The sequence below is a fragment of the Salvelinus fontinalis genome, chromosome 5 (genome assembly GCF_029448725.1).
Source record: "Salvelinus fontinalis isolate EN_2023a chromosome 5, ASM2944872v1, whole genome shotgun sequence".
NCBI classification, from domain to species: Eukaryota; Metazoa; Chordata; class Actinopteri; order Salmoniformes; family Salmonidae; genus Salvelinus; species Salvelinus fontinalis.
Window position 1 is genome coordinate 46,715,720 of NC_074669.1, and position 60,952 is coordinate 46,776,671.

The 60,952-nt window shown below is 44.1% G+C and overlaps 2 protein-coding genes and 1 pseudogene across 2 annotated transcripts; all 3 read right to left on the bottom strand.

The window, feature by feature from the left end:
• Window positions 1-614: 614 nt before the first annotated feature.
• LOC129855709 (protein starmaker-like) lies at window positions 615-10,437 on the bottom strand. The gene is made up of 6 exons (XM_055923653.1): window positions 9,349-10,437; window positions 6,987-7,138; window positions 4,917-4,985; window positions 3,865-3,916; window positions 3,674-3,710; window positions 615-1,028 (listed from the first exon to the last, which is right to left on the bottom strand). Exons 1-6 carry the CDS (start codon window positions 9,815-9,817, stop codon window positions 995-997), a joined length of 813 nt encoding a protein of 270 aa, XP_055779628.1. The 5' UTR covers window positions 9,818-10,437; the 3' UTR covers window positions 615-994.
• Window positions 10,438-20,853: 10,416 nt separating this feature from the next.
• On the bottom strand, window positions 20,854-44,943 carry LOC129855708 (splicing factor, arginine/serine-rich 19-like). Its single transcript, XM_055923652.1, has 9 exons — window positions 44,737-44,943; window positions 44,262-44,357; window positions 44,044-44,160; window positions 43,278-43,376; window positions 39,387-43,145; window positions 39,165-39,247; window positions 26,399-26,686; window positions 25,012-25,140; window positions 20,854-21,421 (listed from the first exon to the last, which is right to left on the bottom strand). Exons 5-9 carry the CDS (start codon window positions 43,036-43,038, stop codon window positions 21,272-21,274), a joined length of 4,302 nt encoding a protein of 1,433 aa, XP_055779627.1. The 5' UTR covers window positions 43,039-43,145; window positions 43,278-43,376; window positions 44,044-44,160; window positions 44,262-44,357; window positions 44,737-44,943; the 3' UTR covers window positions 20,854-21,271.
• Window positions 44,944-54,347: 9,404 nt separating this feature from the next.
• Window positions 54,348-60,952, bottom strand: part of LOC129856102 (zinc finger CCCH domain-containing protein 13-like) — a 7,632-nt pseudogene continuing 1,027 nt past the window's right edge.

The following is a 60,952-nucleotide window of genomic DNA, read 5'->3' on the forward strand; positions in this document are numbered from 1 at the left end:
TCTCTAAAACTATGTTGTAGGTGGCTTATGGTAGAGAAATGAACATTAAATTATCTGGCAACAGCTCTGGTTGATATTCCTGCAGTCAGCATGCCAATTGCATGCTCCCTCAAAACTTGAGACTTCTGTGGCATTGTGATGTGTGACAAAGCTGCACATTTTAAAGTGGCCTTTTATTGTCCCGAGCACAAGGTGCACCTGTGTAATGATCATGCTGTTTAATCAGCTTCTTGGTATGCCACACCTGTCAGCTGGATGGTTTATCTTGGCAAGGAGAAATGCTAACTAACATGGATGTAAACAAACTTGTGTGCAAAATTTGAGAGAGATGTATAATTTCTGGGACAATTTATTTTAGCTCATGAAACATGGGACCAACATGTTGCGTTTATATTTTGTTTAGTATATACTGTACATTCTACTCAATGGCAGTCAACAATTTACACTCTACGCTTATATTCCCCATTACAAAATATGAATCTTCCAATTGAAGCTGAAATGATAAAATACCCAATGTTTGCGCATATCTGCCAACATATTTTGTTCTATTATAGCCTAATTCTAGATGCATTTTCCATTTGATATGACAGTGCACATAAAAACAGTACAGCACAAATGTTTAAAACTTCCCCTTTAGTTTATTTTATACAACCCCACTGTGTTTAAGAAACACAGATATGACTTTAAAATACGAATGCATGTTCCTGAGAAGAATACCATAAATCTGTCATCTAACAATAATACACAAGTAGCTAAATTAAAGTTATTCTCATTACAACTTCTATATGCTATCCATTATATCCAATATGTGTATCCAATCTATCCAATATCTCTACATCCAGTTTGCATGTTTGTGGTGTTCTCAGTCAACAACAAAAATGACAGAAAAATTATTTATAACTTATTAAAAGTGAAAATAATGACAGTGAATCTAAGAGATAATACAATCCCTTGGCTGCAGCATCTTCCTTGGCCACATGGTGGCGACAGGGGCTTATTTGTCAGCTTCGAAGACGTCGGCTACAGTCCTAACGGATGAAGGGAGACAAGTGGTTGGTTTATTGATTTTAATGCGCATCAGTCTTCACATTTCTACTCACACGGGTAGGCCTATTGAAAGAATCACAGGGTGAGGTGCATGTGCATTTGGGTGTGATAGTGTACCAGTTTAACTTTAGTCCATCCCCTCGCCCCGACGCAAACCAGGGACCCTTCTGCACACATCAATAACAGTCGCCCACGAAGCATCGTTACCCATCGCTCCACAAAAGCCGCGGCCCTTGCAGAGCAAGGGGAACCACTACTTCAAGGTCTCAAAGCGAGTGACGTCACCGATTGAAACGCTATTAGCGCGCACCACCGCTAACTAGCTAGCCATTTCACATCAGTTACACTCACCCCCCTTTCGACCTCCTCCTTTTCCGCAGCAACCAGTGATCCGGGTCAACAGCATCAATGTACCAGTTTAACTTTAGTCCGTCCCCTCGCCCCGACCCGGGCACGAACCAGGGACCCTCTGCACACATCAACAACAGTCACCCACGAAGCATCGTTACCCATCGCTCCACAAAGGCTGCGGCCTTTGCAGAGCAAGGGGAACCACTACTTCAAGGTCTCAAAGTGAGTGACGTCACCGATTGAAACGCTATTAGCGCGCACCACCGCTAACTAGCTAGCTATTTCACATCGGTTACAATAGCTTGCCATTTGGATTTGCTAACTATATATTTTTTCTCACCAATCTACACACAATACCCCATAATGGCAAAGTGAAAAGATGTTTTTAGAAATTTTTGCAAATGTATTGAAAGGAAATACAGAAATATCTCATTTACATAAGTATTCACACAGTCAATATTTTGTAGAAGCACCTTTGGTGGCGATAACAGCTTTCAGTCGTCTTGGGTATGTCTGTATCAGCTTTGCACATCTGGATTGGGGATTTTTTACCATTCTTCCATGCAGCTTTTCTCAAACTTGGTTAAGTTAACATTCCTGTTGGAACATGAATCTTCACCCCAGTCTGTAGTTTGCAATCTGAAGCAGGTTCTCATCAAGGATTTGCCTGCATTTGGCTCAATTCATTGTTCCTCTTTATTCGTACCAGTCTCAGTACCTGCTGCAGAAAAGCATCTCCATAGCATGGTGCTGCCACTACCATGCTTTACGGTAGGTATGGTGTTAGACAGGTGATGAGCTGTGCCTGGTTTTCTCCAGACATAGCGCTTTGCATTCAGGCCAAAGAGTTACATTTTTGTCTCATCAGACCACAGAATATTTTGCCTTATGATCCCAGTCTTTCACATTCCTTTTTGCAAACTCCAAGCATGCTGTCATGTGCATATTTCTCAGTAGTGGCTTCCGTCTGGCCACTCTCCCATAAAGCCCAGATTGGTGTAGTGCTGTAGAGAGTCTTGTCCTTCTGGTAGGTTCTCCCATCTCAGCCAAGGAACTCTGTAGTTCTGTCAGAGTGGTCATTGTCTTTCGGATGGGACGTTAAACGGGTGTCCTGACTCTCTGAGGTCATTAAAGATCCCATGGCACTTATCGTAAGAGTAGGGGTGTTAACCCCGGTGTCCTGGCTAAATTCCCAATCTGGCCCTCAAACCATCATGGTCACCTAATAATCCCCAGTTTACAATTGGCTCATTCATCCCCCTCCTCTCCCCTGTAACTATTCCCCAGGTCGTTGCTGCAAATGAGAACGTGTTCTCAGTCAACTTACCTGGTAAAATAACGGTAAAATTAAAATTAAAATTGTGTTCTTGGCCACCTCCCTGACCAAGGTCGTTCTTGCCCAGTTGCTCAGTTTGGTCAGACGGCCACCTCTAAGCAGTTCCATTTTTTTTTAAATTTCCATATGATAGAGACCACTGGGCTTTTGGAAACTTTCAACACTCTAGAAATTGCTTTTTACCCTTCCCTAGATATATGCCTCATCACAATTATATCTGAGAGATCTAAGGACAGTTCCTTAGACTTCATGGTAATATAATTGCAAATATTTCTAAAAACATGTTTTCAGTTTCTCATTATGGGGTATGTTGTGTAGATGGGTGAGAAAAACAATCCATTTAATCCATTTTGAATTCAGGCTCTAACACAACTAAATGTGGAATAAGTCAAGGGGTAGGAATACTTTCAAAAGACACTGTAGCTAGCTACTTCCCTCGCCGTAACGTTAACTGTGAGAAGCAGTGCTCAACAGGATACAGCTGCCCAGTGGGAAGCCCCTCAGGTCGGCAGGCACCTCGGTACAACACCAGTGTGCACTGGTCATTTGCACTGGCTTGTCCTGGTGCTTTCAGAAGGCAGTAATGTTAGCTAATTGGCATGTCACTGTGAAATAAACATAACTATTTTTAACAAATGGCTGGCATTTAATGTCTGTTTTTATGTGTGTAGCCGAAGACATCTTTCCACATTGTGTGGATAATTGTTTCTCCGTCCATTCGATACGAGCCGTACTGTTAGAAGCAGCCTCAGTGGCAGTGGGCGCGGCATGTAGTGACTCAATGCTAATGGAAGATAGTAGTAACTGCATTAACTGCAGTAACTGATAGACATTACTTGTAATTTTGAGAATAAACGTAATTCTGTGTCAAATGGAATGTTGATAGCTGAGGCATTCAAAAGGGTGTTATGTCACTGTGAACGTGTCACTGTGTCTTACTTATAGATTGATCCAGTCAGCTCGTCCAGAAAACCACCTTGGATGGGATTAAAAACATACAGTCACGCTGATGTTTCTGCTGCTTGGCTTTCAACCTCAAACATTCCTCTAATAGTGGCTAATGACATGTCAACTGTTTTTTGCAAGCAGTTCATACAATCATTCTTTATCAAACAGTCCCACTGTCTTACCTGGTTGGCAAAGTGTGCTGCAAATGGGACACACGTAGCAGAAGTTGCACATCTAAAGAAATAAGCAGGAAAAGGGTAAGGCATTAGAGAAGGATAAGAAATAAAGGAGGATATAACATCATAGGACATAACTGGAGGGAGGAGCTTCTCCGATCTGACTTTGTCATTGCATCATAACCAGCCCTCTTGATTAAAAAAATATAATCATATTAAGATCAGCTTCCTACTTCCGAGGAGCATGCAAATGCAAAATTAGTCAACTCATCGTTATGATAAAAAAGTGAACCCCACTATCAAATTATCTTTCGAGAGTCACCCAGTCCTACAGTCACAGGCGTCATCATTTTTTACAACCCTCTCACCAGCCACGTTCCCGATTACAGCCATAGTCCTGATTTATTATGCAGTAGTAATTATAACAGAGTTATGTGGTTGTCATGATGTCTTTAAGTGTAGAGAGCTGCACTGCATAGAATTCTGCATGCCAAAGGAAGGCTCTGCCTAAGTCACCATATCTAGATCATATCTGATTTCTGCTTAGTTCAAGGGTAACAGTGAGGTTTGATGATGATTTGCTCAGCTTGATTTTGACTAGTCTTTCTTCTCACAACCGCTGTATGGAGCGTGCGAAGCGTAGAGAGCTCCCAGAGATTTGAGAGACTAGGTTTTGACTGGCTCTGTTGTAACCTTGCCTAGGACCTGAAGACTTGTGTTAACTTCCCAAGCTAATTATAATGCAAAGTCTTATGGTGCACAAATGACCTGGGTTCAATATCCAGTGCGTCTCATTTTCATACTGTCGCTGGAAGCAAAATTTTTTGGGGTTCCAGGGAGAACCCTTTTTGGTTCCATGTAGAACCATTTTGGATTCCATGTAGGACCCTCTGTGGGGTTCTACAATTGGAACCCAAAACGGTTCTACCTAGAAACAAAAAAGGCTACTCCCTGGAACCAAAAAAGTGTTCTCCTACACGGACAGCTTAAGAACCTTTTTGGAACCCTTCTTTCTGAGGGTGTAGGTTACTAGTGGTTGAATGGGAAGGTAATTTTACCTGGCAGGTGTCACAGTGGGCAGACTTATCTCCCTCTGCACATGGGCACTTGTTGCAGGTGTCACAGTGCTGAGAAGGAGAGAAAGAGATAAAGATATGGGGGAGGGCAAGAGAGAGAGAGAGGGAAAATGTGAGGGAAGCGAGGGAGAGAATTTTTTTAACATTTTTAACAAGTATAACAGTATAACGTTACGGCGTCCCCTCGCCCCGACACAGGCGCGAACCGGGGACCCTCTGCACACATCAACAACGGTCGCCCACGAAGCATCGTTACCCATCGCTCCACAAAGGCCGCAGCCCTTGCAGAGCAAGGGGAAACACTACTTCTAGGTTTCAGAGCAAGTGACGTAACTGATTGAAACGCTATTAGTGCGTACCCACTAACTAGCTAGCCATTTCACATCCGTTACACAAGGATGGGGAAAACATACACTGCTCAAAAAAATAAAGGGAACACTTAAACAACACAATGTAACTCCAAGTCAATCACACTTCTGTGAAATCAAACTGTCCACTTAGGAAGCAACACTGATTGACAATAAATTTCACATGCTGTTGTGCAAATGGAATAGACAAAAGGTGGAAATTATAGGCAATTAGCAAGACACCCCCAAAAAAAGAGTGATTCTGCAGGTGGTGACCACAGACCACTTCTCAGTTCCTATGCTTCCTGGCTGATGTTTTGGTCACTTTTGAATGATGGCGGTGCTCTCACTCTAGTGGTAGCATGAGACGGAGTCTACAACCCACACAAGTGGCTCAGGTAGTGCAGTTCATCCAGGATGGCACATCAATGCGAGCTGTGGCAAAAAGGTTTGCTGTGTCTGTCAGCGTAGTGTCCAGAGCATGGAGGCGCTACCAGGAGACAGGCCAGTACATCAGGAGAAGTGGAGGAGGCCGTAGGAGGGCAACAACCCAGTAGCAGTAGCTACCTCCGCCTTTGTGCAAGGAGGTGCACTGCCAGCGCCCTGCAAAATGACTTCCAGCAGGCCACAAATGTGCATGTGTCAGCATATGGTCTCACAAGGGCTCTGAGGATCTCATCTCGGTACCTATTGGCAGTCAGGCTACCTCTGGCGAGCACATGGAGGGCTGTGCGGCCCCACAAAGAAATGCCACCCCACACCATGACTGACCCACCGCCAAACCGGTCATGCTGGAGGATGTTGCAGGCAGCAGAACGTTCTCCACGGCGTCTCCAGACTCTGTCACGTCTGTCACATGTGCTCATGTGCTCAGTGTGAACCTGCTTTCATCTGTGAAGAGCACAAGGCGCCAGTGGCGAATTTGCCAATCTTGGTGTTCTCTGGCAAATGCCAAACGTCCTGCACGGTGTTGGGCTGTAAGCACAACCCCCACCTGTGGACGTCGGGCCCCATACCACCCTCATGGAGTCTGTTTCTGACTGTTTGAGCAGACACATGCACATTTGTGGCCTGCTGGAGGTCCTTTTGCAAGGCTCTGGCAGTGCTCCTCCTGCTCAAAGGCGGAGGTAGCGGTCCTGCTGCTGGGTTGTTGCCCTCCTACGGCCTCCTCCACGTCTCCTGATGTACTGGCCTGTCTCCTGGTAGCGCCTCCATGCTCTGGACACTACGCTGACAGACACAGCAAACCTTCTTGCCACAGCTCGCATTGATGTGCCATCCTGGATGAGCTGCACTACCTGAGCCACTTGTGTGGGTTGTAGACTCCGTCTCATGCTACCACTAGAGTGAGAGCACCGCCAGCATTCAAAAGTGACCAAAACATCAGCCAGGAAGCATAGGAACTGAAAAGTGGTCTGTGGTCACCACCTGCAGAATCACTCCTTTATTGAGGGTGTCTTGCTAATTGCCTTTAATTTCCACCTTTTGTCTATTCCATTTGCACAACAGCATGTGAAATTTATTGTCAATCAGTGTTGCTTCCTAAGTGGACAGTTTGATTTCACAGAAGTGTGATTGACTTGGAGTTACATTGTGTTGTTTAAGTGTTCCCTTTATTTTTTTGAGCAGTGTATTAAAAGGGTGCAAATTGTTTTACCAATAAATGTAACCAAACTGGTGTTTCTATCTAGATGGTGAAACCTACCTCACAGTATTCACAGTATGAACATAGAGATCCTTTGTGATACAGTTGACCGTCATCGTCCTCCTCCTCTTCCTCATCGTCATCATCATCGTCATTATCATCATCAGCTGCATCATCATCATCATTGTCGTCATCATCATCGTCGTCATCAGCTGCAGCCGGTACATCATCATCATCATCATCATCATCATCATCATTACCATCAGCCTCTGTAAAATAAGTTGTTCTTTCCCATCCTAACACGAATGTGTGTATCTGTACATTTTCTGTGAATGTGTTCATGAATGTATTTTTGTTTGTGTAGCAATTTAGTAGTGTAACAGAATGGCAGTGTAGAGTTCCTTCATACTGTACAAAAACTAATTTCCTACATACAGTCCCGCATGCATACACTAGTTCTACACGCTCATATTCTGTAGACGCACACAAATTCTAACCACATACACAAACCATTACAATGTACAGACTACCTCACAGAACATGCTTTGTACACACAAATACACATAGGTAGATTATAATCACAAATGCCCATAAAGAAAAGTCTAGTTATTTTAAATATATATAGGTTCACACTCAGTATGACCATACAATAAACCATTCCACAGTAAGATTAACATTTTAACTTTCCCTGTTCATTTGACTCAAACAGACTTTGTTTCAGTACTATCTCCCACTTTTTTTATATTACACAGATTTACTCCATGCGTGTAGTCAGTCACCAAACCCATGACTCCAGGCAACAACAGAAGTACATCCATGCAACTCTTCATGGTCAATTGATTTATTCTATGATTTGAAAGTAGGGTTAGAGAGACATGATCAGAGGTGATATTTTGTCACTGTTTTCACAGAAAGGGGTTGTTTCACAGTCAAAATACAAAAACACAAAAAAATCCACACAAAAATAAGAGCAGAGTCAAACACTTCTATTCATGCAACTTCTGGAGTAATTGTCATGTCTTGTCAGTTAGCTACATAAAACAGATATATTTCTCTCTTTTTCCAAATACAATTTTTTTCTCCAAAATATGAAAAACCGCATCAACATCTACGTCGAGTACCAGGCTAGAGGTAGCCCACACAAACATTGCTTGATCTGGTGTAAAATCTCTGATATCTGACATGTATTCTAACTAAAGTGGTATCATATGCAATTATACAAATTAATGTATTATAAGAATAATTCATATTCCAATTATCCTCTCTAAAGTGACAAATGACGAATGGCCATATAAATATTTTAAATTAGTTTAAGAAAATAACGGAAGTTTCTGTTCTCAGTATGTGAATGATTATCGTTGTACAAATATAATAGTCTGAGAACCGCTTGAGTGAGTATTACAAAATATTAATGGATACATTCACAGATGTGTTATTAATATGCATTCAAAGATGACGTAAAAACATAGACCAGGGTTGTATATACAGTACATTCATTTCATTGGAACTATTCAACATAGTGACAAAGAAGGAAGCTCTACAGGGAAAGAGAGAGATTGAGAGATGTGGAGAAAGAGAGAAACTCTATTGACACTATTACTTTTACCACTCCTTACTACTCTTAATTCTTTAGCCCTCTGTTGCCTCCCCTCACCCCTCACCCCTTCCACCTCCTCCTCCTCCTGTCTGTCTGTCTGTCTGTCTATCTCTATCAAGCCTCCTCTTTCTACATCACTGTCTCTCTTTCTTTCTCTGTAGGTTAACATGGAGGAGACACAAATACAGGTCAATCCAATCCATAACCGTGAGAAAGGAAGGACGGAGTGAAAAAGAAGAAACCATTATTTCAAACAAGACACAAATAAAAAGATCTGAATTATACTATGATCCGATGACTGATTCTATCAAGTCTCTGTGTTACTTTTAAATAAAAAAATCTCCTTTAACTCATCAATGCTTCTGTAGTCCCCAGGTTCATATCTAGTGTACTGTACGAAGGACGACACACAGTTGGGACTCCACGCGGGCCAGTTCAATTTCCCCAGAGTGTTCATAACTCTATTTAAGCAGGGAAGAGAACACAGAGAGAGTCAGACAGACACAGCAAAGGTAATGGACAGCTGTAAAGGGGTGAAGGAGGGACTTCTGTACTAGTCTCTTTTCCTATATCTACTCTGATTGGACAGCTGAACTGAGTGACAGGCTGAGCTGAGAACTAACTGACAAGGAGAGGTTCTGCAGGGCATGGAGAGGTAAGGAGAGGGGAGTGGCCAAGGTGTGGCTAAGCCCCTCCCCTCTCCCTTTCTCTTCTGATATAGTTTCAGACAGGCAGAGCGGAGTGGGGTTAGGGTCACACAGAGATGATGGCGAGGGAAGGTGGGTAAAGAATGCAGCATAATTTAAGTGAAAAGACGTAACTTACCCGTGTGGTCGTCGTCGTCATCGTCATCATCATCGTCGTCGTCATCATCGTCGTCATCATCATCATCGTCATCATCGTCGTCATCATCGTTGTCGTCATCGTCGTCGTCATCATCGTTGTCGTCATCGTCGTCGTCATCATCGTCGTCATCATCGTCATCGTCGTCGTCATCATCATCGTCGTTATCATCATCGTCGTCGTCATCATCGTTGTCGTCATCATCGTTGTCGTCATCATCGTCATCATCCTCGTCGTCCTCTTTACTGTCCTCATCATCATCATCATCATCATCATCGTCGTCGTCATCTCCCCCTACATCCGCTGCATGCTCCCCCTCGTCATCAGCTACTACATCCTGTTGGGGGGCCAGCGGCAGGTCTTGAGCCTTGACGCCAGGGGCAAGAGGGGTCTGGAAGGTGCAGAGCAGGGCTAGGAACAGTCCCAAGAGCCACGTCTTAAAGGAGGCCATGATTAATTTCAGAACAAAGGGTGGAGAGTGAGGGACGATAGATAAACGAGGAGAGTGAGGGATGATACCAGATAAATGAGGGATCACTCCCTTTGCAGTGCAATGGTTTAGCACGTGCACACTGACACCCCCAGAGTTTGTTGCCTTTCTGTCCCACACACACAATACACACAAACCCTAAGGAGAGCAATGGGGAACGGGCACCAGTTATAAAGAAGTGCACAAAATAGGCCTATGTAATGCCCAGTTGAACGGGGATATTCCAAGTAGAAATCCAGACACTTTGTCTCAACTCCTCACAACACAACGATAAACCAAATCCCTCCTGGAAAAAGGTAGGTGTCCTCCTTTGGAAGAAAAAAAAGTAACCCTCTTGTCCTCCTTAAATAGTGCTTGTTTACTCCACCCTTTAAAGTTTAAGCATGTAGTAAAATGGCACAGTTTGAAGAGACCCCGTTGCAGACCTGACACAGACGGCACTAATGTGGGACGGGCAGGAGAAGAGAGAGACCAACCCGGGGGGTAAGATGAGAAGGAAGGGGGGCAATTAGGCTGAGTGACAGGGGCAAATGCTCCACCGTTGACCATGCTTGCACCGTCTAAAATGGAATGAACAGGGAAGAGAGGCAGATAGCGAGAGGGAGGGAGAGAGAGGGGCAGATATTGCTTGCTTTTTTGCCGTCATCAAATGTTCAAGTTTAACTTTAGAGAGGACGGTGGGAGAAGGAGGCTCAGGCCAGGATGACCATATATCGTGAAAGAAGGGAGGTGGAAGGAGGAAGAATTGAAATAGCAAAGGAGAGAGTGAGGGGTGATATCAGAACTATATCAGTGGAACGTTGGTGAGACAAGCAAACAGTGTTGAGAGAAGACATATCAGCAATAATGTTTTTTATTTATCTAGGAAAGTCAGTTAAGAATAAATTATTATTTTCAATGACAACCTAGGAACAGTGGGTTAACTGCCATGTTCAGGTGCAGAACAACAGATGTGTACCTTGTCAACTGGGGGATTTGAACTTGCAACCTTTCAGTTAGTAGCCCAATGCTCTAACCACTACGCTACCCTGCTGCCCCAATTGGGAACTATTTGCCAATGTCAATGTCTATGCCAATTAGCTTTGTACCAAATGTTCCACTCAGTTTTTACCCACCATTTTCATATGCACACCAACCCACCACTCTCACAATTCCAGCACTGTAGGAACAAGCAATGAGCCAGCCCTTGGTTACACACACACATTACCAAGCATTGCAGGCACAATGATCAACAATGAATGGCCTGGTCTTCACACTCAACCCATATAGCCTTTCCACTACCTTCCTTCTGAGTACACCCTCTCCCCGGTACCCCTCAGCCCCTCCTGAACATGTAGCCCCCAAAATAGCCACTCTATTTAAAACCCTGCACTCCCAGAGTCAGTGTAATGTGACCCTCCCTGGCACTGTGAGTTGACTGACACTGAAGATACCACCATCTCTCTCTCTCTCTCTCCTCTTTCTTCCCCTCCCTTCTGACACTCTATACCACCCTGTCTCTACCCCTCTTTTTCACTCTCTCTTTATCTATCCCCCTCCTTTCATAATCCCCTCTTCCACATCTCCAGCTGCTCCCCATGAGATATCAGCAAGAGGAGCCTCTGCAAAGCCTCCAAAATGAAGCCAAACCCAACCAATCAGGGCCAAGTTGAACCAAAGCTTTTGCACTTGTTGCACCTCCCTTTATTTAATCTTTTGTTCAACACTCATTTATATTCCGATTGGAAAATAAAAGGTGCAAACTTTCTGCAATGATTAGTGAATCTGGCCCTATGGTCCCCACCCCATTTCTCACTGTTACCAACCCAGACTTCTACATTACTGTGTGAAACAGTTACGATTGAGACCACCAAAGTAGAGAAAGAGAGTGATACGAGATGCAGATGAACAAGAGGAGAGATATGCAACACCGAAGACTGCATGGCGAGGACTGCAATGTAGCTGAAAGTGGAGATGTATGCAGACATGCCTAAGACATATTTCTCTCTCCATTTGGATAAGCTGCAGTATACATGACCTGCCTCAAGCTGGGTTAGAAACGCTTGAACCAAATATTTAACACTTGGTAGCTTTAATAACATCTTCAATGTACAACGTTACATGAAAACTTGAGCTCTATCTCTGAAATTAGTGAATGTAACCTAACCGTCCTTCAGGTTACCAGGTGCTCCCTGGGAAAAGGCCACAGCTGAGGGCAAATGTGGACACTAGCCCTCCGCAGCCTTCCTCAACTCAGTTAACAGCACATCCACTCGGACAAAAGGTGCTAATAACTCCAAACTGATATTTTAAAATAGCTGGTTATTAATACCCGTTGTAGAAATATGGTTGTTGTGGGGTGAAAAGGCAGTAAGAGTCGGTAAAACCCGGTTCTAAAGTACACATTTAGGCTTTGGTCGGTTAGAAAGATCTGACGCTACAGATGTAGGATCTTAATTTGAGACAGTTTGCTACAGCAGGAAAATATTCCTGCAGCAACATTAAATGTGAAGTATTATGTGGATTATAATTAATGGGCATTTTTGTAGGGGTTGATACATTTTTCGGGAAAATCAAGTCTGAAATTTCAAAGTGGAAATAAACATCAGAAACCTTTTTAAACCTCAAATATACAAGTTTTACGTTTCCTGAATTGCAGGAAAGTTCTCCCGCAACAGGGTGATCAAGTAACGATTCAACATATGTAAAGAACTCCATTCATTCACCTCCAACAACATGAACCAAGCTCTTTCCCTGTAAGGATCGGCTGAAGCGGAAAACAGTGGTGGAAAAAGTACCCAAATAACATACTTGAGTAAAAGTAAAGATACCTTAATAGAAAATGACTCAAGGAAAAGTGAAAGTCACCCAGCAAAATTCTACTTGAGCAAAAGTCTAAAAGTATTTGGTTTGAAATATACTTAAGTATCAAAAGTAAATGTAATTGCTAAAAAATACTTAAGTATGAAAATTAAAAGTATAAATCATTTCAAATTCCTTATATTAAGCAAACCAGACAGCATAATATTCTGGTTCATTTTAATTTACAGATAGCCAGGGGCACACTCCAACACTCAGACATAATTTACAATCAAAGCATGTGTTAAGTGAGTCCATCAGAACAGAGGCAGTAGGGATGACCAGGGATGTTCTCTTGATAAGTGTGTGAATTTGACAATTTTCCTGTCCTGCTATGTATTATGTATGTGCCAGGGAAAACATATTGAGTAAAAAGTATAGAATTTTCTTTAGGAATGTAGTGAAGTAAAAAATATAAATAGTTAGGTACAGGTATCCCAAAAACGACTTAAGTAAAAATACATGAAAGTACTACTTAACTACTTTACACCACTAGCGGAAAATCACTTCCGAGTTTCCAAATAGAGCACTAACGGTTGCAGCAGTTGTAACAGTCTGAACTTTCATGTGTTTTATCACCACATATACTGGTGAAATTCCTGTGCTTAAACTGTATACAGCAATCCACCATTGAAAAATTTAAAAATTTACAGGAGGTACTTAAAAGGTTATTTAGCAAGCAAATATTCTGCTATACAAAAGGGAGTAAACGGGTCCAAAGACTCCAGATAGCTACATTTAAAGGTCCAATGCAGCCATTTTTTTTCTCAATATCAAATTGTACCTAAAGCGGACATTGCCATTGGCTGCATGGAGTGGAGCGTTAAGAGAAATCCCCATGCAGCCTTGTTTACAAGTTCAATCACTGGAATTTGAGACGTAATCTACACCTCGATTAGGATGATAGAAATCCTCATGATTTAGTTATTGATTTTTCAAAATTGAGAGTAATTGTTTCTATATAGCCTAAAATTTCTTGTTCTGAACTTATAATGCGAGATGGGCAGGTGTGGCTTTTTGACAATGATCACAAGAGCAGCCGCTTGTAACAAGGCTGCATGCGATTACTACTACTGTGTCTGCACATCCAATGGCAATGTCCGTGATAGCTATAATGCCGGACAGCTCCAATGCAGTTACACCTCCAACATTGCCTTAATAAAAACAATGTTGTCGATTATCATGGGTTAAGGCTGAATCTCGCTTAGTGGAGCATTTTTTCAAGTGTAAAACCAACATACAATCTCTGTTTTTGTATTTGTGTCAGGTTGAATGTGTTTGTACTTGGTCATGTCATTTTGGGGGTAGAGATATTTGAATTGCACCTTTAAAAATGTTTGTACATATTACATTGAGAACAGATTTCCCATCCATTCTATAAGCCACAGGAACAAGATTTCTAGACCAACATAGGAACAACAAAGTAACATAGAAGAGCAACAATAGTCCACATACAAAATGACAGCAGTTTAAATAATCAAAGTTGAAAAACAACATTGGAAGGATGGCTGAATGAGCATCGAGTCCATCTTTGGCATTTCCCCGAACCACAGGAGGAACACAAGAGGAACATTCGTCATCATCGACATCGATGGATTGCTAAGAGGTGTGTGTGCGCGCGTGTCTAGATTTCACTGTTCTCCATCAGACATGGGTCACCTAGTTGGAGAGGGGTCAGATGTGAACGAGAAAACAGAACAGAAACTGAAATTAGTACATAAAACTAAGTAATAAAATTGACTGGGGATCAATAAAGTTCATTTACATTTTGACTGGAAATGTCTCTGAGGTAGGAGGCAAACTTACATAGAAATATATATGTAACCTATATCATAGGTTACATATATATTTCATACCTATATCAAACATATGTAACCTATATCATATATACTGTATGTATTAAATATATCTGTATGCAACCTTACCTCAGAGCGGGTGGAGAACATGTGGGCTTTATCAAGTTACTCTGAAAGAGAGCCTCTGTCATCCAGGAGAGGGCACTAGAACAGAACTACAACTGGGAATGAGAGAGAGAGAGGGGGTGAGAGGGGTGACCATGACAGATTGGCTCTGTACAGTGCTCAGCAGGCAGATACAACAGCAGCAATCCAAAATGCAGAGAGAGAAACCAGAGGAGGCACATTGGGCCCGTCATGCCAAATAATGTCCCCAGGGCAAATAGTGTCGTCCTCTTCGTCAGAATGCGAATCAAATCAAATGTATTTATATAGCCCTTCTTACATAAGCTGATATCTCAAAGTGCTGTACAGAAACCCAGCCTAAAACCCCAAACAGCAAGCAATGCAGGTATAGAAGCACGGTGGCTAGGAAAAACTCCCTTGAAAGGCCAAAACCTAGGAAGAAACCTAGAGAGGAACCAGGCTATGAGGGGTGGCCAGTCCTCTTCTGGCTGTGCCGGTTGGAGATTATAACAGAACATGGCCAAGATGTTCAAATGTTCAAAAATTACCAGCATGGTCAAATAATAATAATCACAGTAGTTGTCGAGGGTGCAGCAAGTCAGCACCTCAGGAGTAAATGTCAGTTGGCTTTTCATAGCTGATCATTAAGAGTATCTCTACCGCTCCTGCAGTCTCTAGAGAGTTGAAAACAGCAGGTCTGGGACAGGTAGCACGTCCGGTGAACAGGTCAGGGTTCCATAGCCGCAGGCAGAACAGTTGAAACTGGAGCAGCAGCACGGCCAGGTGGACTGGGGACAGCAAGGAGTCATCATGCCAGGTAGTCCTGAGGCATGATCCTAGGGCTCAGGTCCTCCGAGAGAGAGAAAGAAAGAGAGAATTAGAGAGCATACTTAAATTCACACAGGACACCGGCTAAGACAGGAGAAGTACTCCAGATATAACAAACTGACCCTAGCCCCCCGACACATAAACTACTGCAGCATAAATACTGGAGGCTGAGACAGGAGGGGTCAGGAGACACTGTGGCCCCATCCGATGATAACCCCGGACAGGGCCAAACAGGAAGGATATTCGATAAACTATTAGCGTCCGTTGCTATATCAACGGTGAGATTACCTAATAATTTGAATTTTGGAGATCATTACAGCCTAAACGACGTTCTTTTCATCATCGCTATGCAACAATTTCGCTGTTTAAACAAGTTTTGTTTAGCTAATAAAATAAAGACATTAATTCAAACTACTTTTTGGTACCTTGTTAACATTACATGAAATCCATGTCTTAAACGTTGCTACGTTTCGGAAATGACGCAAAATTGTGTAATCTGCCTGACACACTAAAGTTACTTACCTTACAGATCACGAAGTCAGTTAATTTCTACTCCATTCATATGCGAATCAGTTTGATACATACACTGGCTTGTCTGGCTGTCATGTTTTTATTTTAACCTGCCCTTTCCGTATCTACACCAAAATAATACAATTTCAGTAGTCCTCTATTATGATAAAAAAATATACATATCTCGCATAGCTCATTAGTACCTCCTTGTGGTTGAATATATGGTAACTTTAGGATGTTAAATGTTTTGGAAAATGAAACCTCTTGAAACTGCTTTTTATCTATCCGAATATTTTCTTCACTGTCTGGATACAAGATTTAATAGTGGCTGAGACCATACTATTTAAGAATATAACGATTTTTTATCGTTTCACCAAATTACCGAGGGGAAATGTCATTACCAACACGACATAAAATGTGCTATTTTAGTTGAAAAGGAAATTACCGAAATTGTGCATATGGTATTTTATATAATATTTCTCATGAAATGTATTTTTTTCATGTTATTGATTTACTATTTGGAAGTTTTCTTAAATCATATGTACCCTGCTCAAAAAAATAAAGGGAACACTTAAACAACACAATGTAACTCCAAGTCAATCACACTTCTGTGAAATCAAACTGTCCACTTAGGAAGCAACACTGATTGACAATAAATTTCACATGCTGTTGTGCAAATGGAATCGACAAAATGTGGAAATTATAGGCAATTAGCAAGACACCCCCAATAAAGGAGTGGTTCTGCAGGTGGTGACCACAGACCACTTCTCAGTTCCTATGCTTCCTGGCTGATGTTTTGGTCACTTTTGAATGCTGGCAGTGCTTTCACTCTTCACTCTTACCTTCAAATTCAAGGCCTCTTTGCTTGACATCAAAGGAAAATCTAAAGAAATCAGCCAAGACCCCAGAATTTGTTTTGTAGACCTCCACAAGTCTGGTTCATCCTTGGGAGCAATTTCCAAATGCCTGAAGGTACCACGTAATCTGTACAAACAATAGTGCGCAAGTATAAACACCATGGGACCACGCAGCCGTCATACCGCTCAGGAAGGATACTCGTTCTGTCTTCCTAGAGATAACATACTTTAGTGTGAAAAGTGTAAATCATTCCCAGAACAGCAAAGGACATTGTGAAGATGCTGGAGGAAACAGGTACAAAAGTATCTAAATCCACAGTAAAACGAGTCCTATATCGACATAACCTGAAAGGCCGCTCAGCAAGGAAGAAGCCACTGCTCCAAAACCGCCATAAAAAAGCCAGACTGAGGTTTGCAACTGCACATGGGGACAAAGATCGTACTTTTTGGAGAAATATCCTCTGGTCTGATGAAACAAAAATAGAACTGTTTGGCCATAATGACCATCGTTTTGTTTGGAGTAAAAAGGGGGAGGCTTGCAAGCCGAAGAACACCTTCACAACCATGAAGCACGGGGGTGGCAACATCATGGTGTGGGGGTGCTTTGCTCCAGGAGGGACTGGTGCACTTCACAAAATAGATGGCTACATGAGGAAGAAAAATTATGTGGATATTTTGAAGCAACATCTCAAGACATCAGTCAGGAAGTTAAAGCTTGGTCGCAAATGGGTCTTCCAAATGGACAATGACCCCAAGCATACTTCCAAAGTTGTGGCAAAATGGCGTAAGGACAGCAAAGTCAAGGTATTAGAGTGGCCATCACAAAGCCATGACCTCAATCCCATAGAAGATTTGTGGGCAGACAAGAAAAAGCGTGTGAGAGCAAGGAGGCCTACAAACCTGACTCAGTTACACCAGCTCTGTCAGGAAGAATGGGCCAAAATTCACCATTTGTGGGAAGCTTGTGGATGGCTACCCAAAATATTTGACCCAAGTTAAACAATTTAAAAGTCAATGCTACCAAATACTAATTGAGTGTATGTAAACTTCTGACCCACTGGGCATGTGATGAAATAAATAAAAGCTGAAATAAATAATTATCTGTACTATTATTCTGACATTTCACATTCTTAAAATAAAGTGGCAATCCTAACTGACCTAAGGCAGGGAATTGTTACTAGGATTGAATGTCAGGAATTGTGAAAACCTGAGTTTCTATGTATTTGGTTACGGTGTATGTAAACTTCTGACATCGACTGTAGATATTGCAACATAGTAGCCAACAAGGGGGCAGCTTGTGCAAATGTTTCCCCGGCTTGTGCAAATGCAATAGGGGAGTGATTGCTTCCTACAAGAGCAGAAAACTGATCTCAAAGATCAAAAGATCGAGACATCTTTGAAAAGACAGTCTTTTGTCTTAAAGGGGCAGTGTTGTATTTTGAGACATGCTTGAATAAGCTAAGTAGCCAATAGGCAGAGGGTAGCATAATATGTCAGATTTTTTTGTAATAATGGTATGGGAATAATAATGCATTTTATTTTGTAAAGTGGTTTCTTGACTGAAAATGTTGTGTTTGATGCATCTCCTTGTCTGAAGAACAAGTGAAAAACAAGTTAATGTCAAGCCCTGCATGTTTTTTCCCCAAAAGTCTCATGGAATGTAGGCCTACATTGAGCACCACACATTAGCTGATACTGTAGGCTGAATGATATTACAGCTATTTTCATGTCAAAATGTTTTAGGATACATTTTCTCAATTGTTTTTGATGGTATGTCACTGGTAGGCCTACATTATGATCAAATAGCCACAGTAGCCTACTTGGCCATTGTTAAAACTGTACCTTAAAGAGGGTACAGCCTCAGTGTTCTCAGTAAAAGTCTGCTGGAAGTTGCACATCATTTTCACAACGTTCAGGTTTGTGCTCAGCCGACCTTAAATTTGCTCAGTACCGAAACAAAGAGGGAACATTGCCCTACTCCCAATTCAATTAACCCCTGGCTATCAGATTACAAGGTTTACAAGTTCAAATGGAGACATCAAATTCAAAGCAATTTGCGCACTGCCTAAATGGCTGACTTGCAAAACAAACTGGCACGGTCTCCAATTTCTAAAAGTGAGAAAAAAGGCTGGAGGCTGACAGCTGCTCTCCGAGTGATGCTTTGCATGATCCTAAAGGCATTTATCCAGGATTGGAATTATTTTAGCATACTTTGTTGCTTATTTTCCATTTTTGGCCTTGAGCTAGGGTATGGCGACTGCCTCTGATAGAAATGTGCTGTTTTCACATATGTAGACACTGGTTTAGTGCTGGAGATGAATAGGATTGGTTGAAAAGTGTCCAAGTTCATACAAAAAAACATTACACGTATAGTGAGGTCTTGATTTTGTCTAAAGTAATGGTTAGCAAATTTGGTAAATTGAGAAATCTCACTTTATTTAACCTCAATGCCAACTTGTAGATTTTTGCTGTATAGTGTTCATGTATTTTGGATGTTTTCAATGTATTTCCAACACTTTCAGATAATGTGATTAATCGTTAGAAAAATTAAATGGTGCATTAAAATGTCAAAAAGTTTATTAAACTGATTAGGGGAGGACAGGTTAAAGAAGGATTTTTAAGCCTTGAGACAAGGATTGTGTATGTGTGCCATTCAGAGGGTGAATGGGCAAGACAAAATATTTAAGTGCCTTTGAACTGGGTATGGTATTAGGTGCCAGGCGCACCGGTTTGTGTCAAGAACTGCAACGCTACTGGGTTTTTCCACGTGCAACAATTTCCCGTGTGTATCAATGGTCCACCCCTCAAAGGACATCTAGCCAATTTGACAACTGTGGGAAGCATTGGAGTCAACATGTGCCAGCATCCCTGTGGAACGCTTTGGACACCTTGTAAATTCCATGCCCCGACGAATTGAGGCTGTTCTGAAGGCATAAGGGGATGTGCAAGTACAACTCAATATTAGGAATAATGTTTGGTGAACTCAGTGTAGGCCTAGGGTTTCATGCTTTTGGTTGATAAGGGAAGGAACCGGGCCTTAGTCAAAGTTGATGAAAAGTGATCAACTCTGACAGCCTTAATAATTACATACTTACATAGTTTTGAGGTGCTCTTGATGTTGGTTGGAGTCGACTCTTTTGGGACTATTCCATTGGTTCCAATTCTGACTGCCTGACTGGTCAAACAGTTGTAGAGATAAACTGACAGGAGTGTTCACCCACTAACAGAGACCTGACAATGAAAGGAACAAGCGCGATGATACATCCAACATAGTACACCCATCCCAGGCACCCAACACGTGTTGACTCACCACATAGCTTCAACTTCCAATGTGTAAACTCATCAAGTCGCAGGGGTACTTCATTTTCATGGTTGCTTTTAACAGTCAGCTCTGACGTCACAAGTCATATGCTTTCAATGTTTAATTTGATGCCCGTTTATTGACGGATATCACATTTGTGGTCATGGACTAGAAAAATTACTCACTAGCACTAATAGAAACCAATGGAGACTCAAATAGACTAAGCACTGAGTAAGTGTCAAATTGCACCTAAAATCTAACTATGGTCAGTTTTGCAGTTCCCTACTTTAAATGGGTAGCGTAAGGATTGTGTGGATAAAACTGATCCTAGATCTGCCTCTGTGTATGACAGAGAGGGATACACAGAGATACACAGATGCGTATAATTACTTTAGGCTGCAAAGCGGCTCTTCTTTTAACTAAAGTATTTACATTCTTACATTACCAACAGTATTTAAGCCTGGTTCAGAAACAGCACTTATAAAGAATCTATTACAAACAGTTCACTCAGTCAGTGACGGGTATGCTGCAAACCTGTAAATCCATAGCTTGTAGGACAGTGACACCTTGCGTTCATTTATTTCGCTCTCTGCCTAAGCACTGATCAGAGTACAAAAACCCTTCAGGGTTGGTTTCCCGGACACAGATTAAGCCTGATCTTAGACTTAAAAGCGAACTCGCTTGTGCTCAGGAAACCGCCCCTCAGAGTACAGACTTCAAATAAAAGACAGGAACAGAAAATCAAGTGTCAAATTTCTATATTTAAACCAGCCGACCAACAACCTGACTATTTGACAGGTTTATACCACACAAAGAGAAAGGAGAGTCAGTGTAGTGTACTTACAGTATGTACAGTATGTGTGTGTGCGCACGTGTAAGTGTGTATGCATGTGTGTTCTGCATCGCTCCCATAACATTGTCACTTTTTATTTATTCATATAGTGCGTGTGTATATTTTGCGGATATCTACTCAATATTTCTGTACAGCAAGACACACAGGAGACGAGAGAGGGAGCAGGGGGTTACGAGTTTACATGGGGACAGCAAATAGGGAGATGAATAAAACAAATGTCACTCTACAGCCTCAGTGGGCCCAGTCACGTGCAAAGAGTGGGCAGCAGAACCAATGGGAATAGGGTGAGAGCGCCCACTTGTCCAATCAATAGGAGGAATCCATCTCTCTGTCCTCCCTCACTTCCTCATCCATCTTTCGACCGTGCTTCCTGAAGTACTTGTACCTCTGAACATAAAGCTTGACCAGGTTGCTCACCTTGACCGGGTTAATCTCTCCCTTTCGACTGTGGCAGATCTGAGAAGCAGAGACAACCACACACACACAGATCGGTATTAGTCATAAACACAACTATATCAAATTGCTGTTAAACTAACTACACAGTAATTACTCTAGGCTGTAATTACTTACAATGTAACGTAATTACAACTTCCAATTGTTACTGTGTTGGAACATACACTGCTCAAAAAAATAAAGGGAACACTTAAACAACACAATGTAACTCCAAGTCAATCACACTTCTGTGAAATCAAACTGTCCACTTAGGAAGCAACACTGATTGACAATAAATTTCACATGCTGTTGTGCAAATGGAATAGACAAAAGGTGGAAATTATAGGCAATTAGCAAGACAGCCCCCAAAACAGGAGTGATTCTGCAGGTGGTGACCACAGACCACTTCTCAGTTCCTCTGCTTCCTGGCTGATGTTTTGGTCACTTTTGAATGCTGGCGGTGCTCTCACTCTAGTGGTAGCATGAGACGGAGTCTACAACCCACACAAGTGGCTCAGGTAGTGCAGTTCATCCAGGATGGCACATCAATGCGAACTGTGGCAAAAAGGTTTGCTGTGTCTGTCAGCGTAGTGTCCAGAGCATGCAGGCGCTACCAGGAGACAGGCCAGTACATCAGGAGACGTGGAGGAGGCCGTAGGAGGGCAACAACCCAGCAGCGAGGACCGCTACCTCCGCCTTTGTGCAAGGAGGTGCACTGCCAGAGCCCTGAAAAATGACCTCCAGCAGGCCACAAATGTGCACGTGTCTGCTCAAACGGTCAGAAACAGACTCCATGAGGGTGGTATGAGGGCCCGACGTCCACAGGTGGGGGTTGTGCTTACAGCCCAACACCGTGCAGGACGTTTCGCATTTGCCAGAGAACACCAAAATTGGCAAATTCGCCACTGGCGCCCTGTGCTCTTCACAGATGAAAGCAGGTTCACACTGAGCGCATGAGCACATGTGACAGACGTGACAGAGTCTGGAGACGCCGTGGAGAACGTTCTGCTGCCTGCAACATCCTCCAGCATGACCGGTTTGGCGATGGGTCAGTCATGGTGTGGGGTGGCATTTCTTTGTGGGGCCGCACAGCCCTCCATGTGCTCGCCAGAGGTAGCCTGACTGCCATTAGGTACCGAGATGAGATCCTCAGACCCCTTGTGAGACCATATGCTGACACATGCACATTTGTCTTGGAGTTACATTGTGTTGTTTAAGTGTTCCCTTTATTTTTTTGAGCAGTGTAGTTACATATTCTGCATTATAAACCGGGTAGTTTGCATACTGGATGCTTAATGGCTGAAACAGTATTCCAGCCTTGTGTATATTAGACAATATACCACGGGTATGATGCAAAAATACTTGTTTACTGTCCTTTTTTCATGTTGGAAACCAGTTTATAATAGCAATAAGGCACCTCTGAGGTTTGTGGTATATGGCCAATATATAGTTTTGCATCGTGCATAAGAACAGCCCTATGCCAATGCCGTTTTAGAGAATTTGGCAGTATGTCTAACTGGCCTCACACTGAACAAAAACATAAACACAACATACAACAATTTAAAAGATTTTACTGAGTCACAGATCATATAAGGAAATAAATTTAATTAATTAGGCCCTAATCTATGGATTTCACATGACTGGAAATACAGATATGCATCTATTGGTCACAGATACCTTCAAATAAAATTATGGGCGTGGATTACAAAACCAGTCAGTATTTCGTGCGACCACCATCTGCCTCATGCAGCGAGAGACATCTCCGCTGCATAGAGTTGATCAGGCTGTTGATTGTGGCCTGTGGAATGTTGTCACTCTTCAATGGCTGTGAGAAGTTGATGGATATTGGCGGGAACTGGAACACGCTATCGTAAACGTCGATCCAGAGCATCCCAAACATGCTCAATGGGTGACATATCTGGTGAGTGTGCAGGCCATGGAAGAAATGGGACATTTTCAGCTTCCAGGAATTGTGTACATATCCTTGCGACATGGGGCCATGCGTTATTATGCTGAAACATGAGGTGACGGCGGCAGATGAATGGCACGACAATGGGCCTCAGGATCTCATCACAGTATCTCTGTTCATTCAAATTGCCTTAGAGAAAATGCAATCGTGTTAGTTGTCCGTAGCTTATGCCTGCCCGTACTATAACCCCACCCCCACCATTGGGCACTCCGTTCACAACATTGATATCAGCATACCGCTCCCCCACACAATGTCACACACGGTGTCTGCCATCTGCCCAGTACAATTGAAACTGGGATTCATCCGTGAAGAGCACACTTCTCCAGCTTGCCAGTGGCCATCGATGGTGAGCATTTGCCCACTGAAGTCAGTTACGATGCCAAAACTGTAGTCAGGTCAAGACCCTGGTGAGGACTATGACCATGCAGATGAGCTTTCCCTGAGACAGTTTGTGCAGAAATTCTTCGGTTGTGCATACCCACAGTTTCATCAGCTGTCCGGGTGGCTGGTCTCAGATGATCTCGCAGGTGAAGAAGCCGGATGTGGAAGTCCCGGGCTGGCGTGGTTACACATGGTCTATGGTTCTTATGAACATTACATTCTCTGGCAACAGCTCTGGTGGACATACCTGCAGTCAGCATGCCAATTGCATGCTCCATCAAAACTTGAGACATCTGTGGCAGTGACAAAACTGCACATTTTAGAGTGACCTTTTATCGTTCCCAGCACAAGGTGCAACTGTGTAGTTATCATGCTGTTTAAGATTCTTGATATGCCACACCTGTCAGGTGGATGGATTATCTTGGCAAAGGAGAAATGCTCACTAACAGAGATGTAAACAAATTTGGGCACAAAATTGAGAGAAATAAGCTTTTTGTGCATATGTTAAAAAAAAAAAAAATTCAATTATATTACAGCTCATGAAACATGGGACCAACACTTAACCTGTTGTGTTTATATTTTTCTTCAGTGTATTGGCCAATATATCACACCCCCTCGGGCCTTACTGCTTAAATATACTACACTCCCTCTGGCCTTATTTCTGAAGTCTACTTCCAAGAACTGCCCACACGTGTTTGTGCAAATTCTATAAAACATTCACAAACAAGTCAAAAGTAATTGTATCGACACCACACCACTCAGTCTAATAATTACGCCAATCTTTTAACATTGTGTTAGCCAATCTTAAAATGTCACAAACAGGTTGTTATTCCTATGGAACAAAATGCACCTACACTCCGTTACGGAGTGACACTACAGCCTAAACCCAAAAGCCTGACCATTGCAGAGCAGACTTTTTTGTTCCAGCCCAGCACTAACACACCTGATTCAACTGCTTATCCAACCATTTATCAAGTCATTCATAGAATAAGGTGTTTTACACCATCGAATAACAAAGTTAACACTGTGCTAAGCCACGTAACAACACTGTGCTAAGCCACGTAACAACACTGTGCTAAGCCACGTAACAACACTGTGCTAAGCCACGTAACAACACTGTGCTAAGCCACGTAACAACAGCGTACTTAGACTATGTAATAACAGCGTACTTAAACTATGTAATAACACTAATAACATTGTGCTAAACCATGTAATAACAAAGTAATGCAGCTAAAGCAGGTTTATGGTTAGAGGGCTGGGTTACCTTGTGCACTGCCTTCCTCAGGATGTCCTTGTAGTCATCCTTGTTGATGTCTTTACGCTGGTAGTAAGGCTTAATGGCCAGCTTCACCTCCTCCACCGCACGCTCCTGAGTGTGGAGCTTCTTCAGGTACTGAGAGAGAGATAAATAAAATAAGAGGTGCAGCACCAGTGTTGCACGGTATACCGAAACGTCAGTACTTTTTAGATACCAGAACATGAAAAACTGTTTTGCAGTAGAATTTGTTACTTTCGGTACTTCTGTCAAATGTGTCTCACGGATCAAGCCGTTCTTATCAGCACAGTCGACCCCTTATTATAGAGCTCACAGTGCCTGCTCCACTTGCTAGCCTGCACTGGGAGTCTGGGCTGCATCATATAAGCTCCCACTCATACTGCACAGAAGTTAACAGACTTGAATAATGCGACAAGGCATGTAGATGTTGAAACTGTTAATTACTGTTTGCAAAACAAAGTCGATACAGGCTAGAACCCTTTACAATGGAAGAATATACCGATAGTGTCCAGCTTTGTAGGCTAACTTTCCTTGCTAGGTGACAGCTAAAGCTAACATCAATTCACTACCCTAGACTGTGTTTGTGATGATATGCAAACTAAGGCATAATATATTGATTTCATAGCTGATTGCCAATAAAAACTTTATGGATTCACTTATTTGGTCTCTTTCTCATCTCTCCAAAAGATGATCTATTGCTTCAGCGAACTGACTGCCTCGTGAATGACATCATTACTCATTAAAGAGACAAACATTTTTATGAAAAAAGCTACTTCTATGCAAATGCTGTTGATGAATACAATAAAATGTGCCAAAATGGAAGGGAAATGGTTTGTCATCTGTAGCCCCATGGAATCACCCAAAAACAAGCTCAATAACTCAATGCATGCACACACTCCTATTGAATATGCATTCACCTGTATTGTGGATATGCTACAGATGTATTTACCATTGAAATAAATTATTACCATTATGTAGTTAGATTGTTTTTACCTAAGTCAAACTGATTGCATAATTGATTAATTAATGCATACATGTCTGTCTCTGAAAAAAATGTTTGTAAACAAATGTGTTGATATTGAACTCAAAAGATGCCCAACGTTTGAACAGAGCAGTAGCTGAGCATATCTGTCTGGATCATGTGCCATTCTGTAACTTGTGGTATTGTTTTGGTATCGAGCATCATGATACTAAACCTAGTATCAGTAATGAAGTCAACATTCTGATATTGTGCCAACACTATGCAGTACTGTACTGATAGTCACATGACCTTATTCCTTTACACACACACACACACACACACACACACACACACACACATCAGTAAATGGAAGATATGGGAGCGGTAGAAAGACATGTTTTTTAATGGTGCTACCTTGTCAGGGTCCTTGCTCTCGTTGTCCCAGCCTATATCACTGAAGTCTCCGGACCCTCCCGAGAACCCAGAGGGCATGGGAGGGGGCGGGGTCTGGGCACAGCCACCACCCAAAGACATGCCATGGTGCAGGTGGCTGGGCGGTGTTTTGGTGCAGCCCGCCAATGGGAGAGCGCTGTGCAGGATGAACTGGGCAGGGGTGGGGCCAGGGGAAGGAAGAACATGGGAGGAGGAAGAAGAGGAAGGTGCATGCTGCGATGAATGGTTCTGATTGGTTTGGGAGAGAATCTGCAAGAGAGAGAGATGGAAGGTATGAAACGGTTGGTCAGATATCGAACACCTTCAAAACAATCCAAGACAAATATGTAACACGTATACAGTGCCTTCAGAAAGTATTTACCTCCTTTGACTTTCTCCACATTTTGTTGTGTTACAGCCTGAATTTAAAATGGATTCAATTGAGACCTAGTGTCACTGGCCTACACACAATGCCCCACAATGTCAAAGTGGAATTATGTTTTTAGAAATGAAAGGCTGAAGTGTCTTTAGTCAATAAGTATTCAACCTCTTCAGGGGGTTCAGGTACAAAAATGTGCTTAACAAGTCACATACGTTGCATGGATTTCACCTTTATTTAACCAGGTAGGCTAGTTGAGAACAAGTTCACATTTGCAACTGCGACCTGGCCGAGATAAAGCAAAGCAGTTCGGCACATACAACACAGAGTTACACATGGAATAAACAAACATATAGTCAATAATACAGTAGAAAAAGTCTATATACAGTATGAGCAAATGAGGTAGGATAAGGGAGGTAAGGCAATAAATAGGCCATGGTGGTTAAGTAATTACAATATAGCAATTAAACACTGGAATGGTAGATGTGCATAATATATATATATATATATATATATATATGAATGTGCAAGTAGAGATATTGGGGTGTAAAGGAGCAAGATAAATAAATACAGTATGGGGATGAGGTAGTTGGATGGGCTATTTACAGATGGGCTATGTACAGGTGCAGTGATCTGTGAGCTGCTGACAGCTGGTTCTTAAAAGCTAGTGAGGGAGATATGAGTCTCCAGCTTCAGTGATTTTTGCAGTTTGTTCCAGTCATTGACAGCAGAGAACTGGAAGGAAAGGCGGCCAAAGGAAGAATTGGCTTTGACCAGTGAGATATACCTGCTGGAGCGCGTGCTGTGGGTGGGTGCTGCTATAGTGACCAGTGAGCTGAGATTTTTTTTATATTTTTTTTATTTTACCGTTATTTTACCAGGTAAGTTGACTGAGAACACGTTCTCATTTGCAGCAACGACCTGGGGAATAGTTACAGGGGAGAGGAGGGGGATGAATGAGCCAATTGTAAACTATAAGGCGGGGATTTACCAAGCAGAGATTTGTAGATGAGCTGGAGCCAGTGGGTTTGGCAACGAGTATGAAGCGAGGGCCAGTCAACGAGAGCGTACAGGTCGCAGTGGTGGGTAGTATTTTGGTGACAAAATGGGTGGCACTGTGATAGACTGCATCCAATTTATTGAGTAGAGTGTTGGAGGCTATTTTGTAAAAGACATCGCCGAAGTCGAGGATCGGTAGGATGGTCAGTTTCACGAGGGTATGGTTGGCAGCATGAGTGAAGGATGCTTTGTTGCGAAATAGGAAGCCGATTCTAGATTTAATTTTGGATTGGAGATGCTTAATATGAGTCTGGAAGGAGAGTTTACAGTCTAAACAGAAACCTAGGTATTTGTAGTTGTCCACATATTCTAAGTCAGAACAGTCCAGAGTAGTGATGCTGGACGGGCGGGCAGGTGTGGGCAGCGATCGGTTGAAGAGCATGCATTTAGCTTTACTTGCATTTAAGAGCAGTTGGAGGCCACAGAAGGAGAGTTGTATGGTATTGAAGCTCGTCTGGATGTTAGTTAACACATTGTCCAATGAAGGGCCAGAGGTATACAGAATGGTGTCGTCTGCACAGAGGTGGATCAGAGAATACCCAGCAGCAAGAGCAACATCATTGATGTATACAGAGAAGAGAGTCGGCCCGAGAATTGAACCCTGTGGCACCCCCATAGAGACTGCCAGAGGTCCGGACAACAGGCCCTCCGATTAGACACACTGAACTCTATCAGAGAAGTAGTTGGTGAACCAGGCGAGGCAATCATTTGAGAAACCAAGGCTGTTGAGTCTGCCGATAAGAATGTGGTGATTGACAGAGTCGAAAGCCTTGGCCAGGTCGATGAAGACGGCTGCACAGTAATGTCTTTTATCGATGGCGGTTATGATATCGTTTAGGACCTTGAGCGTGGCTGAGGTGCACCCATGACCAGCTCTGAAACCAGATTGCATAGCGGAGAAGGTACGGTGGGATTCGAAATGTTCGGTAATCTGTTTGTTAACTTGGCTTTCGAAGACCTTAGAAAGGCAGGGTAGGATAGATATAGGTCTGTAGCAGTTTGGGTCTAGAGTGTCTCCCCCTTTGAGGAGGGGGATGACAGCGGCAGATTTCCAATCTTTTGGAATCTCAGACGATACGAAAGAGAGGTTGAACAGGCTAGTGATAGGGGTTGCAACAATTTCAGGCAGATCATTTTAGAAAGAGAGGGTCCAGATTGTCTAGCCCGGCTGATAATAGCATTTAACATTATTTTTGAATGACATCATCATCTCTGTAACCCACACATACAATTATCTGAAAAGGTCCCTCAGTCAAGTAGTGCATTTCAAACACAGATTCAACCACAAAGACCAGGAGGTTTTCCAATGCCTTGCAGACATTGAATATCCCTTTGTGCATGGTGAAGTTATTAATTACACTTTGAATGGTGCAGCAATACAACCAATCACTAAAAAGATACAGGAGTCCTTTCTAACTCAGTTGCCGGAGAGGAAGAAAACCCCTCAGGGATTTCACCATGAGGCCAATGGTGATAAAAAAATATTTTGAATCCCCTCCAATTTCGTTCTTGTCTCATTGCTGCAACTCCCCAACGGTTTCGGGAGGCGAAGGTCGAGTCATGCGTCCTCCAAAACATGACCCGCCCACTTAACTCAGAAGCACCAATGTGTGGAAGGAAACACCTTTCACCTGACGACCGAGATCAGTCTGCAGGCGCCCAGCCCGCCACAAGGAGTCACTAGAGCACAATGAGCCAAGTAAAGTCCCCCCGGCCCAACCCTCCCCTAACCCGGACGACGCTGGGCCAATTGTGCGCAGCCCTATGGGACTCCCGATCACGGCCGGTTGTGATACAGCCCGAGATCGAACCATTAGTGACGCCAGTGCCTTAGACAGGTGCGCCACTCGGGAGGCTCGACCAACGGTGAATTTAAAACATTTGCAGGCTGTGGTAGGAGAAAACTGAGGATGGACCAACAACATTGTAGTTACGCCACAATACTAACCTAAATGACAGTGAAAAGGAATCCTGTACAAAAAAATATTCCAAAACATGCATCTTGTTTGCAACAAGGCACTAAAGTAAAACAGCAAAAAATGTGGCAAAGAAATTAACTTTGTCCTGAATACAAAGCATTATGTTGGTACTAACAACACCTCAGAGTACCCCTCTTCATATTTTCAAGCATGGTGATGGCTGCATCATGTTATGGGTATGCTGGTCATCGGAAAGGACTAGGGATTTTCTTTGTATAAAAAGAAACGGAATAGAGCTAAGCAGAGGCAAAATCCTAGAGGATAACGTGGTTCAGTCTGCGTTCCAACAGACACTTGGAGACAAATTCACCTTTCAGCAGGACAATAATCTAGAACACCAGGCAAATGTACACGGGAGTTGCTTAACAAGACAAAATTGAATGTTCCTAAGTGGCCTAGTTACAGTTTTGACTTAAATCTGATTGAAAATCAAATATTATTTGTCACAACCTGAATACTGACCTGAATACAATGGTGTAGAGACATTATTGTCAAATGCTTACTTACAAGACCTTAACCAACAATGCAGTTCAAGAAATAGAGTTGCGAAAATATTTACTATAAGTAACATAATAAAATAACAACAATGAGGCTATATACAAGGGGTATTTTGTAAATGTAGGCAGGGGTAAGGTGGCTATGGGGGAGTCAACGCAAATAGTCCCGTTGGACATTTGATTAATTGTTCAGCAGTCTTATGGCTTGGGGGTAGAAGCTGTTACGGAGCCTTTTGGACCTAGATTAGGCGCTCCGGTGCTGTGCGGTAGCACAGAGAACAGTCTATGACTTGGGTGACTGGAGTCTGACAATTTTTTGGGACTTCCTCTGACACCACCTAGTATATAGGTCCTGGATGAAAGGAAGCTTGGCCCCAGTGATGTACTAAGCCGTACGCACAACCCTCTGTAGCGCCTTACGGTTGGATGCCAAGCAGTTGCCATACCAGGCGCTGATTTAACCGGACATATTCAAATCAACCCCATCCCAGACTGCTGTCCCCACATGCTTCAAGATGACCACCATTGTTCCTGTTGCCAAGAAAGCTAACTGAACTAAATGACTACTGCCGAGTAGCACTCACTTCTCTCAAGGATCTTATCACCGCCACCCTGTTACCCTAGACTCACTCCAATTTGCTTACCGCCCCAATAGGTCCACAGACGATGCAATCGGCATCACGCTGCACACTGCCCTATCCCACCTGGACAAGAGGAATGCCTATGTAAGAATGCTGACCATTGACTACCGCACAGCATTCAACACCATAGTATCCTCCAAACTCATCATTAAGCTTGAGACCCTGGATCTCGCCCCCACCCTGTGCAACTGGGTCCCGGACTTCCTGACGGGCTGCCCCAGGTGGTGAAGGTAGGAAACAACATCTCCACTCCGCTGATCCTTAACACTGGGGCCCCACAAGGGTGTGTTCTCAGCCCTCTCCTGTACTCTCTGTTCACCCACGACTGCGTGGCCATGCACGGCTCCAACTCAATCATAAATTTCGCAGGCGACACTAGTGGTAGGCTTGATTACCAACAACAACAAGACAGCCTCCAGGGAGGAGGTGAGGGCCCTCGGAGTGTGGTGTCAGGAAAATAACATCTCACTCAATGTCAGCAAAACAAAATAAATGATTGTGGACTTCAGGAAACAGCAAAGGGGGCACCCCCTCCCCCCCCCCTTCTACATTGACGGGACAGCAGTGGAGAAGGTTGAAAGTTTTAAAGTTCCCCGGTGAACATATCACGGACAAACTGAAATGGTCCACCCACACAGACAGTGTGGTGAAGAACGCACAACAGCGCCTCTTCAACCACAGGAGGCTGAAAAAAACGTGGCTTGTCACCGAAAACCCTCACTAACTTTTACAGGTGCACAATTGAGAGCATCCTGGCGGGCTGTATCACTGCCTGGTACGGCAACTGCACTGCCTACAACTGCAGGACTCTCCAGAGGGTGGTGCGGTCTGCACAACGTATCACCAGGGGCAACCTACCTGCCCTCCAGGACATCTACAACACCCGATGTCACAGGAAGGCAAAAAAGATAATCAAGGACAATAACCACCCAAGCCACTCGCTGTTCACACCGCTTCCATCCAGAAGGCGAGGTCAGTACAAGTGCATCAGAGCTGGGACAGAGAGATAGTAGCTGTTTTTCAATCTCAAGGCCATCAGATTGTTAAACAGCCACCATTAGCACAGAAGCGCCTGCCTACTTACAGACTTGATATCATTGGGCACTTTAATAAATGGAACTAGTCACTTTAATAATGCCACTTTAAGAATGTTTACATATCTCGCATTACTGATCTCATATGTATATATACTGTATCCTTAACTATCTATTGCATCTTAGCAGCTCGGTCACTGCTCATCTATATATTTCATACTTATATAGTCTCATCCCATTCCTTTACTAGATTGTGTGTATAAGGTTTTGTTGTGGAATTTGTTAGATATTACCCCTCAGATACTGCTGCACTGTCGGATCTAGAAGCAAAAGCATTTCGCTATACTCGCAATAACATCTGCTAACCATGTCTATGTTCGCAATAAAATTTGATTTGAACCAGTCAGGATGATCTCAATAGTGCAGCTGTAGAACTTTGAGTATCTGGGGTCCCATCCCAAATCTTTTCAGTCTCCTGAGAGGGGGAAATTTGTTGTCATGCTCTCCTCACATCTGTCTTGGTGTGTTTTGGACCAAGATAGTTTCTTGGTGATGTGGACACCAAGGAACTTGAAACTCTTGACCCGCTCCATAACAGCCCTGTTGATGTGAATGGGGGCGCATCCAGCCCTCCTTTTCGCGTAGTCCACGATCAGCTCCTTTGTCTTGATCATGTTGAGGGGGAGGTTGTTGTCCTGGCACTATACTGCCAGGTCTCCGACCTCTTCCCTATAGACTGTCTCATCGTTGTCGGTGATCAGGCCTACCAATGTTGTGTCATCAGCAAACTTAATGGTGTTGGAGTTGTGCCTGGCCACACAGTCATGGGTGAACAGGGAGTACAGGAGGGGAATTAGCATGCACCTGAGGGGCCCCCTGTTTAGGATCAGCATAGCAGATGTGTTGTTGCCTACCCTTACCACCTGGGGGCGGCCCATCAGGAAGTCCAGGATCCAGTTGCAGAGGGAGGTGTTTAAGTCCCAAGGTCCTTAGCTTAGGGATAAGCTTTGTGGGCACGATGGTGTTAAACGCTGAGCTGTGGTCAATGAAAAATATTCTCACATAGGTGTTCCTTTTGTCCAGGTGGGAACGGCCAGTGTGGAGTGTGATTGAGATTAAGTCATCGGATCTGTTAGGGCGGTATGCGAATTGGAGTGGATCTAGGGTTTATGGGATAATGGTGTTGATATGAACCATGATCAGCCTTTCAAACCACTTCATGGCTACCAATATGAGTGCTACGGGGCGGTAGTCATTTAGGCAGGTTTACTTCGCTTTCTTCGGCACAGGGACTATGGTGGTCTGCTTGAAACATGTAGGAATTACAGACTCAGTCAGGGAGAGGTTGAAAATGTCAGGGAAGACACTTGCCAGTTGGTGCACACATGCTTTGAGTACATGTCCAGGTAATCTGTCTGGCCCCGCAGCCTTGTGAATGTTGACCTGTTTAAAAGGTCTTGCACACATTGGCTACGGAGAGCGTGATCCCACAGATGTCTGGAACAGCTGGTGCTCTCATGCATGCGTCAGTGTTGCTTGCCTCGAAGCGAGCATCATAAGGCATTTAGCCCATATGGTATGCTTGCGTCACTGGGCAGCGTGCGGCTGGGTTTCCCTTTGTAGTCCGTAATAGTTTGCAAACTCTGCCACATCCGACAAATGTCAGAGCCGGCGCAGTAAGATTCAATCTCAGTCCTGTATTGACGCTTGCTTGTTTGATGGTTAATCTGAGGGCATAGTGGTTCGTATAAGCGTCTGGATTAGTGTCCCGCTCCTTGAAAGCGGCAGCTCTAGCCTTTAGCTCGGTACAGATGTTGCCTGTAATCCATGGCTTCTGTTTGGGATATGTACGTACAGTCACTGTGGGGACGGCGTCGTCGATGCACTTATTGAAGAGGCCGATGACTGATGTGGTTTTCTCCTCAATGCCATTGGATGAATCCCGGAACATATTCCAGACTGTGCTAGCAAAACAGTCCTGTAGCGTAGCATCCGAATTAGAGGTCGACCGATTATGATTTTTTCACCGCCGATACCGATTAATCAGCCAATTTTAAATGCAATTATTTATTTGTAATAATGACAATTACAACAATACTGAATGAACACTTATTTTAACTTAATATAATACATCAATAAAATCAATTTAGCCTCAAATAAATAATGAAACATGTTCAATTTGGTTTAAATAATGCAAAAACAAAGTGTTGGAGAAGAAAGTAAAAGTGCAATATGTGCCATGTAAAAATGCTTAAGTTTCAGTTCCTTGCTCAGAACATGAGAACATAATAAAAACTGGTGGTTCCTTTTAACATGAGTCTTCAATATTCCCAGGTAAGAAGTTTTAGGTTGTAGTTATTATAGGAATTACAGGACTATTTCTCTCTATACCATTTGTATTTCATATACCTTTGACTATTGGATGTACTTATAGGCACTTTAGTATTGCCAGTGTAACAGTATAGTTTCCGTCCCTCTCCTCGCGCCTACCTGGGCTTGAACCAGGAACACATCGACAACAGCCACCTTCGAAGCATCGATATCCATCGCTCCACAAAAGCCGTGGCCCTTGCAGAGCAAGGGGAACAACTACTTCAAGGTCTCAGAGCGAGTGACGTCACCAATTGAAACGCTATTAGCGCGCACCCCGCTAACTAGCCATTTCACATCGGTTACACCAGCCTAATCTCGGGAGTTGATAAGCTCAGCTCAGTGCTTGAAGCACAGGGAAGAGCTGCTGGCAAACGCACGAAAGTGCTGTTTGAATTAACGCTTACGAGCCTGCTGCTGCCTACCACCGCTCAGTCAGACTGCTCTATCAAATCATAGACTTAATTATAACATAATAACACACAGAAATACGAGCCATAGGTCATTATTATGGTCAAATCCAGAAACTATCATTTCGAAAACAAAACGTTTATTCTTTCAGTGAAATGCGGAACCGTTACGTATTTCATCTCACGGGTGGCATCCATAACTCTAAATATTCCTGTTACATTGCACAACCTTCAATGTTATGCCATAATTACGTAAAATTCTGGCAAATTAGCTCGCAACGAGCCAGGCGGCCAAACTGTTGCATATACCCTGACTATGCGTGCAAAGAACGCAAGAGAAGTGACACAAATTCCCTAGTTTAATATTGCCTGCTAACCTGGATTTCTTTTAACTAAATATGCAGGTTTAAAAAAAATACACTTCTGTGTATTGATTTTAAGAAAGGCATTGGTGTTTATGGTTAGATACATTCGTACAACGATTGTGCTTTTTTCACAAATGCACTTTTGTTAAATCCTCCCCCGTTCGGCGAAGTTGGCTGTCTTTGTTAGGAAGAAATAGTCTTCACACAGTTCGCAACGAGCCAGGCGGCCCAAACTGCTGCATATACCCTGACTGCGTCGCACAGAACGCAAGAGAAGTGACACAATTTTCCTAGTTAAAAGAAATTCATGTTAGCAGGCAATATTAACTAAATATGCAGGTTTAAAAATATATACTTGTGTATTGATTTTACGAAAGGCGTTGATGTTTACGGTTAGGTACACATTGGTGCAACGACTTTTCGCGAATGCGCTTGTTAAACCACCCGTTTGGCGAAGTAGGCTGCGATTCAATGATAAATTTACAGGCACCGCATCGATTATATGCAACGCAGGACAAGCTAGATAAACTAGTAATATCATCAACCATGTGTAGTTAACTAGTAATTATGTTAAGATTGATTGTTTTTTATAAGATATGTTTAATGCTAGCTATCACCTTACCTTGGCTCTTTGCTGCACTCTCATAACAGGTAGTCAGCCTGCCACGCAGTCTCCTCGTGGAGTGCAATGTAATCGGTCATGATCGGTGTCCAAAAATGCCGATTACCGATTGTTATGAAAACTTGAAATCGGCCCTAATTAAATCGGCCATTCTGATTAATTTGTCGACCTCTAATACGCATCATCTGACCCCTTCCGTATTGAGCGTGTCACTGGTACTTCCTGCTTTAGTTTTTGCTTGTAAGCAGGAATCAGGAGGATAGAATTATGGTCAGATTTGCCAAATGGAGGGCGAGGGAGGGCTTTGTACGTGTGTGTCTCCATGTGTGGAGTAAAGGTGGTCTAGAGTTTCTCCCCCTTTGGTTGCACATGTGACATGCTTGTAGAAATTACGGAAAATGGATTTAAGTTTGCCTACATTAAAGTCCCTGTACACTAGGATGGCCGCTTCTGGATGAGCATTTTCTTGTGCAATCTTAGTACCAGTATCGGATTGTGATGGTAAATAGACGGCTTCGAAAAATATAGATGAAAACTTGGTTGACTTGCTTAGTTAAATAAAGGTAAAAATAAACATTTACCCCAAAAAATGTGTGGTCTACAGCTTATCATAAGGTACTCAACCTCAGGTGAGAAATACCTCGACTTCCTTAATATTAGACATCGTGCACCCGCTGTTAATGACAAATAGACACACCACCACCCCTCTTCTTACCGGACGTAGCTGTTCTGTCCTGCCGATGCACGGAAAACCCAGCCAACTGTTTATTATCCGTGTCGTCGTTCAGCCACGACTCGGTGAAAAATACGATTTCACAGGTTTTAAATGTCTCATTGGTAGGATAGTCTTGAACGGAGCTCATCCAGTTTATTCTCCAGGTGATTTCATGTTGGCCAATAGAACAGATGGTAGAGGCGGGTTACCAAATAGGGCTATCTTGTCACAACAATTGATTGGCTCAAAAGCATTAACTTCTTAAAACTTCTTCGGGATCGGTGTCCCTTCCATGGGATGGTTGAGCTAACGAAGGCTAATGCGATTAGCATGAGGTTGTAACTAACAAGAACATTTCTCAGGACATAGACATGTCTGATATTGGCAGAAAGCTTCAATTCTTGTTAATCTAACTGCACTGTCCAATTTACAGTAGCTATTACAGTGAAAGAATACCATGCTATTCTTTGAGGAGAGTGCACAATTTTGAACATGAAGTTATTAACAAATTAGGCACATTTGGACAGTCTTCATACACATTTTTTAACTGAATTGCAATGGTGCATTGGATCAGTCTAAAACTTCGCAGATACACTGCTGCCATCTAGTGGCCAAAATGTAGATTGCACCTGGGCTGGAATAATACATTATGGCCTTTCTCTTGCATTTCAAAGATGGAACAAATAAAATACAAAAAAACGGTTGTTTTTTTCTTTGTATTATCTTTTCCCAGATCTATTGTGTTATATTCTCCTACATTCCTTTCACATTTCCACAAACTTCAAAGTGTTTCATTTCAAATGGTACCAATAATATGCATATCCTTGCTTCCTGAGCTAGATGCAGTTAGATTTGGGTATGTCATTTTAGGCGAAAATTGAAAAAAAAGGGGTGGATCCTTAAAAAAAACAAATAAACTTTTATCAAGGCACACCTGTTAACTTCACTGGGATATGTGGGACGGTAGCGTCCCACTTGGCCAAAAGCCAGACAAAATGTAGCGCGCCAAATTCAAATATATTACTATAAAAATCTATCTTTCATGAAATCACACATGAAAGACACCAAATTAAAGCTACACATGTTGTGAATCCAGCCAACATGTCTGATTTCAAAAAGGATTTATGTGGAAAGCACACCAAACAATTATGTTAGCTCAGTACATAGTCACAGAAAAACACAGCCATTTTCCCAGCAAAAGATAGTCACAAAAAGCAGAAATAGAGATAAAATTAATCACTAACCTTTGATGATCTTCATCAGATGACACTCATAGGACATCATGTTACACAATACATTTATGTTTTGTTTGATAATGTGCATATTTATACCCACAAATCTCGGTTTACATTGGCGCCATGTTCAGAAATGCCTCCAAAATATCCGGAGAAATTGCAGAGAGCCACGTCAAATAACCGAAATACTCATCATAAACTTTGATGAAAGATACATGTTTGACATATAATTAAATCTACACTTGTTCTTAATGCAACCGCTGTGTCAGATTTCAAAAAGACTTTACGTAATAAGCACACCATGCAATAATCTGAGACGGCGCTCAAACATAACAACATTTCTCCGCCATGTTGGAGTCAACAGAAATACGAAATTACATCATAAATATTCCCTTACCTTTGATCATCTTCATCAGAATGCACTCCCAGGAATCCTAGTTCCACAATAAATTGTTGTTTTGTTCAATAATGTCCATTACTTATGTCTAAGTAGCTACTTTTGATAGCATGTTTAGTGCACATGTCCAAACGCTCGCGCAAATGCAGGCGAACTCGGACGAAAACCTCAAAAAGTTATATAACAGGTCAAAAAAACTGGTCAAACTAAGTAGAGAATCAATCTTCAGGATGTTGTTATCATATATATCCAATAACGTTCCAACCGGAGCATTCCTTCATGTTTGTAGAAGTTATGGAATGCAAGGCGATATCATGAGGAAAGCGCGTGACCAGGAACTGGCATTCTGCCAGACCAATGACTGAAACTCCTCCCATCCGGACCCACATCACACTAGATGCTTCATTCCACGTTCTACAGACGGTTGACATCTAGTGGAAGGCGTAGGAAGTGCAAACAGATCCATATCTCACAGGGAATTGAATTGGCGATGAGTTGAACATTGACCAGTCTCAGAATTCTCACTTCCTGTTTGGATTATTTCTTAGGTTTTTGCCTGCCATATGAGTTCTGTTATATTCACAGACATCATTCAAAAAGTTTTAGAAACTTCAGAGTGTTTTATATCCAATGGTAATAATAATATGCATGTATTAGCATCTGGGATAAATTAATAAGTTAATTGAAATGCATTCCAGGTGACTAGCTCATGAAGCTGGTTGAAAAAATGCTAAAAGTGTGCAAAGCTGTCACCAAAGCAAAGGGTGGCTACTTTGAAGAATATCAAACATAAAATATATTTTGATTAACACTTCTTTGGTTACTACATGATTCCATATGTGTTATTCCATAGTTTAGATGTCTTCACTATTATTCTACAATGTAGAAAAGAGTAAAAAGAAAAGAAAAACCCCGGAATGAGTAGGTGTGTCCAAACTTTTGACTAGTACTGTATATACACACACACACACAGACACACAGACACACACACACACACACACACACACACACAGATAACGGAATATAATTACTCAGACACACACACCTGGCTGGTAGCATGGATGAACTCCTGGGCTTTGGCTCTACTTGCGATATTGGCCTCTTCCATCTTAAACAGCAGAGCTGTCACTGAAATACAGAGAGCAAGGGGTTAGGAAAACCTTATACATATTATATACACTTCATAGTAGCAACAGGAATACACAAAAACATACCAAAACTCCACTTGTTGACATTATTATAATGAATGCTACTGACAGAGACTTACATGCTAAAACTCCTCCGGCCGTGCAGTCCACTCCTGTCTGCAGACTCCAGGGGAGGGTAGGGGCAGCAGGAGGGGGAGGAGGCGGCGGTGGCAGCTTGTTGGCCGAGGAGGAAGAAACAGAAGAGGAGGAAGAGGAGGAGGGGTCTGTGGAGGAAGGAGGAAGGGAGAGCGAGGCGAGGGCAGAGCCAGATGAGGAGGAACAAGGGGGTGAGGCCAGGGATTTGGGGCCTTCGTCTAGAGGGAGGGGCTTCATGTTGGAGGGGCCGTACTGTGAGAGGCCTCCCCCCTGGGAGGAGGGTAGGGACGAGGGACTGGAGGGGGACAGGTTGAGGGTGCTCTGGGTCTGAGCGGGGCAGTCCTCGGGTAGGAAAGAGGGCTCAGGGGTCTTACAGCTGCTGTCCACTGTCTGAGAGTCGGGAGACGACTCCCGAACATCACGTGAGGCGGTGAGGGAGGGTGGAGGGGTGTGGGGGGGTGAGGAGGACGGGGGGAGGACACTGGTGGAAGAGGATGATGAAGAGGATGAGGAAGGGGTTGGACCAGCTGGACCAGAGTGCGGACTGGAGGGTTTAGCCCCCACTCCTAATTGGATGTCGGAGGAAGACCCACCCCAGCCGCCGCCCTCAGAGCTACAGTTGGCTATAGCGCCATCCACGTCCGTCAAACCGCTGGCTAAGCCTTTCTCTCCCCGCGTCTTCTTCGCCAGCCGCCTCCTACGCTTGGTTGCTAGGGACAATGAGGGCGAAGACGCCGAGGAGGATGTGGAGGTGGTAGAGCTGGGCTTGGCCTTCTTGGACTTCAGCGCTGCCACCGTGGGATTAGCCAGCAAGGAGGAAGGTGGAATGGCCAGGGAACTGCTTTTGCCCACCTTCCCCAGGTCCTTGTTGCGTCCACTTAGCAACAGAGGCTCAGAGCAGGGCTTGAGGAACGGAGACCTGCTCTCATTGTCCCTCCTAAAGACCACGGCAATGGAGCCTCCCACCACTGGCAACCCAGAGCCCCCTACTGGCCCGCCCACCCCGAGGAGCTCCATGCCCACCTTCCCCGAGCCCACCGGGCCCCCCGTGGTGCTGCTCACGCCCTCGCGCACCAGCACGGACACTTTTGACTGCAGCTTGGCTTTCCTCCCACCCCCACTTAATTTCTTGGACCTGCCAGACCGACCAGACTCTTTCTTTACTCCTTTTTCCCCACGCTCTTTCTCCTTCCCTATCTTCCGCCCTCGTTTGGCCGAGGGGAGGGTGGCTGGGGCGGAGGCCAGGCCAGGGGTGGCCTGGGTTGGGGATAGTGAGGAGGTGGAGAGCCCCTTGCCTTTGGGTCGAACCGAGGAGGAAGAGGACGACTTGGACTGACCAGCTTTCTTGCCCGTTCGTGATTTCTTCTTGAAGTGGTGGCGTCCAGGTTTGGTAGCGGTCTTGGGTTTGGCGCTGAGGGCAGCAGGTTCCAGAAGCTGGGGAGGGGAGTCTTCTATAGAGGGGTAGTCTGAATCCAGAGCCTCCCCGTCCAGAGAGCGCATGTCTATCTCCAGTTTGTCTGAGAAGTGGTCCGAGTCATAGCCATGGTAATGTGACGGCGGCGAGAGGGAAAGGCTCCCACGCCGGCCAATGCTGTCATCTAACTCTTCGTCCGAGCGCCGACGGCTCTTCTTCTTCCTCTTGTGGGGCTTTTCGGAGCCCTGGGAGGGGCTGCGGGGGGAGGATGGAGCCAGTGGGGGGGATCCGGGGAGAGTGGTGGTGGTGGTCGTGGTGACCGTGATGGTGCGCTTGATTGCGAACAGGTCAGAGCCATTGAGATCCTGGATGGATGGCGGCACCACGGGTCGACCATCTCGACGTCTCTCCCTGTCCCTTTCTCTGTCCTGGTGCCTTTCACTGTGCCTTTCTCTGTCCTGGTGCCTGTCCCTTTCCCGGTGCCTTGGTTCTATGCTTCCTTTGGACCTCTTGGAGCTGCCTCTTTCTCGGCTGGTCGATTTGCGGACGCCGTCTCGCTCTCTTTCCCTCTTCATCCGGCTAGAGTGTCCATCCCTCTCCCTTCTCCGGGTGTCGTCTTTCTTTCTGTCCTTGTCTCGATCGCCGTCTCGATCCCCATCTCTGTGTCTGTACCGGTCTCTGTTATTCTCTCTGTCTCTGTCCCTGTCTCTCTCTCTGTGTCGGTCCTCTGAAGTGTTTGACCAGGAGCGACCACCGTGGGCCTGCTGCACTGAGGTGTTTTGTGAGCGGGGGCGTGCTGAAGATTCCGGGGTGCTCCGTCGTCTTTTCTTCCTCTTCCTGCTGTCGCTTCTGCTGCTCCTCCCTCTCTCCTCCTCCACTTTTGTTTTCCTCTCTTTCTCACTCCGGCGCCCCCTCTCCCTGTGTCTTTCCTTCCTCTCACCACCACCCTTTTCTTTCCTTTTCTTCCTCCTTCTCTCCTCCTCCTCTACCTTGCACTCCTTTCGCTTGCGCCGCTCCCTCTCCTTGGAGCTCTTGGAGGACTTGCGGCTCTTGTCCTTCTCGGCGGTGAGCGGGGAGGGGGCCAGAGGGACGGTGTGAGGAGACGGTGGGAGGTGCTGAGGCGAGAGGGAAGAGGGGAAGGAGGAGCGGTATCTCGCCTTACGCCGGCTGACCAGCTTCCTCCTCAGATCTCCCACCCCGACCACCACCACCTCTTCTTCTTCCTCCTCCTCCTCCTCCTCCATGGGCTCCCCATCCTCCCTGCCAGGCATCACCGGCCCCGCCCAGTCCCCCTCAGCCCGCACCGACACAAAGCTATCCCCGTCCAACACCCTCAGGATCCTCTCCGGCTTGGCTCCCCTGTGGAGGAAAGGACTGCCAGAGGAGATGGGGAGGACGAGAGGGAGAACTCCTTCCCGGCCTCTCTCCTCCCTCTTTCCTCCATCCCTCTCGGTGGCCCCAACGATCTCACCCTCCTCAATCTCAGAGTGGTCCGAGTGGTTCGCCTTCTCTCTCCTGTCCCGTACTTTCACCCGGGGCTCTTTGGTTCGGTCCAGCCTCCTCCGAAGGGGGAGAGGGAGGGAGCGCGGTGAGAGCGGGGGAACAGAGAAAGCGTCCGTGGAGTCTGGAGGAGCATTGTCTTTCTCCTCTCCTCCTGTCCTCCCCGTCTCTGCCTTCCTTCTCTTCCCTCTGGCATCGCTCCCCTTGCTGCTCACGCTGTTCCCTCTCTCCCTCACTCCCCCCGTCTCTCGCTCCTCTTCCTCTCTCTCTGAGGGGGGAGAGCCGGTCGGATCAAAGGGGTCGTACTTTTCCCCTTCCTCCTCCGCCGCTCCTTCCTCCCTCTCTCCTTCCGTGGGGTGAAATGGGTCGTAGATCTCCGTCTCGAGCTCTTTTTGTCCGTCGGTGCCCACAAGGGGTGAGAGGCATAACAAGGGATCTGAGGAGGAGAAAGAGGGATCAGAGTGAGAGGAGGGGGGGGCCAGGGAGGCGGAAGTGGAGGACACCACGTCACCCATCATCATGCTGTTGGCCCTTCCCTCCTGGATATTGTTGTGGTAGCTGGTTGCCACGGCACCAGGAGAGGAGGATGAAGAGGAAGGTGGGGAGGCGGGAGAGGAGGAAGATGTGGAGGAGGGCAGGGGGCTCTTGGCAGTCTCTGTGATCCCGTGAGGAGGAGGGACAGCAGGCATCCCTTTAAGGCCTGGGATTTGAGTTAAGTCCATGGCCAGGATGGGAGCTGGTCCTGGGGTAAGCTGTAATCCAGAACTCCCTGGAGCCTGGGGTTGTGGGTGGAGGAGGGATACTGAGGGCCAGGGATCAAAGAGTAACCCTGAAAGATGAGACAAGAAATGTTAGGCCTTTATCAACTACCTGGGGCCCACAATCTGTCAAGTGTGTGTGTGTGTGTTTGGGGGAAGTAGAGTACTGTATGTGTGTATTAGAGTTGGTACAAAGTATTTACCTGTCTTCCTGCTGCCTATACCAGGGGTGACAGTGGACAGGAGACTGAGCAGTGACGAGCCTTCCACTCTCACCTGTCAACTCCACTACAAGGTCAGAACTGGAATACAAATACATCACTCATGAAACCACGCACAGTGGAACTGGCACATCTAAATTCCCTGTTATGTAATTCATTATATAGGGTCTCACTCTCCATACATTGCAGCTTACATTTCAGCTCTGACATCCTTAGTTTAGCCAGGCATGTGATTTTGACCCCAATTTAGCTGTCCCAGACAAGTTTGAAATCGGAGACAAAATACCCATGGTGTTGCCTACTCGAAGCTCGCAGCTGTCACCGATGCTCGTTTAATGTGAGCGAGTCAGAAAAGAAATCTGAGGGCTACCGATCCGTCTTTGAGACATCCCGATATGTTCTAAAATGTTGGATTTTATTGTCATAAAATCTGCACTGCTCTTGTAGAGTGAGATGTTTAACGACAAGTTGAGAACGGTGATCAGCAATAGCCAATGAGATCCTACCAGTGATGACATTTCGCATCAGCTAGAATGTGTACAAGAGCTATGACTACTACTAGCATGCATTTGTACTTGCCTTTAACCAAAACATCAAATCATTACAGCTCTGAAGTTGACAAGCAATGTTACTCAATTCAAAATGTATTGGCTTGACATTTCAACTCTGTATGGCAAGCGTGAATGTCTGACTGAAACCGTTTATGAGGCGGCTATGAGCAACTGTTCGTTCTAGCTAATCTAATTACATATTTTTCGCGAGACAGTGTGGTATCGCGAATCCTCACGACCAAGGGAAGAATTTTAGTGTGTGACCCCCGTCTCTGCCACTTCGTTGTTTCGGGGGTTGCAGTAATGCCAGCTCCCTATATGAAGGGGACAGACAAACAAACAAACACACACATTAATAGCTGCTACAGTCAACGGAAGAGCTTTTTAAAAAAAACACACACACAATAACACTCACCAGTTCGCTAGGCTCGTCATCTGGGTTCTCCCTATCACCTTGGTAACACGTCAACCTCGTCCTACTCCTTTCTTCATCCTTCTCTGGAGTCTTTGTCTGATGATACATAACTTAAGTCAAATCAAATTTTGAAGAATCTTGCAGTGTCGTGTATTGCGATGTTAGCTAGCTATCTAATTCGCCATTGCCTTAACTGGCAGAGGCAAGCTAACGTTAGCTGTTGCAAAATACCTGGATCATGCCGCACTCTCGTCTGTTGCTTGTAACACCAGTTGACCTGGCTGGTAAACTACATAAACTAACTTAACTAGCAAATACACTTGATCACTGAAAACTAGTTATAATCGTCACGTTTTCACTGGAATCAGATTCGTCGCTAGCTAGCCAGACCTGCCAGAAATAGCAGTAACGTTAGCTAGCTAGCCAGGTTTGATAACGTTAGCTCTCCTCCTAGCTACACCAGTCAAATGCATACCTTAGATCCAGTTATATGTTTTGTCCGTTTAAATCCACAATCTTCAAATAACCTTTATTTTCTAAAACGTGAAATTTACGTTTAAAATACACTATTAAAGGTTGAGATATTGTTAAAAGCACAATAAGAGGCCCATCCCATCCATCGCCGACATTTTACTTCTCTTCACTTGAAACAAGGGCCGACGGGAATTGACGTTTTTCGTTGATCGGGTTAATTTTGTGGATGACTTCTTCTTCTTCTTTTATGAGGTTTAACGGCGGTTGGCATCCAATTTGTTTCATTACCGCCACCTACTAGACTGGAGTACAACTCCCTTATACTTTACTTGAAAAAGAAAAATGTACTAAATAAGTACCCTACCATCTAACACTATACTCACAAATTTCAAAATTATAGGAAATCAAATTAACACCCCTCCTACTCCACTAATTGAATGTATTTATTCCTACCTCATGTCATCTAACAAAGGATGGGACATCACCACTTAACACATCCTGTGACTCTTCTGCTATCAAGTCTCGCACACCGAAATACCTCTCTGCAGCTGCCACCACAACCTCAATTTTCGGACACTTCTGATCTATCCCTGCAGTACAATTAATAACCATTGCTATAAATGCTAAAAATCCAATCTTACTGACAATTAAAACATTCCACTACTTTCCCCAATACTACACATTCCTTTGTCTCATGCCCTTCTGCACATTTTTCACACCTTGGACCCTTCCTTCTACACACTGCTGCCACATGCCCATAAGCTTGACACCTGTAACATCTTAATGTATTCGGCACATACACTCGTACAGGATATATCCTAACTTCACTTTGTCAGGCAAAGACTCAACTTCAAAACTCAAAATAACAGACAATGACTCTTCTGTTTCCCCACTCTTGCCACCCTATCTGTGTCGCATCAAACGACAAGCATCACATACACCGGAAATCTTTGCCCCCAAACATTTATATCTACTGCTACCCCAGTTATCACTCCTTTCATTTGTGCCCTTTTCTTGAGAACGAAACAATTCACTTTTCTTGCGCCCATTCGTTTTACTTCGAGCGCATTCTTCCTCTGCCCAACAGACACAAACAATTATCACTAGATGACTTCTAGTTACCCTCACCGATTCCACATGACCCAACTCTTTTTTCACCCACAGTGAAACCACAAATGGATCAGCCAAAAGGCAAGAGTCCACTTTTTCTATAAACTTCACTCCTACTGTCACAGACTCTTCTTCATCCTTATCCTCGGTGCATACCTCAGTCTCTGATAACTTTACCGCACCTACCACCTCCGATACTTCACCCTCATTCACTTCCATTTCTCCTCCTGTCTTCAGCTCCCTCTGCTTAGACTTTCTACCATTCTTCTTTGACAAACCATCTCCCTTTTTTCCACTATTTTTATCTGACTCAAGCTCACCCTCTTCTTCCCTCACTCTCTTAGATATTTTCTCCCTCTCTTTTTCCCTCCATTCCTTCTCCGTTTTCCAAGTACACGTCTCCTTATGATAATACGGCCGCTCCATCCCTGACACCCATCTTGTACTTGCTTTCTCTAAGGACTCCATTTTCCCTTGTGGAGTTCTGCTCATGTCCCCAATAATGTGCCTACAACAACGCAGCTGGGCCTTCCAACCTTCCAATACAATTCACACCAGTCCACTTCCTCGGAAATCTCCCACTAGCAAAGCCAGGAAGTAACAACCTTTTGGGGATGACAACCTTCCAAATGCTATTTGAAAGATCCTGCTCAAAATAAATACTTTTCCCGACAATAAATCTACATGTGTATTTATTCCTGAAGATTATAATTTTTCCCGTTTCGATGATTGAATATCATGCATTTATGTTTAACAAATACTTAGGACTACACACTATTTTATTGTTCACATGTGAATTGACTTTCAAACATTTTTGACCCCCATATCATTTTACTGTATATATTTTGCACTGGTGTAAACCCATGCTAAATGTGTCTCAAAGTGTTCTGTGGTTCTCCTTGCTTGTTGGCCTTTGGGCTTCAAACTAGTACAGCAACAGCGTTCCTAAGTATTGCAGTAGTTTTCCAGGTCATAGTAGTTTCAGTAGCCCCTCTTTAACCACTTCCATCTCTGACACTTGGAAGCCGAAGTAGGAGAATGGGTGCACTCCACAGCATTGACGCGCGGGCCACGGGGGTCCGGGCGCACCCTGCCAAGGTCGTAGACCCCATGGTTGCCCACTTGTAGAAATGCCCTGGTTGGTTGGGCTTAAAACCGTCCGTCCGTAGGGTTAAGGGATGGCTGAGGTTAGGGTTAGAATGGTTAATGTTAGGGTTAAGGTTAGGATTAGAGTTAGGTTTAGGTAGGTTTTTCAAGGTCTGTTTGTAAACGGAAGTTGAAAGCATAGTTCAACCTAGGAGTTACTCCCCATCGTATCCTTCTTTTTTGGCTCCATGTTGTCTATGTATTTACTTCCTTGTCCGTCTGTCTTTTTGTCCTGGATGTTTTCAATCATGAGTATAATTAAGAGTTATTCCCTTCCAGGATCCTAGCTCCCAATTATACCATGTCTAGTCAAATCCAGCTGGATTTATTACCCTTCCGGGTTGGAGCGAGCGGTCGCATACTACTTCGCTCCGCAGGTAGTATAACTTTTCATTACATTTCATTACATTTCATTATAGTACAACGGTTTGATTTGTCTAATCTTAGCAATTTCTTCTTAGCTAGCTACATAGCCGTCTTTGTATCAAAGATAATTGCGCAACTATCGTATTTCGTCGTCCTAACGTAGTCTACACTGCTATCTGCCCAGCAGCTAGCCAGCTAGCAAACGTCCACCGTCTACCGAATAGCAGCACTGTAGAAACTATTACACTCAACGGAACGACTTGATTAGTGTAGTGTTAGTGTTAGCTAGCTACATAGTTGTCTTTGCTGTCTTCGTATCCAAGATAATTGTGTAGTTTAGAGTGTGTAGTTCTAGAGTGATTATCTTAATTTACCGAGGTTAGCTAGCCAGCTATTTGTCGTCCTTAACGTAGGAGACACTGCTAGCTAGCCAACAGCTAGCCAACGTCTACCGAATAGAACTTAACAACCCGGTCGCATTCCGCTTCGCTCCACAGGTAGTATCACATTTTCATTTCATTTCATTACAGTACAACGGTTTGATTTGTTTGATCGTAGCTAGCTACATAGCCGTCTTTGTATCAAAGATAATTGTGTAGTCTAGAGCGATTTTCTAGGTTAGCTAGCCAGCTATTGTCGTTCTTTTAACGCAACGTAACGTAATCAACACTGCTAGCTAGCCAGCTAGCCCCCGAATAGCAGCACTGTAGAAACTATTACACTCAACGGAACGACTTGATTAGTGTAGTGTGAATAACGCAGCCACTGCCAGCTAGCCTACAAAGTCAACAACGCAGCCACTGCCAGCTAGCCTACTTCAGCAGTACTGTATCATTTTAATCATTTTAGTCAATAAGATTCTTGCTACGTAAGCTTAACTTTCTGAACATTCGAGACGTGTAGTCCACTTGTCATTCCAATCTCCTTTGCATTAGCGTAGCCTCTTCTGTAGCCTGTCAACTATGTGTCTGTCTATCCCTGTTCTCTCCTCTCTGCACAGACCATACAAACGCTTCACACCGCGTGGCCGCGGCCACCCTAACCTGGTGGTCCCAGCGCGCACGACCCACGTGGAGTTCCAGGTCTCCGGTAGCCTCTGGAACTGCCGATCTGCGGCCAACAAGGCAGAGTTCATCTCAGCCTATGCCTCCCTCCAGTCCCCCGACTTCTTGGCACTGACGGAAACATGGATCACCACAGATAACACTGCTACTCCTACTGCTCTCTCTTCGTCCGCCCACGTGTTCTCGCACACCCCGAGAGCTTCTGGTCAGCGGGGTGGTGGCACCGGGATCCTCATCTCTCCCAAGTGGTCATTCTCTCTTTCTCCCCTTACCCATCTGTCTATCGCCTCCTTTGAATTCCATGCTGTCACAGTTACCAGCCCTTTCAAGCTTAACATCCTTATCATTTATCGCCCTCCAGGTTCCCTCGGAGAGTTCATCAATGAGCTTGATGCCTTGATAAGCTCCTTTCCTGAGGACTGCTCACCTCTCATAGTTCTGGGCGACTTTAACCTCCCCACGTCTACCTTTGACTCATTCCTCTCTGCCTCCTTCTTTCCACTCCTCTCCTCTTTTGACCTCACCCTCTCACCTTCCCCCCTACTCACAAGGCAGGCAATACGCTCGACCTCATCTTTACTAGATGCTGTTCTTCCACTAACCTCATTGCAACTCCCCTCCAAGTCTCCGACCACTACCTTGTATCCTTTTCCCTCTCGCTCTCATCCAACACTTCCCACACTGCCCCTACTCGGATGGTATCGCGCCGTCCCAACCTTCGCTCTCTCTCCCCCGCTACTCTCTCCTCTTCCATCCTATCATCTCTTCCCTCTGCTCAAACCTTCTCCAACCTATCTCCTGATTCTGCCTCCTCAACCCTCCTCTCCTCCCTTTCTGCATCCTTTGACTCTCTATGTCCCCTATCCTCCAGGCCGGCTCGGTCCTCCCCTCCCGCTCCGTGGCTCGACGACTCATTGCGAGCTCACAGAACAGGGCTCCGGGCAGCCGAGCGGAAATGGAGGAAAACTCGCCTCCCTGCGGACCTGGCATCCTTTCACTCCCTCCTCTCTACATTTTCCTCTTCTGTCTCTGCTGCTAAAGCCACTTTCTACCACTCTAAATTCCAAGCATCTGCCTCTAACCCTAGGAAGCTCTTTGCCACCTTCTCCTCCCTCCTGAATCCTCCTCCCCCTCCCTCCCCCTCCTCCCTCTCTGCAGATGACTTCGTCAACCATTTTGAAAAGAAGGTCGACGACATCCGATCCTCGTTTGTCAAACGACACCGCTGGTTCTGCTCACACTGCCCTACCCTGTGCTCTGACCTCTTTCTCCCCTCTCTCTCCAGATGAAATCTCGCGTCTTGTGACGGCCGGCCGCCCAACAACCTGCCCGCTTGACCCTATCCCCTCCTCTCTTCTCCAGACCATTTCCGGAGACCTTCTCCCTTACCTCACCTCGCTCATCAACTCATCCTTGACCGCTGGCTACGTCCCTTCCGTCTTCAAGAGAGCGAGAGTTGCACCCCTTCTGAAAAAACCTACACTCGATCCCTCCGATGTCAACAACTACAGACCAGTATCCCTTCTTTCTTTTCTCTCCAAAACTCTTGAACGTGCCGTCCTTGGCCAGCTCTCCTGCTATCTCTCTCAGAATGACCTTCTCGATCCAAATCAGTCAGGTTTCAAGACTAGTCATTCAACTGAGACTGCTCTTCTCTGTATCACGGAGGCGCTCTGCACTGCTAAAGCTAACTCTCTCTCCTCTGCTCTCATCCTTCTAGACCTATCGGCTGCCTTCGATACTGTGAACCATCAGATCCTCCTCTCCACCCTCTCCGAGTTGGGCATCTCCGGCGCGGCCCACGCTTGGATTGCGTCCTACCTGACAGGTCGCTCCTACCAGGTGGCGTGGCGAGAATCTGTCTCCTCACCACGTGCTCTCACCACTGGCGTCCCCCAGGGCTCTGTTCTAGGCCCTCTCCTATTCTCGCTATACACCAAGTCACTTGGCTCTGTCATAACCTCACATGGTCTCTCCTATCATTGCTATGCAGACGACACACAATTAATCTTCTCCTTTCCCCCTTCTGATGACCAGGTGGCGAATCGCATCTCTGCATGTCTGGCAGACATATCAGTGTGGATGACGGATCACCACCTCAAGCTGAACCTCGGCAAGACGGAGCTGCTCTTCCTCCCGGGGAAGGACTGCCCGTTCCATGATCTCGCCATCACGGTTGACAACTCCATTGTGTCCTCCTCCCAGAGCGCTAAGAACCTTGGCGTGATCCTGGACAACACCCTGTCGTTCTCAACTGACATCAAGGCGGTGGCCCGTTCCTGTAGGTTCATGCTCTACAACATCCGCAGAGTACGACCCTGCCTCACACAGGAAGCGGCGCAGGTCCTAATCCAGGCACTTGTCATCTCCCGTCTGGATTACTGCAACTCGCTGTTGGCTGGGCTCCCTGCCTGTGCCATTAAACCCCTACAACTCATCCAGAACGCCGCAGCCCGTCTGGTGTTCAACCTTCCCAAGTTCTCTCACGTCACCCCGCTCCTCCGCTCTCTCCACTGGCTTCCAGTTGAAGCTCGCATCCGCTACAAGACCATGGTGCTTGCCTACGGAGCTGTGAGGGGAACGGCACCTCAGTACCTCCAGGCTCTGATCAGGCCCTACACCCAAACAAGGGCACTGCGTTCATCCACCTCTGGCCTGCTCGCCTCCCTACCACTGAGGAAGTACAGTTCCCGCTCAGCCCAGTCAAAACTGTTCGCTGCTCTGGCCCCCCAATGGTGGAACAAACTCCCTCACGACGCCAGGACAGCGGAGTCAATCACCACCTTCCGGAGACACCTGAAACCCCACCTCTTTAAGGAATACCTAGGATAGGATAAAGTAATCCTTCTCACCCCCCCCCTTAAAAGATTTAGATGCACTATTGTAAAGTGGCTGTTCCACTGGATGTCATAAGGTGAATGCACCAATTTGTAAGTCGCTCTGGATAAGAGCGTCTGCTAAATGACTTAAATGTAAAATGTAAATGTAATTTGACTAGAGGTCCGGCCCTCAAGTTGGTTGCTATGTGTCCCTGTCGAGTGGTTAGTCATTGAACTTCCATTGGTTTGAGCAGACAAAAACCCAGAAGGCAAGCTCTCTACGGTTGTCATGCATCCGCCCTTGGAGTTCCGTCCAGCGTCCTTGTAGATACATAGTGGGTTAGGATCAGGCAAACTCCTCGAGTCTCGTAACGTATGAGGATACGGTGTCTCTGTTGATTACCATGTGCCCATACCCGCCATGTCAGTCTGTCACACTTGTACGTTTCGGCAGACAAAAAACCCAAGGAGGAGACCTCCTATACGCTGAATTAACATTCTCTGAGTAAGTTTTAATCCAATATATTTTTGTCAAACTCTTTGGTTTAGTGGTCAAAATAATAGTTGTTTTGAATTGAATGAATCTGCTAACTTCTTACATGTTTTACCGAAGCCAGAAAGACATGCGATGGGTTACGAAAATAGCTCTATTTACAGATTGGTAGCCCCGATTTGAAATCCGACTTCGTACTTGAAAAGCAGACAAGTAGGGGAAGATTTCATATAGCAGACATTTTTTTCTGTAAAATGTTGGGAAAGGGGTCAAAACGGCATTTGTTTGGGAAAGTTTAAAAAACTTTCCCAAACAGCTTTGAATTCTACTTTCAAAGCTGTGGCAAGTTCAGCGTAGTCGTTTTGCATGTGTTGCTGCTGTATACGTGTGTCTATTCAACGTTAGCTTCAACAGGTTAAACCTGTCAGAACCCGTAGTGTTTGGGTAGCTATACAAGGCATCCTCTATCCTCTAGGAACGTGTCAGTATTGTTTGGCTGACCTGGAACGGGGTCAAAGGTGGGGAAGTTTTTCACGAGTTTGTCAAGGCGTTCTGTGCCAAGCGGGGGGAGAGGGTCGACTTCATCCTGTGGGGAAATAGGGGCCGAAAGGCCAAGAGAAGAAGCCAAGCTTTGTCTTTTTTGTCGAAGAGGCGCCATATTACTCTGTGCCGAATGGCCAAGAGGAGAAGACTGAGGGACACATGAGGGAGGCAGTCTGAAACGTTCTATAATCTTCACTCCTTTGAGTACCGAGCTCCGGTTGCTTGGTTGGGTAGTGACCGTTCTGGAATTCCACCAGATGGTACCTAAGGGTGGTATTCTGCTCCATAGTAGAGTCCACTTGAGCGCTTAGAGTACTGATTTTGGACACGTGAGTGTCACACTTGCTCTGTTGCAGCTAGAGGTCTAGAGTACGAAGCGAGAGATTCAGTGATGAGATTTCCTCTTGCTTAGAAATCAATATTTCCATCTTCTTCACCTGAGTTCTCTCATCATTCATTTGGTCAACGACTTCAATGAGTTCTGCTGATTTGTCATCCAACTTAGTCATGGTGTTCATTAATTGATCGTCTTTAGTCTGCAGCATTTGGACTAGAACATTGTTACTTTGAGTAACATTCAACAAAACTGCATGCATGTTATCAAGTTGCGCGCTGCTGTTTGTAGATAACTAGATAAATCTGATGAGTTTCGCGTGGACATCGTCGTATTTCGTTTTGGCTAAATCGAGTTGTTTCTTTAGAAAACTATTATGTTCCTGTAGAAGACGATTTTGTTGACAAGTTTGTGCTTGTTTGTCATCATAAGATTTTTCAATAACTTTTAATTGTTCAGCTTTCAAATGCAGTTCCATAGCTAGCAATATTATTCCCTTTTCTGCTTCTGTCATTCGTTTCCCGGTTCTCTCCACCTGGCCCTTTATGTCTACCGTTTCCTGCTTGTGCTTCATTTGTTCACTGCGGTATTGGATCGATGCTAATCTTGGATGGAAAGACATCAGGGCGAAACTGGAGAGAACCAATCTTGGATGGCAATACATCAGGGCTAAACTGGAGAGAACCTTTACAAGGCCTGCATCCAATGGTTAATTTTAGTGAGCGTTTGTTCGTGATTTCTACTGTTTTTCTGCTAATGGCATAGATAGGGTCGGTATTGCTGTTGAGGTCAGCGATCAATCCTTTTATGCGTTAGGGTTCACTAATTAGCGGGGGAGTGGGGACCACCCCCTCTGATAGCTTGCACATTATTAGAACATTTGAGAGGAAAAATGTTCCTACTTTTTCAAAGTTTGCGTATTTAGTCGTTAAAAGCGGCAAAACGATTTTAATCTATTTATAGACTTTAATGAACAGTCAATACTGCATCAGTAATGTGGGAGTTGGACGTGAATGCATTTGCAAAAGCAAATAGAATTGATTAATCAATGATAATGTTTAATCATACCTGGATAGGCTATCTGTGAATTAAACTTTAATTAACATGAGAAGTTGGTTCATCGAGGTTAATATGGAAAAGTTTAAAATGTCTCATTTAATTGGAAGAACCTGAAAAGGTATGTTCGACAACTTAACTTATTCAATTGAATGAGACGATGATATCCAATCAATTGAGATTGTCTGGATTATCATAAGTGTAACAAGTAGTTCAAATGTGAGGGTACATCCACCACCAGGGTCACTTATCCCTAGGGCTGAAACCACATGGGATTCCCGCGAAGGCGGGACTTCCGCCAGTACTGGGTAGTACTGGGGAGTTGTACTCAATGAGCTTTGCAAAAGCACATTTTATTGATTAATCAATGCTAATGATAAATAAAACATGTATAGGCTATTTGGGAAGTAATCTTTAATTAACCTGAAAGCGTAGCTGTATCAAGGTTAATGTGGAAAAGTTTAAATTGTCTAATTTGTACAAACAAATCAATGTGGATATTACTCAAAATGTCCATTTGAAAAAGGTAAGTCTGGCAATTGTATTTCTTAGTTAAATTGAATGAGACAACAATGTCCAATCATTTGAGATTGGCTGGATATCAGAAGAGTAAACACTTGTTATAAATCTGAGAACATTGGGTGTCACATAGATAAAATAAAATAAATTACTGGCGATTCTTCACCCCCAGGGGTCACTGATCGCTGAAATCAAACAGAAGTACAGAGGGGCGGGACTTCCTTCGCCCAAGACGGAGGAATTTCAACGTGACACGGGGGGGAAAAAATGGCTGCTCTCCCTTTGTTATCTTTAGCATCTCATGTACAGCTAGCTGTTAATATACTGTTTCAAGTACACAAGAGGATAATTTACACTTCGGGAAGGGGGTTTACTCTTGACCTCTCACATTCAACCCATTTGGCATTCTTCTTTGCTAGCCCTATATAACCGGGACGCGCTATAATTTTAAAAAGGGATACGCCTGTGGCCTACCCACGCTGTCAGAGAGCGGTCAACGAATATATCTATCCTAATTATCAGGGGATCTATGCCCTCGCTCTAGAAATTAATACTGACCGAATCACTCGCTCCTGAGACGCGAGTGACAGAAATAGTACATGTTTGGCCTGTCGGACTATATCTGGAATTTAACAACTCATACTACTCTGACGTCATCAGATACGCAACACCGGGGACAACTTCTATGGTTACACAGACACACCAAAATCCTTCCAACGTCTCTATTCGTATACAAAACGATCTGTTTGCTTAGTAATCTGTTTGCACAATTCATATATATATGTACACATACATATCTTTTTAAAATATATTTTCCTTTATTATTTTTTACTAACCCTAATTGGAGTAAACTAATGGATAAACTAATGGACAAAAACACTTAGGCTTCTACTTCCAGCTTATAAAAACTGTACGTTATACGGACACAATGCACCTTATCTTTTGTTTGTTTTTAATCCCTCCCATCCATCCACTCCTACTCCCGCTCTCCCTCACTGGGACTCCGGGGCGCCAGGCTGCCCAGCATTACGCACACCTGCTTCCCTCGTCACGGACATCAGCAATTCATTGGACTCACCTGTACTCAATCACCTGTGTAATTACCTCCCCTATATTTGTCTGTTCCCCAGCTCTGTTCCCCGCTTTAGCATTAATTGTCTTATGTCGTTGTGTTACCAGGTTCTGACACTGTTCCTGTCATGTTCCACAGCTGTGGAAAAATTAAATGTTCACTCTCCGTACATGCTTATCATCATCATCATCATCATCATCATCGTCGGTTCCTACAGAATGCTGAAGCCGCCAAATGAAGCATCAGGGATTGCTGGCTTTTCGGTTGGTGGTGACGTTGGGTCCGGCGGCCGCCACCAATGGAAAATTGTCCATGTAAAAAAACCTCTGATTTAAGATGAATAATATCCGACAATACCTTTTTAATTCATAAACATTTTTGCATCATAACACTGAAGTGTAAGGGGCCTCCAATTGGATCCTGTTTCAGTAATGATGAAATCAGACATTCTTGTTGAGTATCTGATATCTACCATTTTTGTAGGAGTGGTTAAAACATGCTAATGACGGTCCTCTGAGTATATCAACAAATGTTGTGCCGGAGTGTTGTGCCGTGATTGGCTCAGTGTTCTGTCACTCATGGGGACACTATGTCACCACCAAGTCTAAGGGTAGAGCTACAAAATTCAAGCCCCTTGGGTGCTGCCATAGAGTTACATTAGAAGTGCTCATCCAAGAAGGCTCAAGGTCATTGGCCACAGATAAAATGACGTCAAATCACATATCTACAGTAGCTTTGATTGGACATGTCAACATCATACTTTCAAAATCTTAGCTAGCAGTCATGAATTAAGTCAACAATCTACTGGCAAATCCTTTTTAATCCTTGTCATATGATGAGAAATTATAGATAAAACGTATCGGTGCTCGCAAATTCAACAATGAATGAATGGTTTGTAAGGAATCAGTGGCTAACTGCAAGCATTGCAAAGCAACCATAAGCCTGCTATTCAGTGGAGTGGATGTGTGGTCCCAAGTCTAAGATTAAGGGTCTCTTTTCCTAGTTTAAAATGATAAACATTCAACATCGGCTATGTTGTCAATAAAGCATGATTTGTGCTGTGCTCAAAACAACTGTTAACTCGGAATTGCAAAATCTGAGTTTTGTGAGTTCAAGACAAATGGGAACTCGGGAAAAACGAGCTGCGACTGACTGGGAAAATATTTTTTGAACGGTCATCCAATTCGGCATTGTAAATACGGAACTCAGGCTTCTTTCTAGAGCTAAGACCTGAAGATCAATGACGTCATCATGATTGTTGGAGTTCCCAATTGTCTTGAAAGCACCATCAATCCAGAAGAATGCTAGACTTTGATGACAAAGTTGGATGACAAAATTTGCCCACGAAGGACTGCCGCGCCACCTTCCTGTTCAAGTGAGCACAGCGCAACAAGGTGAGTCCAAAAATGTATTGTATGCTGTTGCGTAAATGATGTAATATGCCAGAGAGATATGTATACTGTAGCTAAGAAAGTATGTTGTGTAGTAAGCTGTTAGTAGCCCACGCGCCTCTGTAACCGGTGTGAAATGGTTAGCGGGGTGCGCACTAATAACATTTCAATCGACGACGTCACTCGCTCTGATTGCCTCTTATCCGCTTGTCATCCCCTTATGGCATAGCTTGTACATCTCAATTGTCAGTAGAAACCACATTTGTTTAAGCAAGTCAGCCATATTAGCTATGTTTTTTTAAAGGCAGTTAAATGAGGCTGAATGGACTGTTTCTCTGCCAGCCAAGGCTCCGCTGAGGTATAACAGTGGTAGGGTGTTGGGACTGCTGTTGGGACAGCTTTATGTAGGCCCTAACAGTTTGTGGGCACCGTTTGTCACCTTTATAGTGCAATTAATGTATTGTTTTGTGTTGTGTAGTGGCTTTGTTGGCATGCATCCCACATTTAAATTGTTTTGCCCTACCAAGATTTACATGCTAAAATCTCCACTGGAGCCATGTCTGTTTATGGTCCAATAACATACTGTAACGACCCTGGGTTTATAAGCGCGGAAATCGACTCTGCCGCTCGAGCATGCTTTTGCGGCACAGTCGATAGCGCGCCGGACCTCGGGCTAGGAGGTCGAGGGTTCGAGACCTGCTCCCTGCCTGTTTCATTACAATAGTAAAACATCATCCGTCTACTTTGCGAATCTGTTTGGACAATTTGCACATTCAGATCAAAATGATTGTTAATTAATACATTACCCCTTTTGAGTTTCTTTGCCCATGGGATAAGTATCCCCCCCCGTCCTTTTCCCACATAACTTTATCTAAAATTGTTGAATAAGACTTTCTCCATATCATTGATTTTCAGCCCCTCTGAAAGGTGGTAGGTATACATTTCAGAAAAGTAGGCCAATTGTCGTAGTAATTCATGTACTATCCTCACCATTGTGCCTTTTCTACATCTACCTTTAAGTAAGCAGGAAAGGAGGTTTCAAATCAAAGGCAACAACACAAAGTGTGCATTCAGATTTGCTTATGCGGGAAAGACGTAGAGAGAGCTTAGAACAAGAATCACGTAACACAGGAGTGTTTCTTGCTGTGCATTTTTGCCAGGCAAAGCGCAGCTTGGGCATTGAACATGTGAAAATGCAACATGGGGGGGAGATATTGACAATTTCCTCCTGAGACGAGAGTCCTTTTGGATAAATTTCCACAACATCTGTCTCTAAGAGGTCTAAACGAGGAACTAGACATAAAACCTTTTCCATAAAATGTGTTCTGCTGTTTTCCCTATACATCATGTCATGATTAATGCATTTGTCTCACCCATTTTGTATTTATTGCACACCTCCAGTGAGTTTGGAAAGTATTTAGACCCCTTGACTTTTTCCACATTTTGCTACATTACAGCCTTATTCTAAAATGTATCAAATTATTTTTTTCCCTCATCAATCTACACACATTACCCCATGATGACAAAGCGAAATCAATTAAAAAAATTGGCATTAGTATTTAGACCCTTTATTCAGTAGTTTGTTGAAGCACTTTTGGCAGCGATTACAGCCTTGAGTCTTCTTGGGTTTTACGCTACAAGCTTGGCACACCTGTATTTGGGGAGTGTTTCGCAATCTTCTCTGCAGATCCTCTCTTCTCTGTCAGGTTGGATGGGGAGCATCGCTGCACAGCTATTTGCAGGTCTCTCCAGAGATGTTTGATCGTGTTCAAGTCCGGGCTCTGGCTTGGCCACTCAAGGACATTCAGAGACTTGTCCCGAAGCCACTTCTGCGTTGTCTTGGCTGTGTGCTTAGGGTCGTTGTGCTGTTGGACGATGAACCTTCACCCCAGTCTGAGTTCCTGAGGATCTCTCTGGACTTTGCTCCGTTCATCTTTCCCTCGATCCTGACTAGTCTCCCAGTCCCTCCCGCAGAAAAACATCCCCACAGCACGATGCTGCCACCACCATGCTTCACCTTAGGGATGATGCCAGGTTTCCTCCAGACGTGAATTTACCACACGTGGACTCCAATCAAGTTGTACAAACATCTCAAGGATGATCAATGGAAACAGAATGCACTTTAATTTCCAGTCTCATAGTAAACGGTCTGAATACTTATGTAAATAAGTTATTTATGTTTTTTATTTTTAAAACATTTGCAAAAAATTCTAAAAAATAATGTTTTTGCTTATGGGGTATTGTGTGTAGATTGATGAGGAAAAACATTTATTTAATCCATTTTAGAATAAGGCTGTAACGTAACAAAATGTGGAAAAAGTCAAGGGGTCTGAATACTTTTCTAATGTACTGTATCCATAACAATTATGCCAGCTTATTCATGATTTCAACTGGCTAAGAAACGCTGTCCTGATGAAGACAGCATGTCTGTCGAAATGTTGGTTATTAGGTTATTCAATTATTGCATCTGATCTCCTGGAGTGTGCGGCTCTCCTTTTCTTTTTCAAGTGTTCTACTCCGCTAGCCAGTACCTCGCCTAAACAGGTGTGCGTTTCTTTTGCCTCCTGAGAAATGCTGCCTGTTTGTCTCGTCCCGACTCCCGACACGTTCATTACTATGGGACAGCTGACGACCGAATTTCAGTATTGAAACAATGTTGCAAATGTCAGAAAGACAGACAGCAAGATTTATACAAATCCCTGCTGTTGAAAAAAAACTTTAGTCTAAAAGAAATGTGAGATAATGTCTAGATGATTTTTATAGTGGAGATCAAGTTCATAAATTGCCTGGCTGGGCTGATGAGGCAGTGGATTGCGCGGTCAGATGGAACAGGCATTTTAGCTTCATAGATTTTATTTTTTCTCTGAACAGTTGATGTTGAGATGTGTCTGTTTCTTGAACCCTGTGAAGCATTTATTTAGGCTGCAATTTCTGAGGCTGCTAACTCTAATGAACTTCTCCTCTGCAGCAGAGGTAACTCTGGGTCTTCTATTCCTGTGGCGGTCCTCATGAGACCGAGTTTCATCATAGCGCTTGATGGTTTTTGCGACTGCACTTGAAGAAACTTTGAAAGTTCTTGACATTTTCCACATTGACTGACCTTCATTTCTGTTTGCTTATTTGAGCTGTTCTTGCCATAATATGGACTTGGTATTTTACCAAATAGGGCAAATACCACCCCTACCTTGTCACAACACAATTGATTTGCTCAAATGCATTAAGAAGGAAAGAAATTCCACAAATTAACTTTTAATAAGGCACACCTGTTAATTGAAATGCATTCCAGGTGACTACCTCGTGAAGATGGTTGAGAGTGTGCAATGCTGTCATCAAGGCAAAGGGTGGCTATTTGAAAAATCTAGATATAGAATATATTTAGATTTTTTGTACACTTTTTTTGGTTACTACATGATTCCATATGTGTTATTTCATAGTTTTGATGTCTTCACTATTATTCTACAATGTAGAAAATAGTCAAAATAAAGCAAACCCTTGAATGAGTAGGTATTCTAAAACTTTTGAATATGTGCAAACAGAGATTTGCAAGCAAGGAGAGAGAGACTTGGACAATAGCTTCCCAAAAAGTTTTACTAAGGGAAAAAAAAGCTTGCCTACTAGCCATAAGAGAAAGAAATGTAAACTTACCCACCATGACAAGTAACAGCTGAGCAAGTTTAAATGTCTTTCTTTCATGACAAGTAACAGCGCAAGTGGTAACCTGGTAACACACGCTGCTGACAGATGGTTGTGCCAGCACGCCCATGTGAGCTGTAACCAACCAGTGTAGAGTAGCCTATATTGGTCTATAAAAACCTAATCTGATTGGTTAGAAGAAACAGGTTCCACTTCCAAGAGCTCCTGCTCTCTTTCTCAATTCATTTAAATTCAATGAGCTTTATTGGCATGGGAATCATATTTTAACATTGCCCAAGCAAGTGAAATAGATAATAAACAAAACAATCAATCAAAAATCAACAGTTAACATTACACTCACAAACGTTCCAAAGGAAAAGAGGCATTTCTCTCTCTCTCTCTGTCTCTCTGTCTCTCTGTCTCTCTGTCTCTCTGTCTCTCTGTCTCTCTGTCTCTCTGTCTCTCTGTCTCTCTGTCTCTCTGTCTCTCTGTCTGTCTCTGTCTCTCTCTCTCTCTCTCTCTCTCTCTCTCTCTCTCTCTCTGTCTCTCTCTCTCTCTCTCTCTCTGTCTCTCTCTCTCTCTCTCTGTCTCTCTCTCTCTCTGTCTCTCTCTCTCTCTCTCTCTGTCTCTCTCTCTCTCTGTCTCTCTCTCTCTCTCTCTGTCTCTCTCTC

Excerpts from the sequence above, each read along its gene's own strand:
- LOC129855709 (XM_055923653.1), bottom strand. The coding sequence starts at position 9,817 with ATGGCCTCCTTTAAGACGTGGCTCTTGGGACTGTTCCTAGCCCTGCTC. Across the intron at positions 4,986-6,986 it reads CATACTGTGAATACTGTGAG|CACTGTGACACCTGCAACAA; the intron begins GTAGGTTTCACC and ends TCTCCTTCTCAG. Across the intron at positions 3,711-3,864 it reads CAGCACACTTTGCCAACCAG|GTGGTTTTCTGGACGAGCTG; the intron begins GTAAGACAGTGG and ends ATCCCATCCAAG.
- LOC129855708 (XM_055923652.1), bottom strand. The coding sequence starts at position 43,038 with ATGGACTTAACTCAAATCCCAGGCCTTAAAGGGATGCCTGCTGTCCCT. Across the intron at positions 26,687-39,164 it reads TCATCCATGCTACCAGCCAG|ATTCTCTCCCAAACCAATCA; the intron begins GTGTGTGTGTCT and ends TCTCTCTTGCAG. Across the intron at positions 25,141-26,398 it reads AGAGCAAGGACCCTGACAAG|TACCTGAAGAAGCTCCACAC; the intron begins GTAGCACCATTA and ends TCTCTCTCTCAG.